The 60391-nt window shown below is 38.5% G+C and overlaps 1 protein-coding gene across 2 annotated transcripts; it reads right to left on the bottom strand.

The window, feature by feature from the left end:
• Positions 1-2497: 2497 nt before the first annotated feature.
• LOC140663758 (uncharacterized) lies at positions 2498-48690 on the bottom strand. 2 transcript variants are annotated; one of them, XM_072888203.1, is made up of 6 exons: positions 47523-48690; positions 28487-28742; positions 24109-24382; positions 21013-21177; positions 5541-5617; positions 2498-5117 (listed from the first exon to the last, which is right to left on the bottom strand). In XM_072888203.1, exons 1-6 carry the CDS (start codon positions 47989-47991, stop codon positions 4508-4510), a joined length of 1851 nt encoding a protein of 616 aa, XP_072744304.1. In that variant the 5' UTR covers positions 47992-48690; the 3' UTR covers positions 2498-4507. The 2 variants fall into 2 exon arrangements, with proteins under 2 accessions (XP_072744304.1, XP_072744305.1); XM_072888204.1 differs by having other exon boundaries at positions 2498-5105.
• Between the last annotated feature and the right edge of the window lie 11701 nt (positions 48691-60391).

Raw genomic sequence — 60391 nt, 5'->3', positions numbered from 1 at the left:
AAGTTGTTATTAAGGCTGACGCAGTATCCCTTGGAGGAAGAGGGCGTCAGGAGACAAAGAGAAAAAAAGGAGGAAAAGGATACGAACAGAGTCGGTATAGAAAAGCGAGATAAAAGGAGAAAGGAAGAGAGAGGAAAAGCAAGAATATTTTATAAATCACCCTCAAGGGATTTTACTTACAAGGAATTAGATTGTAAAGCACAAATTAACATAATAAGGCACGAAGTAAGATGAACGCAATCGTGGTATCAAGGAAATGCAGCAAATGCGAAAAATAGAGAAGAAAAACACGACTATACGTTATACGTTGTAGCTGAAGGGATGCATTACTTTAATGAATACTATGTACGATATAAAATCTTGTAAAATACGAGTTATGTAAAGTAAAATGATAATCATTGAACTCTGGAAGGTAAAACATTTACAAAGACTTAATTTTTTTAAGTAGCCTGTACAAATATATCTATTACATGTATGTCCAAGAAAAATCAACGTATTTATTCACAAACTTCGAGATAAATAAATTGAGAAAGTTATTGGAGTGGTTAACGAACAGAGAGAGAGAGAGAGAGAGAGGGGAAGGGACCAACCGTCGTTTGAAGAAAAAAATTCCCGACAGGAGGATGCGAACAACATCGGCGCCGAGGGTACGGCTCAGGACGAACAAAGCCGCGCGGGCAAAGCCGTTAATGTTTTGTGTATTTAAATAAAGAGCGGCGGTGATGTGCGCGCACATTCGCACGCAAAAGCGAATGGGCTCGGCCCACTGGCTAATGGGTTTATAATGCCTTCATTCCGCATTAAAACGCCACCGCTCTCCGACGTCTCTCGCGACGGCAAGGTTTCTCGCGATGTGTCCTGCGGGACCGGCCAGGTCTGATGAAACCGTCCGCCTGCTGTCCAGGATAACGCGTTCTCTGGAATTACAGTTTTACAGAAACTACATTAAAGGAGCGAACCGCCTGAATTTTCCTCGATTTAAAGTCGCAAGAATGACTTTTCTAGGAGAAATATAACGACATATAAAACTTGTCACACACGCAAAATTATTGGAATGTGACATGTTTTATGTGACAATTCAAAAGCTAAAATTTATATCTTACATTAAGTATTTAAAATATAAACAACATGAGAATCTTAAAGAAAGTTTCATGAAAAATATCTGAGAGATTAAGATGTCTTTAAATGTCTTTCTGGCGTCTGAGATGTTTTTTGAAAATTACAGTCTCAATCGTAAAATTATTTGCAGGTAATGTAGGTAATTTCATTTTAATGAGCGGAGAAAACTTATGCACCGTCGATCTCCGGAAGGTGCGATCGCAATCGCATGCTTTACGACGGGAGAGGCCATAATCAAAACGAATGTTAATCAAAACGGCAAACATTTTCAATGTTGCCATTACACTGTTTTTCCTTTTTTTTTTTTGTCCCGTAATGTGCTTTCACTGTATTAAATTCTTTTCATCTCGTTAATACTGTTTCTTTCGAATAAGACGCGATTAATTTACGACCAAAGAATGGATCTACAAGTCAGCTGATTATATGTCTATTCATTCTAATGCTCGCCTGATACGATGCCATAATGACGGAAATATATTTATCCTGCTCACTTTACGACACAATTATCGCGCTCGCCAATTAATAAAGAATATTTCAGCAAACGTAAATTTCATCCAAGTGAAAAATTCAGTATATTTAATTAATTTCTTTAATCCACGCGTCGTAACGAAGTTTTCAACGTTTATGAACTCTTAAAAGAAAAAACGCAATAAATAAAATGTCAAACAAATAAATATTATAATTATTATATTAAAAACATTGAAATTATCTAAAAAAAGCTGCTTGATATAAAAATTTATATATATATTTTAAATTTAAAAGATTTAATATTTAATTCAACTTTCTTTCTCTCTTTTATATGTCACACCTGTAATATGTGATTATTATAGTTTTGCCACACAATAAATATACGGAACACGTGTTAATAAAAATGTCCATCGCCGGAAACGACGAGCGTTTGCGAGAGTGCGATCTCGTGACGCGTCGGCGGTCAGTCCGTCTCGCTTTCCCAGCACAGACGGTGACTCCATCATCCCCTAATCGCACGGTCGGCTTGAGGATCGCGTGATGATGTTTTTAAACGGGGCATCCGTAGCTGGTTAACCGTACAGAACCAACAACATTTGCCTAAGCGTGTACACGCCAGCTCAGGCAGAATCACTGCGTTTGGAATAATGGTTCCTTACCTCGGAAGTACAGATTTACCCACGCCAGCGAGGTATGAGAAAGTAGATGCTGGAACGATCTGTTCGAAGAATAATATCTCTGCGTTGCGACGGTAAATGATCTATAAATAATAGGAAGTATTCCTGTTATTTGATAAGCAATTAAAAGGTTTAAAAATTTGTCAAAATTCGCACAAAACTGTTAAAATCGTCTAATTTAAGTGAAATAATCTTCGTGAATAATGAGAAATAAATGTACGATGGCCAGGAAGTATTCGGAACGATACGCTCGGTACAAGAGTTTATTAGGGTTTATTTACATGGGAGCAGCTTGCACAGCAATGGGTGTATGCGTTCTTCACAACACAAGCATTAACAATATAACGCTCTACACTAACTAACTAATCGCCGCGGCGATAATAACCCTTTAAGGTGCTCGCGGAGAAGGCGCAAAGTGTCGGATTATTGAATTTATGAAAATTGAAATCCTCGAATTTTTAAAAGCTCTTGATTTCACCTTGGAATCGCAGATCCTTCCACTCACTTCGCGCTCCTCCGCGCCGAAATACGGAATCGAAACATAAATAACGATAACAATAGGTCGTGATACGAAATATACAGCTTATGTTACAAGAGATAGAGGCGTAGTTACCTTACGTCGCAAATAGATATATGTATACCTATATACAGTAAAAAAAAAAAGATTTTAATCGCCGTACAACTTAGTTACCCTTAAAGATTGTATATACGTGTATCATGTACGGAAATTATGCCGCCTTGAGAGACAAGATGGTTACATATTTACAACACTCGCGTATTCCTCACGCGTGCAGCAATTCGCTAAACGCCGCCGTGATCTTTGCGATCGTTCACTCAATTTCGAAACAACGCGCGATGTTATTTGCACATAAAAAAAATATGAAGCTAAGAAGAAACGATTTTGGACAACGGAAATATCGAAACATGTTTATAGAATGAAAATATTTCATTAAATAATATTCCAAAAAGTACTTATAAAAAATACCTATATCAAATTATACAATTTAGTATCTCTTTTTCGTGTTTTTTTTTTTCTTTTCTTTAAGAATTGAATTTTACAAGAATCAATGTAAAAAGAGACTTTCAAATAAAAATATGAAAGAATAAGAATTGAATTTAAAATTACAACATGGTACCTTATTTCCGGCGCGTCCTCTGCAAGTGTAACAGATTTTTTTGTAATGATATCGTTTCCTTTTCAAAGTGTATCCATAGGTGTATCTCGACTACCAGGATCGCGGCGACTCTATCGCTTCCGATCGCTGATCGAAGCAGGGATATGCACAGGTCGGGCCCCTCTCAGTCCCAAGGTCCGGTAGAGAGACAACGGAATCGTTGAGTCACGTGAGACGGCTCGAGTCCTCTGCGCTTGCCACCATGCTCGCCAAAGGTCGAGAGTTCAACCGAGAAAGGCGGCATATTCAGACTCTCGGAGTCTGAACTCTGCGTTTCTTTCGCGGCGAGGAAGAAAGACCGGAAAACAATTCGACCGCGTCGTCGAAAACCTCTGACACCACAATTATCGTTGCTATTCACGCCGCGGATTCCGCGAGTTCGTCAATATCGGTACCGACATCCTCTTCCCGATACTGTGCGATGTGTAACACGTGCGACGAAAATCGATTTCCAATAGATGCACAGATATTTTGTAACAATTTATCTCCCTTTATGCATACAATATGAACGTTTTTTTTGCATACATTATGTATTTATTCATCTAACAGAATGGAGACCGGCTCCTTAAAAATAATAAAGATAAGGTATAATAATTAATAAATTATTAATTTAAGAAAAATATTGCACTTCTACATTCTGAAAAGAATGCCGTAACCAATTTTATAGAATTGGTATGTATTTTAAAAACCTAAAAAAAATAAAGAGGGAAAGAGATAATTTACGTTGGACAAGTGACACGACAGAAATCGATTCTCAACGCACGTAAAGTTTTTTCTTCATTTCTCCGTGAAGGAAGAATATTGCAAAGCGATATGAATCAATCACGCTTCGGTCTCAGTCGAGAAAGCTCACTTTCATCGCGTGAAAAGAAATTGCACGTTTCTCCTAAAAAAAAAAAAAAATAAAAAATCACACCTACCAAATTCATAGCTCAATTTATGAAAATCTTTCACATTCGACGATTTGGCTTTTTTCGTCGTGCAGCCTTAGTAAAAAGTCTCAAACTTTTCTCCGAGAAATTCTCACGACCAGTACTTTCTCTAACAAGACTATAAGAAAACCGGCGACTACGAAGGCGATAGATCCTGAGCCTCCCTACTGAGACTATCCGTGGGCGACGGGGTTGCCCTTCTGGACGGCGATGGCGACGGCACGGCCGGTGTTGAGGATTTCGGGGCGGTTGTCGTATGATAGGGCGAGAATCGGTGGTGAGCCAGAGCGAGCGGCGACGGGTAAAGGGGTCGTGGGGCCGCGGGACACGTCGGATTTTGCTGGGAACTGGTAGCGGCCAACTGCTGCTGATGATGCGCCGCCGCGAATAGAGTCGGACCAATTGACGAGGCCCACCACAAGTGACCTAATTGTTGTTGCTGCTGTTGTTGTTGTTGATGCTGCTGTTGTTGTTGCTGCTGCTGTTGATGGCTGGTACCAGCCGTCGGTGCGCCAGGATAAACCAAAGCCGGACTAACCAGTTGAGCGTAAGGACTAACAGCTACGGCCGCCGCCGCCCTTAATAACATTTGCGAACGTGCGGCCCACAAAGCCTTTTCCTCAAGACTAAGGTTGCCAACGGCGCCTGCCTGGAGCTGTTCCATCTCAAAAGGTAATCGATGTGGTGTAAACCTCAGTGTCTGTGTCTCCGCTAACATAGATTCCATCGTTTCTCTAAAAGGGAAACTGCTCCATTATGTATTCTGTTTTCTATCTATAATTCTTCGAATAGTTTCATTTTTTGAATCTTTATGCCTCCGTTTATATGACACTTCATTGATAAACAGTTTGTTGCACGCTTTTATTTGGAATTCATTCTCTTTTTTTCGACGTAAAGTTATTGATCTTTCTTTCAGAAATAGCCGCTTAAACAAGCTTTGACAAGCCGATAGCATTGTACTTTTGTATTTCAAGTATAATATTTCACGTAGAAAAAAAAAGAAAAGATAAATGTAAAATTTTTAAAGCAGCACAAAATTCGCAAAAAAGATTGATGATGTCAGATCGATTTTAATTTTACATAGGCAATTTTAAATTGTTTTATATAATTACAGAGGAGGAATTAAACTTGCCGTCTTGATAACATAAATTTATTGTCGAGCAACTCACCTCTCAAAGTCAGTAAGACGAGAAGAATCTCGAAAGCCCTTGGCGAACGGATTACTGTCAATCTTGAGCTTCGTGATCTGTAACAGACGGAAAAGCGGCGGCCGGTTAGTAACGTAGCGAACACGAGATTGGCAATCGGAGATCCGGTCGCCCTCGGATTCGCATTAAACATCGGGACGATCTCTCGCACATTAACCGATCTTATTACCCGGCGCTGCTCACAGCTTCGCTCGGGGAAAATTACGTCACCGTATGGTCAACGGCGCGTGGCGGAAAACGGCCGGCTGTTTCGAAACGGTTCGTTCCATCGATCGGGAGTCAACGGCTCGTAAAATTAGAAGAAGGCGGCGAAGCGACGTACCTACCATCGCGACGGGGAGAAGAGAGAAGGTAGGGAATCGGGAGGATTGGAGGGAAGAGATAGGGGAGACGCGTCGCTGATACACGGGTGAATCCTCCATGTTACGAGAACGAATTGGGGGATGCGCCAGAATTTTGGTGAAAAATGATAGTGGAAAGTCGAGACGCGGTGGTTGATTCATCGCCTGTACCGAGGCAGATATTACTTTAAACTGGGATGAGATAAGCGACTGCGATATTTGCTTGATATGAATGTCATGTATGATAGCTAATCCTTCGATAAAGTGTCTCTATTGCACGGTAGATGGATTTTTCGATTTATCGGTGATCAAAAGAGCCGACTGTACTTCAGAAAGTAACATGAGAAAAATTATAAAGTGCGATCTGTGCAATAAAAATACAGGTGTATAACGATGCAATATTTAATGCGTAAATTAAATACTGCAAAGGAAATGTTTCTTTTAAATCTTACGCAGCAAAATATGAAAAATAAAACCACTCCGCACTCACATTCACATTCTTCTGTAAAGTCATTGTTTTGCAGTTACATTACTTTCTCTATTGTCGTGTGTATCTTCGATTCTAATGGTTTCTTTTACCATAAAAGACATAATAATTTTCTTCTTTTACAACAGTGCTACTGGAATCCTTTGCTATGTTAACAGATCCTCTCGCTGCGAAGGCAGAGGGCTTTGTTCACGCTCGACATATATTCGAGAATCGACTAGTGTGGGTGGTCAACTGAAAAAGTTTGTCTACGTCTGTTAGGCTACACATCGTCACGTTTGTAGTAGACTCTTAAGTGATCAGGCTGCATGTTTTCCTTTTCCGTTCCGCTCTCGTTTATGCCAACCCCCACATAGAAAATCTACCCTAAGTCGGTTCTGTGTCCTAAGTTGGATGTTTCGCGTTACCTACTCAAGGCCCACCCACGATGCCGACGGATGCACAGGTGGCCCCCCCCCCCATTTTCTCTGCGTCAAAACCAGCACTGCCCTTTGCCTCGTCTATCCTTCATCTTCCGCAAAACCATCCGAGAACAGATTTCGTTGTCCGAAAAATATCTATTCAAAACTGTCGCAAAGTTTTCAAACACAAAAAAACGTGTTGAATCGACGAGATTTTTCACGCGTTTAAGCGTGAAATGACTCAACATGTCCGCAAAATGTAATGCTCACAGTGAAGAATTCTGATAAAAATGCTGACATTTTGAACAAAGTCCTGTTAAATTTCTTACATTTATTTTACCTACTTTTCTTAAAATCACGCGCACGCGATATTTCTGTTATTTGCTAACAGTACTTAATAATAATAAATTTAAAACACAAGTTTTAGAGGCAAGAAAAAAAAAGTGCGCATGTCTTGAAGGTTTTGAAATATAATTAATCATGAAATATAAATTAACATAACTTATAAATTTCTTAGAAATATTATCTAACAATAAATAAATTTTTAAAAAATATTATATAAATAATGTGTATTATTATAGAGATTTTGATAAAAAAATATAAAAGACTATCATAAAAATAATACAGTTTATTATAAAAAAATTGAAATATAATAAATTCATGATGCTTACACAACCTGAAAGGATTAATTATATCTGCGATGAGTGTTATAAGAATACAAATGTACGATCTTTTTTTGATAAACTTTCCAGATGCCAAAGATATTAGGTAGGCAAAAGCAAGTTTGGATTTGGTAATTGGGTAATTAGACGACGCGTTAATTAGCGCCTTTCCAGCGCTGGCGCTCGAAAGATGGAGAACATCGGCGGTATCACATAAAAATGTCAAACAAACGCAATGATATTCCTCGACGTGGACCCATCCAATTTCCGTCTGGCAAACCAGCAGGCATAAATCAACCTTGTCTTCCGGGTCGAGTGTCACGGACGAGATGTGATGCGGTTCGTTCGAACGACACGCTCCTACTGCTTTGACTTGGGGCACCGATGTCTTTTGGAAAGTTCCCCCAAGACAAGGCACAACACGCGCGTATTTATTTGGAAAAGAGAGCCGCTTGTCGCAACTCTAGTTACCCGTAGGTGGTCCAATTAATCCGTAGTGTTCGAAAACTCGGAAGCAAACGAGGCGTCACGTTTCTATGATAATAGTCCAATGAAAAGGAAAATTATCAAACTTTATATCGCCTCCTGTCCCTCCTTCCCATGTCATAATTTAATATCTTTTAATACCATTTAATATCAAATTATAGAATATTATTTAATGTTGATAATTTAAAATAAAAATATTATACAAAACAAAGTTTTTTAACAATTTTTTTAACAACGGATTTTAAGAAAGAATGATTTTTAACTAGAGATAATAGTTTTAAAATTAATCAAATTCCCTTCTTTAACTATAACTTTTATAAGGCCTGTCGTATCTTTTCATTTCTAACACGGAAGATTTCCCAGAGAAAAGCGACGACTCTTGTAACAACCTTTGTAATCTACTATATAATCGGCGCACATGTACAAGATAGCAGTCACACTCAATCTCGCCACATCTTAGCCGGATTTATTATATACGTCTTAGTCGATAGTCTTGATGACTTCACGAGTAAACCGGTATTCTCGATAAGCTCAAAGACACGCATCAGCATCTCCTTCCGCGTCCTGTCCATCGCAAGAGCAAAGTTGCATCGGCAACCGTCCAGAGTGGAAGTCGTCGCGCGAATTGAGTTTATCTACTCGTCGAAAGCTCGTCGCCGTTTTCGCGTCCTCAGAGGGCCGGGTGGAAAAAGAACAGAAGAAGAAAAAAAAGAAGAGGAAGGAAGGCAGCGAGAGGAGAGTGGCACTCTTGGCATGTCGAGTGGGTGGTCCAATTACCCTACGGTTTCGCGCTCACGAGCAGCACGTGCAGACCCCGGGTAATAAGACTCTTTCCTTCAAAGCTGAGGCTAAGCCGATGCTAAGCCCGGGGCCGCCTCGGTTTTAGTTACGATTCCGCTGACATCATTAGCCAAACATCTGGCCCGCCACCATCGCCACCATCACCATCGCCGTCAGCATCCTCGCTCCCTCGACAACATCTCGCCACCTCCGTCTCCGTCCTGCATCTCCTTCCTGCTCTGCATTCGCTTCTCGTCATCGGTCTGCCTGACGATTCGCGGCGACGTAGTCGTCGTCGTCGTCGTCGTCATTTTACGAGCGGATTGCCCGGGCGATATTCCGTCTCACGGGGGTCTTTGAAATCCGCGAGACCATACCGGACGCGAGTTTAGAACGACTTCTGGTCTTTGATATTGGCGTTTTACCGCGTTGTACCGACCAACATTCTCGTCGAGTTCTCTGCTTTACGGTGGATTTGTTGCTTCGCAATGGCGTGGCGTTTGTACATTCATTAAACATTCTTGTTTCCTTAAATACATTAATCTTGAACTTTTTAAATATCTTTCCTAGAATTTATCTCAAGTGAAGAATAGGATTCTATATATTATCTATTTAATCTTAATAATTGTAATTGAATGAGAAGTGTTAAAATGTTTTCATTTTTCCTCATAAATAAAAAATGATTTACGTTTTTAAAATTAAAACATTTCAAAAATAGCCTTTGTCAGAAATCCAAAAAAATCTTTCTCTTGTTAAATTTTTTATTAAAAAACCCAAAATTTTAGGCCTAAAACACCAATAATATTTCTTACTTTTTGATATATCATTTATTTTAGTAAAAATGAGTGCCTTGTTTTATATTTAGATTTTTTTCGCATTCCCAAAAAATTTTGACAAGAGTTGTTTCAATTAATTTCAAACAGTGCAAAGTATAAAATATGAGACCCTGTTATTATACAATACAAATATAAAATTAAAATGCTATGAAAACAATTTTACATAAGACCTCTAAGTTAAATCGCCACATTTAAATCGATTATTCAGGTAAAAAAATCGCTCAATCTATTTCACACTGATTGACGAAATTTCCAGCAACGGCGTTGAAGTCCCGACGCCACTGGGACCAGGCTTTCCGACAAACGCGGCCGGCCCGTCGAAGTTATACGATTTCGCTGACACGGCTCGGCCAAACGCTTGGACCACTTCCCAAACCGATTTACGATGTCGGCTCTGTAGCGCGCAGCGAGTGGTACACCGCATGATAAATTCGCCTAGCATGCTCGCCGTTCTGCTTCGGCTCGGTAGCCCCCGAGCCCCGATGCCCGAGCAGCGCATCGCCCGCCGCGTGCGAATAAATTCTCGACGAGAGACGCGTCCCGAGAGATGACGCTCCGCCACGCATGGGAACGCATGCCACGTCGTGCACGATACGCGAAGTGCGAACGAGACATCCGGCGCGCTCGCGAGTCATTAGAAAGAACGGGACGATTAAGATTATCAAGCGCGGCCAATGTGCGTAATAGAGTTTTAAGCGTAAACACGCGTAAGAAAAAAAAAGGGGAGAGGGGGGGGGGGAAATAAAAAATTATATGAAATAATGTCATGAAATAAAAATACGAAAAAGCATGCGGATAAAGTTTTACAAACTTGTTAAAGGGAAGAGAGATACTGAATTAAAAGTCTCTTATATTTTTTAACTGTGAGAAAGAAAATATTAAAAATATTTTTTTTCAATTTTATTTCATTTTACATTTCGAATGAGAAAAACTTGAAATGATTGGGACACGCATCTTAAAGTTTCAAAAGGCTGAATAAAAGTCGCGAATTCATCTCGTTACCCACGACAATGCGCCGAACGTTCGTGCCGTCATCACGCACGTACCTCTTCGTACGAGCCTTTTTGCGGCGCGTCACGTCCCGCGGGAGGAGACCCTGATCTCGTCTTTAAACCGCCGGTTGCCGACGTATGTATGTACCTACGACGCATACCGCGCTCGCAAAGTAATTTTCGAGAATCCTCTCCGCGCCGATCGTACGGAAAGATGCCGCCTCGTCATTACTGACGGTTAATAGGCGAACAAGAAGCCGCGTCTACAGGGTGTTCCATCGCTCTATCGATTGACGAGAATTTTTATTTCTTTTTGACAAAAGTTTAGTATGAATTTAAATGTATCATTTAAACGTGCGTTTTAATGAAAATTAATTTTAATTTGATATGTACATTATACATGTAATATATACCGCATTTTCTAAATTCTTCATCTAAATATGATTCAAAGAAACGGATGTTTTATTTTCCACCTTTAGAATTTTATATTTTGCTGTTATTATCCTCGTTATTTTATGACTCTTGCATTTTACAGATCTGCGTTAATAATGGGACACCCGGTATCCTCGCAAGCGCCGCGGCTCCGGCTCTGAAAGCGCGTCACGCGACGAAAACTTCAATGTAAAATTTGCGCGTTTCCGAGGCTGCGACGTCCACGACGTGGTGGAAAGTAATTTTCTGTCGAGAAACGCACACGCACATGTGGATCAGACCCCGTCATCGACCGGTCGGCTTGCCGGCCCGAGGACAGATCGGCACGGCTGATCGAAGGACAGGTAGCCAATTACGTCCAGCTGCGGAGCGCCGGACCGTTGAAAATTGAGAGAGAATTTGCGAACACAGTGGGCGGAGCGGACCCAAGCGGGACTCAAGTCGGATGTTCCCGGATATTCCGATACCGATATGTACTCGCGTGCAGATCCATTTCAGTCCGGCACCAGGAAGCTGTCTTTTACAAAATTAAAGGAAGAGATGAGGAAGAGGTCGAAAACATCAAAACTTGACCCTAATTGTATGCTTTTTTTATACTCAAATAATTGAGAAAAATATAAATCCAAATTACAGTCGTTATATTTATCAAAATAAATTCCAGTATTAGACTCTCACATATGTTTCTCAAGGTTTATAAATAATAAATAAATATAGATAAAATTTTGTAACTTTATGATATTTTCAGACCTGTCGCAAATTATTGACATGCATAAGATATGATAAACTTGTAAAGAATTAATGTAGATTATTCATATAAACGTTTAAACTAACAAAAAATGTATAAAAAAAATGTCTTGAATAAAAAAAAAATATTTTTTAAACATATAATTTACTTTCCAATGCCAGCTATAGCTTATTCCACGAGTTATAGCATCTGATCTTCATGCTCGACGATTAAGATCACCGTAATTGATTAATAAGCGAACGATTTCTCCCAGCAATAATAATTCACGGCGCCGTAGATTTTTGATAGCTAAAGCCGTTAATTGCGCGCAAAAGATAGCCATTATGAAAATTCTGAGGATGCGTGCTCGAAGCCAATTTAAAATTGAAATGCCGGTAGGGCGTTCGCGCACGATGATTAAAAGGCTCGTCTAATAATCGTCCGATAACGCTTCGCGTATTGTTTCTACGCGCGCTCGTAATCAAATTTGCAAGACTAATTGCGCGAGAGAGGCGACGCGGTCGGCAACGCGGCGGATAAGCATCGTAAACTTCAGCTTAGCGCGGAATAAAGTCGACATTATTTCACGCAACGATAACATTCCGTTTATCGGCGAACACGCGCGCTTGTTCTCTCATTACGGAAACACCGATGCGGGTCAAAATGTGTATACGAGCGCGATATTACGCGCTTAATTGCGCTAATGGCCTTACGCGACAGTAAATCATGCTGCATAATGGATAGCCTGATGCTTTTTTAATCGATGTGATCGGAAACGTCATGGAGATCCGCTCGTCGAAACAAAGTCTAAACATCATTATTCCAATAATGTAATATTTTATAACGAGCTATTTAACTCATTTTCAAACGAAAATTACCTTAAAATTATAATTTTTCGAATATTTGGGTTTTCGAATAGATTGTCAAATTTTAAATATTCTTTTGATTTCTCCAAATGTCTAAGTAGAATGAAAATTCTACGTCACGTGTTTTCAAAACTTTGGATCTTCTTGGATTCCGGAGTCTTTGAAATCTAGAATACTCAGAATTTTCGAAGATTTCCAGCATATCGGATTTTTTTTTTTTTTTGTCTTATTTAGATCTACGTATCCTCGAATTCTGAAGTTTTCGAATCCTCTAATATTTACATCCTCAAATTTTAGACTCTCTTTACTCTACCCGGAGATCCCCTTTGATACTCTAATCCTCGCATCCTTAAACCTACGGATCTTGCGAGATGTAGTCCGTTTAGATCCTGGGATAATATCTTCAGGCTTTCGCGATCCTCGAAACTCCTTCGAGGAGCTTACGAAGCGTTATCGTCCCCCCCTTATACGGCTCCCTGAGTCGCACACACCCGGTAGAGAGCGCGCGAAATGAAGCCGTAGGTAATTGAAAGGGATGCTTTCGCACCCGAGAGAGGCCCGAGTCTCTAATAATAGATTTAATAGAGACACGCTCATTGAAGAAAGGAGGTTCCCCGCGCTCTCTTTCTCCCTTTCTCTCTCTCTCTCTCTCTCTCTCTCTCTCTCTCTCTCTCTCTCTCTCTCTCTCTCTCTCTCTCTCGTCTCGTCTCAGCGCGCTATTTAGTGCCGCTTGTGTGCTCGCGCCGCCACGCTCGCTCGCCCATCACGCCGCCTTTTTTCGCCCTTTGCCGCCAAAACGCCGGCTCTGCCACTATGGTGACGACTAGCGATAAAATTAAATTATCATACGCCGACTGATTTATAAATACGTCGCGACGCCGCGAGCGACGTTTTAATTCGACCGCGATGCCTTTGTCGAACGGGTGGTCCGTTTACGCGCGATTACTTTGATTTCGAAAAAAATTATGCATTTGTATCTCGACGATTTTCTCTCATTCTTCATGATAATATAATATCTTAAGTTCTCAACACGCGATGTTGATTATTGTGTGTGATAATTTTAAAACTCAAATTTAAATTCTAAAAAAATAAAGTGATATATTTGTGTGTTACTCATTTAAATTATAAAATTTTGACATTTAAGACATTTTTTATTATATATTTCATGTTATGATTCTCAAAACTATCCATATATTAATATTTTAGATAGAAAGAAACTAATTGCTGTGTCTCTTATTAAAATTACAATCAAAAATATTTTATGGCAGTATTAAGAAAGAAAGGCTTTATATCTCTGACACAAGCAAAAATGTTTTTGGTACATGCTGGATAATATCGTGTACGTACCTAACTCATGAAAATTCACGCGATCACTTGAGCGTTAATTCCCGACGGCTGGTTGCATGCCGGCCAGTGTCGAAGGGCCTCGAGAAAAGTGTGATATCAACACGATCATTAACGTCACTTCGACGTCGACGAGCGGAAGCGAATTTTAATCTCTGCTCACGCAACTCGCGTGTTGCCCTGTCTGGGACAGCGAATTAATTAACCCTCTCGTGGAGAACTCGCCTTTAATGTAGTCCGTCTAAAGCTTTGAAGGACATCAGATCGCGAACAGCATCTCGTTCGAGGTGTCTCGGACAAGCGATATTTGGTAAGGAGATAATTCGTTCAAGATATATCGAATGAACAACGTTGGATCGCGAGATAAATAGTCTATGAATGTGAAAGAGACTACGACGTCAAGGCGATGAGCCATCGTGTTCCGTGTCAGCTTCCTCTTCAGCGTCGAGAGCGTCGAGAGGGGGCGGAGTAGGCATCAGGTTCGACGAGATCGAGACACACAACCGCCGCACCGCTGTGTGTGGCTGCGAAAGAGAAGGCTTATAGTCTTTCCTCCTCTTCTTCTTCTTCCTCTTCCTTCTTCTCCCTGTCTCATTTGAACGCGATTATTTATGTTTTCTTTCGTTCGCGCTCGCGCCGACGCCGACGCTTGCAGCCACTAAAACCATCGCCAACCTCCTGCCTCTTCAGTCTCTCTTCTGCCTCTTTTGCTTCTTTCTTCCTTGCTTAAACGTCGATCTTGACGAGAGGGTACAAACAACCGGGTATGGAGAACTTTAGAAATTTGAGTATCGAAAAGCTCGACTACTGAAAAATTGGACAAGTGGTCTAGAGATGTTTAAATACAGAAATAAAAGTTAAATAAAGAAATAAAAAATTCAAATCCATAGAAAATCCAAATGTTTTAGAATTCAGAAATCTAATCATTCAATGATGTAAAAGTTTAAAAATGATTTTAAAAATTCTACAATATTTTTCAATCTAAAAGATTCATAGAAAAAAGACTGCGAGATTTAGAAACCTCTTTCTGTCAAAATGTAAAATTTCAATAAACTAAGCTTCCTTATTATAACAATTTCTTCTCTCTTCTTTCCTTTCTTCCTTCAGCTTCTCTTCTGTATTTTTTTATTCTTGTTTTTGTTTCTTATTCCTGTTCCTCTTCGTGTTCTATTTTCTCACTTTGGGTGTCCCGCTTGGCTCATTTGGTAATGCTCGAGCGCGGTGGCAAGTGTCTGAATTATTGCCCGACACATATGGCGATTGTTAAGGGGCATGGTCGCCCATATTTTTGGACATTGCCCTACATAGACTAGCGACGGGTTTATGGCGTTGCCGGGTGATTATTTCTGGCATGTCGTTACATCGAGACTTTATATAAATTCATCCAAGATGTTTATCTTTCTAACGCGATTTTATTCCGACGGGCTTGAGATAGCAAAAACGATTTAACTTTCAAATATAATAATTTAAGGTAATTTGTAGTCGTGTTTTCTTTTTTACAATTAACATTAATTAAATTTTTTTATAATGAAATTTCCATACAATTTTGAAATTTATGCTAACGACGATTAGCTTGGTCGTACAGATGGAAAAAAAAAAACGGCACAGAATGCCATTTTGATGAAGCTCGATCACGCTGCGCAGCCTTGAATGTACAATAACTTCCGCATCACGCCGATTGCAAAGTAAGCCGCGCTCATTTACTGATGTTAATGTATACTTACACACCTAATTTACCGCAATTTTGCAGACGGGAGAATCGTCGCATCCTGTGACGAGGACACGATGATGTGCGACCGCGAGCGTACGCAAACACGTCGTTAAACGCGTGTCGCAATTACATCACCGGGTAATGCATATCGGGACGAAGCGCGCATTACATCTGGAAACGGCGCATCCGCAGGACATAGCGTCCCGCGACGCAGGATAATTATTCGTAATCGCATAATTGTCACGGATTTGTCTTTATGCCTCGCGTTTCCGTACTGCTTTGCGCAATTAGGTACTCGGAACTGAAACGCGTGCGGTCATCATACGTGCGTTTCTTCTTAACTCATAAAATGCAGTCGAGAAAAAAAATAAAGAAAAGAGAAGACATTACTTATTACAATATGTACTTTGAGGGGACTAAGTCTCCTAAAATAATTTCATATGATTACTTCAAATTAGTTTGATATAATTTAGATATACACAAGGTGATCGACCTAACCGCCTAAAATATATTCTATTTCTAGTGTAACTTTAGAGTTTTATGTAACAAGAAATTTATCTTTTATCGTACATATTTTTGAAAATCCTGAAAACATTTACCAAGAACTTTTCTTTTAAAGTAAAAAAGAATATTATTGGAAAAATAATGGAAAAATATTACATTATATTACACTTTTTGTATAAAGTTGTAGAGAAATAAAAATAGAAACCCATTGCTCATTCACTAACTTAAGTATTCTAGAGTTACAGTACGCTTATTAATTATTTGACAGAAAATTGAATGTGATTATATTCTCAGCAAACTTAATAAAATTTTCAACGCGTCTGATTTTCCTTGATATTTCATTCTTGATTTTCATTAAGCATTATATGCTTCTATATTACAGTCGACATATTGTATAATTACATATAATTCGAGATTGCTGAAACTTAAAGCTAACAGTTTCAAATAAACATTTTTTCATCAAAGAGATATAGGGCGTAACTTGCGAACAATCAAAGAGATATCATCGTGATAAAGACAACAATGGAAAGTATAATAGATGAAAAGAGAAACTTGAGCTGCCTGAAATGATAAACTTCAATACGACGACCAGAAATATACTACAAAGCAGAATACCAACATCTTGTTGACAAATAAATTTCCAGAAGTAGGAAGCGCTAAGCATTTCGACAGGAGCAATGAAAGAGCGAGTACAAAGAGGGGACCGCGAATAATAGACGATGACGAAGACATTGACTGTGACGTTGTCGTCGATGAATAAATGCAAAGTAACGAAAAAGAATAATATCCGAACTGCTAAGGTAGCTGCGTAAATGTAGCTGCAAATAACGAATGACCAAACTACAATGGCATATTTAGTGATAGATTTAATGATAGATTTAAATCAGAGAAGTGGAAATTTGTCGATAGTCGATATATCATCGATGCACAAAAGCAAATACTGTTTTGATAAAAACAACTTAAAAACACAGATAATTATGTCACAGATGATACAAAAAGGTATAAGTGTAATCATTTGTCATATCCCGATTCTTAACGCTAACTATTATTATAACATTTAATTTTCAATTAAAAACTGAAAATGTATTAAAATGTATTAAATTCTTAAAAGGTAATATTTTATTCGCGTTCTGAAAGTTTAACTCCAACTTCTCTTTTTCTTCATTCTGTATTTTTATTTATAAAAAAAAAAAAAAAAAAAAAAAAAAAATTTAAAGAAACGCAAGATACGCTAAAGTCTGCGATGGAAAGTCCGGTCGTGGAAACGTTAGTTCGTATAATGGATGTCTACAACGACGGGAAGGGGAATGAGGAGGGGAGGGGAAGCAACGAAGAGCACGACTGCCACGGAGAGAGGAGGCGACATCAGGGGGCGATAAGGAGCTCGACAGAACGGATGAAGGAACTCTCCGTCGAGCGCGGCCGGAGGGAAGGAAGAGAGGCGGCAGTTAAGTTATGAATTATGACGTGGTACGAGCGAGAAAGACGAATCGAGTCGGTCGCGTAGGTCGTTACGAGGCCTGAGAAGGGAAGCGCGAAGCCTGATGGGGAAGGAGAAAGCAAAAAGCATCCGCAACGATACGCGGCACTGCCTTTGGGGAAAGAAGGTAGCCCCTGCTAAACGAGCGCACCCCCGACAGTGACTGTGACGATGACGACGATGACGACGAGTGACGGGAAACGCGCTAACCGCGACGAATGGCTTTCGAGACGGTGTACTCTGAGCGAGCCCGCGGAATATCCATGCCAAAAATCGCTAGATCATATACACGGATACGTGCCGACGCCGGCGATGAGGAGCCGAAGTGCTAAGATCGTTTGCCATCGCGATCAACTCGCGAGTTCTCTTTCATCTTTTTGCTACCTAACATATATATGTATGTCTGGGAGACCACATAGTGTTGTAGTTGACTTTAATAATATTTAAGAATATCCCAATGCTAAATTGTTTAATTTAATTTTCATTTAATTAATTTTCTAAATCCAAATAAGATGTCAAAATGATAAAAATTGATCATTTACAATTAAAAAAATTAATTAATCATTATTTCTGTTAGTACTGTCATCACTAGTTTATCTTTTTATCAATACTCTATTAATATTATTAATATTCCCGTTTTATCTATTTACTAAAAACTATTTCAGACTCGTGTATCTCTGTAGATCAACTATCTTTTTGTACAGTCTTTTTAATATATCACCGATCTCGATCTTGTCGACAACACTGTAGCCTCCTCTTTCACCGAATCTCGGGTGGTTTGCCTTGTCTCACGTTCTAAACAAGTCGTATCTACTTATCCATCTACCTTGCAGCATCCGCTGTCCACTGCGCACTCAGCTGCATTTCTACATCACTAACGTGCATTCCACGATGCACCTTTATCCTTCTTCATCTCTTTGCTTTTATTCGACCGCGACGCGTTCGCGATGATCACTCCCTCCCTATTTCTTTGCTCCTGATCCCGCTGCTTTTACATTCTATCCTGTCTATTTTCGATCTCGCTGAAAAACTACAGCGACGTTCGCATATTCTAATCAACGTTACTGCTAAATGAATTCAGAGGTCACTTTTTAATTCGCGGTTTTTTTTATTCCTATCTACAATTTCTGTAACTGATTTTTATTTAATAATCAATATAAAGATGAAAATGTCGAATAAAATATAAAAAATATAGAGAAAGTTAATATTAAAACACACTTTGTATAAAGTGTGTATTAAACCTTCTGATGTTCATGACAGGTTTTGTATAAAGCTTGACTGGTCGTGACTTCCGCTCAGCACGAAAGAACATCCAACATACCATTCCGTAAAGGCCTCGACTATCGAAATAACGATCGGTCGACGATATTCGACGCGTCTCTTCAGGAAGACGTAGAGAAAAAGAAGGAGAAAAAAAACGACGACAAGCGAACGGAAGACACTCGAAGGTGACGAGGAAACCGCAAAGAACGATAATGACGAGACGAGAGGACGCAGAAAGCGAGAGGCACAAAAGAGAGGACGTCGTGGAAGAGAAACTGGCCCGAGGTAATTGCCGGGGTGTCTCTTCGCACCTCATCATCATCATCAACAGCCGCGTCGCTCTCGTCGTCGTCGTCATCGTCGTCGTCGTTGTCGTTGTCGTCGTCGTAACCGTCGGTCCCCGAGACCACCCGTTAGAGTTGGTTTTCGTCTGCATTAGATATGGCAAACGAAACGCGTCGCATCTTTGTCAAAAGCTGTGTCGAAATGACGACAAGCCTAAGTGAAACGTTTCGCAATCGATAAAACAAATAATTAATGATCGTGAAGAACATTCGGTATATAAGGTTTAGCGAGTTAAATTACGAGATCATATTAGAAACTTAGAATAACCAAATCGCCGCTAACTCTCTCTTATGTGATTGAATTGTTACATCTTACTTAAAATTATTTACTTTAAAATCATTTAAGTGATTTGAACATTTCCGTTTAGTGTCCCTTTAATAATTAAAATATCGAAAGATTTGAAATATTACAAACAAACTGATGTAAATGTTATTTTTTCGAAAATAAATTTATTCGAATAAAGTAAAAAAAAGTTTGTTTATACGTGTGAAATAAGAACGCGGACAACTTTTTTGTTTAAAAATAATTCAAATAAATTATGTACTTGTTCTAAAATACATTTAATTCTTCAGAGATCGAGAAAAAAGCCCGTCATCTCTCAAGGGAAACGGCCCGTAGCCATGCTGCCTTTCGTGATAAAAAGAAGAGAGATCGATTAAACGGGACTAGGATAAACATCGGAAACGAAGCCAGATAGTTGTCCGTTGTCGCCTTTGAGAGTCATAGATCTAACCTACGTCAAGGTCCGAAATTCCAGCCGCCGCGGCTGCGAAGGGAGGAGGACGGGAATTGTGAGTTCCTCTCGACGGTGACGGTGGCGGTGGAACGAGACGCGCCGCGACGCCCGTGGAATGCGAACGACGCTGACCTGGACCACACATGACGCCGCGGCGTGGCGGTCGGTTCTTAAACGACTATCGTGAAATACGATAATGCCCGTCTTTCTCGTGCGCCGAACACAGAATCTGAACTTGGACACGGAAGACGGTTTCTCGTCGAGAAAGAGAGAAAGAGGATTGCAACTCCCGCGTTCCTCTCACGATCACCTCGACAGTTGCACGTGTTGCGCCTTTTGATAGTTGCACGCTGTGCTCTAACAGTGGCGAACCTATTTAGAGATTCTCGCATTCTCAGTGTACTGTATATCGTTGACTTATTTCGCACATCGTCTATTTATAACGAATGTCAAAAAAATATTATTGATTCTAACGTGAATTTTTTAATGCCTTGCGTATCATATATTTTTTACCATCAATTATATTAAAAATTAAGTCTACTACTCGATTTTGAAAATCAATTCGGAGAGGAGAGTACTTTCCCTTAAAAATATGTATGTTTAAATTATCAAAAATCATTGTCGAAGAATTCAATTAAAATAACAATATTAATGAATATATCACACGTGCAAAAATAGATAAAAGCGTAAAATATTTTTCATGCAGTTGCTTTGTAAGAAGAAAACGTATAATTCTCTTGATACGTGTTCGCAATACTTATTAACGTGAACCTCGTGTGTTCCGCGAGGTGTCTTTGCGCACGGTCGCTCGTTCTCGACAGAAACGATTATCGGGATGAAAGAGAACCGCGGCGGACGAAATGGAGGAACCAGTCCCGTGTGGCCGAGATGCGGAGAACCGGAGGCGACCGGACGGACGTAGGAGGACTCGGCCGCGGCCGTGCGAAGGAAAGACGAAGATAGAAAAAGAGAACGAGCGAGAGAAAGAGCGCAAAAAGGAAAGGCAGGAGTGTAACGGTAGCGAGAAACAAAGTGAAACTTACGAGCTGATTCTGATAGGCGGTGACAGCGGTGAATATGGCCTCCGGGAATATGAAGGTCTTGTGCGGTTCCTTCTCGAGGTCCACGATCGGCTTAGCCGTGCCCGAGTCCGGCCGCTTCACCAGGTGGATCCTCGGCTGGTACTTGTGCATCGAGTTCAGCACCAGCTGCAAATTATCCGAAATTGTACCATCAGTAGAGATTAATGGCGATTAACGGCGCAATACATTTGTAAATAAACGTGCTCCATTTTCCAATCACAAACGATTCCCGTGCTTTATCCTCGAGGTTACCATACTGTCAAAGTATTGTAAACAAGGGCGCACATCTCTTTTACAATAGTTTATTATATATTAATTTACAAACATTTTTGCATCCTACTCTTTCGTATGCCAAGTTATAAACAGTTTATCAATTTTGATAATTTTTAAAATATATGTACATACTGTTTTGTCTACACTTTTTTATTAGTATTTTAAATTATCAGCTTTTTTCGATCGCACACGAAATTCAGACACGATCATCACTTCTCAATTTATGTTATTAATTCAAAGACGGGAGTGAAAGTTGTTTGCAATCGGAAGATCTCTCGCAATAATTACAAGTATCCGATTTCATCCAATTAAAGTCAAAATAAAACGATTGAAATGGATAACGATATTATCGCGCATGCGGACAAGATTTTTCATTCCTTTCGTGTTACGCATTTCTATCCCTTATTTCCAAAGGTCCCATTAGGATAACAGAATCGCTGACGGCTTATCATTTCCCGAGGACGAAGACGCGCGCGGAGATTACATCGAGTTTCACGTCGCGTCGACTTTCGTCATTCGGGGATTTGAATCGGCGACGAAGCCGAGAGCATGCGATAGCATTAACAACACAACACGGGCGGAGAGATCGGCCGCGGCAAGAAAAAGCGTATGAATTAGAGGAGCACTTCGGGCAGGGCGAGCTCCCCGTTACCATTCAAAAGAATCACTTTGCCCGCGTCTGGCAGCGTGTAATACCTTGAATACAAAATGAGTACCGTGAAGAAGCGCTGCCCCGATCGGAGTTCCTATTTACGTCAGTCATCCGATGAATTAAGGGCCCCGATCTCGCGCCGGCGAGAAAGAGAAGCTCGGGCTGACAATGAGACGGTGGGAGGGTGGGGGTGACAGAAGATCGAGCTAAGAGGGGGCGAAGACGCGGCTGAGATTCCCGTGTCTTATGACAAACGAGACAACGGACTGTCAAATTATCCCGTGGAGCGACTAAATCGCGCCACGATGAAATTCGTTTTATCAGCGTCATTTTTCTCCTTTTCATAAGCGAGACCTGCGGTAGGTCGCAATCAATCAAGTTTGCGACCACGATGACGTCCTTGATGACTTTTTGATTTCAAGAGCAATGTGAGAAATTGATTCAATTAATTCTTTGTAAGCACAATAATATCCCACTCGAAATATTACTTTCGCATATTGAAAGATCACTTTAAAATTACTTAGGAATCTCGTACACCCGTATCTAACGCTTTATTTTCTTATATATAATTCACATTTTTTTAAATTCTTGTAAGCGCTCCGTCAACGTCATCGCCGTTAAGCTCTACAAGTTGCAAGTCTAAGCTAAATCAACCGTGTCGTGTGATTACGGAAAAAGAAAATTATGCGGAGAGAAAAATATGCTCTGAAATGACGTAAGAGGGTAAGATAAGTACGACGTAAAAGCTTTCCGCGAGACAAAATGCCATCGTGTTGCGTTCCAGTTTGCTGAACTTTGTTGAACCTAACAATCGATGCCGGTCGATTTATTAATGCAACAACTAGCGGACGCGGTAGGCGTGCACTCGCTGTCTTCGACGCCGACAATGTCGTACTTTTAGCCGCAGCTGCGCCGAGTAACGTATAAAAGTTTAATGCGCGAATTGTCTCGGAACGGCCACGTCTGCAATCGCGAGAAAATGTGAAAAATATAAAAATATGAAGAATTTGTGGTCCGTGAAAAAATGTCGATTCGACAGACTGCTCACCCGTACATGATATTAAAATTAATCGAACAAGATGAAAAAAAAAGTTATTATTATTACTTCTTTCGAAGATATTTCTTTTTGAAAAATTATAAAATGCAAAAATTTAGAAAAAAATTTAATACTTTTTTATTAAAAAAAAAAGATTATAAAAATTGATATCAAGAAAAAGATAAATATTAATACATATTAAAAAAAGATAAAGATTATCAAATTAAAAATTACATATCTAAAGATAATATTCTTACATGTTTTAAAATCACAATTATTTCCTTTTCTTCCTCCTAATGCTTGGATTAAATCAGAGGAATGAGGAAACGTCGGCTTCCTGAATTTTATTCCATTAATTTATCCTTTTCACTGGTTCGCGAATCATTCAAGATGCAACGTCACTTCACATTCGTGTCGAGAAATCGATGCGCGTTATTACATAAACACGAGCGCGCGATTAACTTACTCATTCTATCATTATAATCGCTTAATAATAGAAACCGATCTTCGCGGCGGTCTGACAAGTGTCACGAGGAATTAACCGGATACCTTTGCGCGAGAAATAGAGAGACGGTCGGATGAGGCTTATTAATTAATTAATTTAATAAGAAACTTAACACATCCGTATGTAACGTGAATCGGAGTCTGCACTTCATCGGAATTGGCTTTTTATAGCAAACTGATATAGAATGCCGGAAGTAAGAAGATAATTCGTACAAAATGATCAACTGCTAAGTCCTTATTCACAGATTCCTGTACAGTCGGCCCTCTTATCCTACGACAAAATTTGAGAGTGGGGGTATAATTCCCCTTTCGCGGTCGTAGCATGAGAGGATTTTTTGTCGTAGGATAAGAGGTTTCGTAGCATAAGAGGGTCGTAGGATAAGAGGTCCGACTGTACTTATATTGAATTTAAAAATCTAATTCGATACAAAACCCCTTCGTTTTTTCTTTTACTTTTACGTATCTGATCTCTTTCGAAAATCACAGTAAATCATAGTAATTCGATTGTTATACGAATCTACACGCATTGTTAGCGATTGATCTAAGTGAGAAAAAGGGTGAAAATATTTGTCTCACAAAATAATATACTCACATGCCCATGTCTGTCCATGTCATTGTTAGTGAGCTTGACTTTCTCGAAAGAGACGACCTGCTTTCGGAGCTGTTCGCCTGTGAAAGGTGAATCCGGATGGACGTAGAGCCGGGCTGGCGCAGGTGGATCCGCCTTTCCGGCCACCAACCAGCAGCTCCTATGATATGCGTATCGATACCTCTTGTTGTCAACCGGTACGATGTCCATCAGGACCGCGTATCGACTGTCCGCCTTCAGTCCGTTGAATGAGACGCGACATGTTGGAAACATTCGCCTGCGCAAACACAAATCACTTTATTATTAGTCAAAGAAGTTTAAAATCAAAACACAAATTTGAATATTTTGTTTTTAAACATTTTTAAACATGTGCAATTCATAAAATTTCGTGTTTGCTAACTTTTATTATTATTTAAGTATTTTACAAGTATAGAAAAAGAGAAAATTAAAATACCATTTTTTATTACCAATTCATTATTACTATAATAATTAGATTGAAAAATCTACAAACAATTCTCGAATGATTTTACAAAAAGCAGTTCTTATAAAATAACATATACGTCCAAATTAGCTAAAACTTTATTATAATTTTTTGTCTTTTTCTAAAACAGACTTTTGAGGTTTTCAATAAAACAGAAGCGCTATGTTTTGGTAATCAATGATCCGGGGTGATTCGCGATAATTTTAGAATTGATCCGCTCACGGTCATCAATGCATGGTATACGAGAAGAGAATGAAAGAGAAAAGAAGGGGACGAGAGGGCGATGGGCCCGGATTCGCGGTTAAAGGCGAGGGGGTCCGCGGAGACGCGGGATCTGGCGTGAATGTTTTGCCTCGGAGGCCAAACATTAATACCGTGTCGGGCCCCCCGCTGGGCGACCACTAAAACGCGGGGACACCCGCCGATCTTATCTACGTCTTCTCCTCGGTCCTTGTCGACTCGGTATGCATTCATCCTGCCAGCGCCACGAGTGTGAGTAATGCTTTTATTTATCAAGCCGTCTTTTGTTAATGAATTGAACGAGGGGGAAGGTGGGACCTCACCCTCGCACCATTCCCATTCTGCCTCTTCTCGTTCTCGTTCGTACCTGATTTTTAACCCTTTTTCCCTTTCGCGCGACCATTTCTCTCGCGACGTGAACACAAGCACTGAAAATGTCTGTGATTTTTTTCTCACAGGCGGATTATCCGCCAAATTCCCACGAGGAAAGTGGTTTTATACAGGATGTGAAAATACATTAAGTCAGTTGAAACTTTAGAAAAAATAGAAATCAATCCTAAAAAAAAATAATCCTTGTGCCAGCCAGAATATTAAAAAAATTTTAATTGCATACTGTTCTCTTTCAAAATGAAATAAAAAGTTTTCGAGAAATTAAAAATACTCATTCACATTATTTACATAACAAATCTCTTACAAATTTACACTTTGCGATACATACAAATTACACAAAATTCCCAAGTTTAAAAATCAATGAGGCAGAATAAACGAAAAAGTCGAGTTCTGCCAAGAAATTTTCCATAGATAGCGAGAAGAAGCGTAATGGAAGAAAGAGAGAAGGAGGGTTGAAGCAAGTTCGAAGGAGGGGAGCCTCGGGCTGTCTTAGTGGTGGAAAGTCTAAGGGACGCTAAGGGGCGGTAAGTTGACGGCTAAAGGGAGCGACGACCAGCGTCGCTGAGACGCAGATCTAATTACCGACGCACGAGTAGGCGCGCACCCGGCTGAAGGAACGCGAATCCCCCCCCCTTCCCCTCCGTATAAGGGGAAATAAAGAGGAGCAGGGATGTTGCCCATCGTGGCGGGCAATTAGGCGCGCGTCGGCCGCGTCGTCCCTCCTATCTTTTCCGCCTCCTTTCGCTTCCGGAGTTTCCCAGTTTTCTCGAGAATCCATTCAATGTTATCCTCGCACTCCATCTCAGACTTCCGTCCCCAGGACCGGCACACGCGATTCCCTCTACGTAAAAACCTGATATTTCATTCCATTCACACAAAAAATATTTAGTAAATATTATATGTGTATAAAAAAATTGATAGACAAAAATCTCTCTCTCTCTCTCTCTAATTCTGCAGAACAATGAGAGAGAAAGAGATAGAGAGAGAGAGAGAGAGAATTCGTAATTGTTTTTTGCAATAATTTAGCATTTAATTAAATATATTTTGATATTAAATATTGAATTGAAACTACGTTATAATAAAATTTATAGCACGTGATGAAAAAATATTTTTATTAAACCTGTATCAGTCTCTAAATAAATTCTCCTCTAAATAATATATTCCAATTATCTTAGAAATATCTACATCACCATTAAACTCGTTCTAATCCACCGCATTGACATAAAAGATTATTTGCCATGGCTCTCGATAGTTAACTTCGCGTCCAATGTTAGCATTTCCGTCGTTAAGTTGGAGATATATGTTTGAGAAGGTGTGGTATATCGCGAGTCGAGACGAACGCGAACATAAAACTTTTCGGGCTGCCTTCCGCGAAGAGGTAGAGGCAGCCCTGAGAGAGAGAGAGAGAGAGATCCCCCCAGGACTTCTCTCTCCCTTCACAGTGTGATCCCACTCGAATCCTCACGCCTTCGGTCGCCACCGCTCGTCCCAAGGACCCTTATAAACTGGCATAAGCTCGCCTGGTTTCTACACCGACCCGACTAATTGACTGACGGTCAATATAGCAATTTAACCCGCCGCTTGCCACCAGCTCGTTCCCCGTTTTTTATTCTCCTTCTTCTATCTCCCCTCTCTCTCTCTCTATCTCTTCTCGATCCTCCCTTTCTTTCCGTCTCTGAGGTAGTCCCGACTCTTTCACAGTTTTGTATTACTTTGGACAGTATATTTGTGTATATCCTTATCTCCTTTTATTTGTACAATGCACGTTGCATTATACTACTTTCTTGCTATTTGCAATAGAATTTGTTTACTTCTAGAAAAGATTTTTTTTTATAGACGGTAATATGTGTTACGTATGTACATAGTTAAGTTTACGTTTCACATAGTCAATTATTTCTCGCTACATTTTTACAATTTTGAATCAATTAAAGTTTTGTATTCAAGTTATCTTTATTCTTTCTGTCCGCGATATATCTATAATGATTTTATTTACGCTTTTTATATATGATGATCAACATTTGTTTAATTTAAAACAGATAATTGCATGAATCTCGCACAGTATTTCACCGACATTTTCTCTCTTCTCTTTAAAATTAAATTGTTTCTTATAAATCGAAATTATAAGAAATAATCTTTGAACAAGTTATGTAATAAACATTTCACATATTAAATTTTGAAAGTAGCTTGATTGTATATTCTCCAAAGGGTAGCAAAATTTCTAGATACTTTTGTTTTATATTTGAGTTTGTTTTTTGTGTTTTTAATATTATACTTTTTAAGGATCAATCTCAAAAAATTGTTAAATTTTTTACTGTTCCATGACTGTTGAATATAATACTATCTCTCTAGTTTTCCTACTCAATTCCTGCAATTAAAGGATCGTAATTTTAATGCGATTAGAACGCTTGCTTATGTTTCGTATAACGTGTCAGGCGAGTGACAGCTTGCTCAGGGTAACGACACCTCTCGTCCTACCCTAAGCCTAGCCTGTTTCTATCGTCGGGTTCCCCTCGGGAATTTTCGTGGGTGTCGTGTCGTGACCCATGGTGGGACGTGATTGAGTTTGCAGCGACGTCGCCCCGGGAGCGACGGCGGTTTCGGGACGAGAACCGAAAGGGTGAGCGGTCACGAGTAATGAGAAAGAGTCAATCGCTTCGACGTTGTCCAGGAGGAATCCAACCTGCGATGCATTAGTGGGATACATCGTCTCGAGGGAATTTCTCAGGACATCTGGTTGCCTTCGGGGATCTCGCTTATTCTCTCGAGGGAAACGAGGCTGAAATTGTTTTTGCCTGCGATCCTTCGGTTAATCGAGTCGTGAAACATGCGCGATACTTATCTCCTTCGACCTTAGCATCGTTTCAAGAATGAAATAATTATTTCACTTCAAATTCGAAAATATTACCGCATGCTATATTGAATTTATTTATGTAAACTTTAACATTCGCCAAAGTAATCGTGACTAAAGTTTATGTGAATTATCGAATCATATTATGTAATATAAAATTATGTAACACAAAAGTTGTTTTAAAAATTAAAGTCGCGCGTGCAATATTCAAAAATGGCTCAATATCCATATTTAATAATAAATACAATAACATTCAAATTTAAAACTATCAGTCGGCGATCATCGCTCGCGCGATTAAAATTTATCAGCGTCCACGTGAAGTGCCTCCGATATTATCTTCGGTGCCGATAAATAATCAGTATGACATCAATTATTCTCGCATACAACGGAAACGTTGATAATTTGGAATACTTTGACCTTACCTGCCGGTCTTTGTAATGATCATCTCCGTGCCGAGCTCGTTGAATTTGTCCCAGAGATCCTTAGTCTCCAGGTGGCAGACCACATGTTTCAGTTCCTCGCAATTCGAGCGCTCCTGGAGCAGCGGATTCACAACCGGCGACGCGCCCTTCCCACTCGTGCTTCCGGTATCGTCCGTTTCCGGCTCGTCCTCCGCATTGATCGTCTCTGGAACCGGCGGAGCACCACGGACGACTCCAGAACCGCTGGCTTCCCTTTCTGCAATTCATATTTTTACAATATATGTATTATATATATATATATATATATATATATATATACATGCGATCTATGTATATTAAAGAATTTAATAAAAGTATAAAAATATAATTCATATAAAAGTATCTATCACATTAGTATATCGAATTATCCTTCGAATATATTACTCGTCTCTCAGTATTATGAATTATAATTCACCTTACAGTCGCGACCTTTATTTTTATTATTTATTTAGCGCGCTGTCTTACATGCGCAATCGGAAGCGAGAAGGAAACCGCTTCCGGTTTGGCTCGATATAAAAATCGAGAATCGTTGAAGCGTATAATAAAACTCCATTTCAAGAGGAGAGGCAGAGCTTAAGGACAAACATTTATCACCGCCGTGTCATTAACGTTCGTTTTTACCCGTTCAGCCGTAGGTAGTCTACTAAAATAGCGTGCGACGTACGTACGGGAGTTAACGTGAATGAACCGCGCTTGATGAATATTTAAAAGCCACGTTCAATTACAGTTATATCATGCCGCCGTTCCCAGTTTCGCGACGACGAGATATTCGCCTTGTGAGCCGCGCACTTTCGCCGCTTGCGCGGCGAGCGAAATTAAAAACGAGGCTCGTTCGTCGATTCGTAATTTACGATGGGAGGCCCCCCATTACCACAAATTATTATTAATTTTGTCCGATGGAGCTGCGCATTGCGATAACTCGATTCTAAATTACGTATGACAGGCCTCGGCATCGATTAATATCTTTCTTCGTACGCTTTTATTGCGTCGCACATCCTACTACTTGTGGGCCGACTTTGCACAAAGCTTCGTGACTTTTTGTAAACTTATCGCGAAAGAAGTTTGCGTTTACGTATGCATAGACGTTTAATGAAAAACCATTTTTCTGACGCGCCATTATTTACCGCTCGTTCGATGACTCTATTAGCGGAATAATGAAGAAGGGGAGTGTCTCTCCGATTAAGATTTTAATCAGAAATTAAATGAATGGTGAGAAGCTGAAAATATAGTGGACAGAGAAATGAACGATATATCAATATAATGTTTTCCAATTGCTTGAATTATGTGTCGTGAGAAAGTCTCTAGTAGATAAAAATAGAATTAAAATAATGATGTATGCTATAAATGTTTCATCTACTTTAATTAATGCAGAATTTAAATTATTTTTTCCCCTCTTTAAATTATTAAGATGATATCAAATATGTTTTTATTGTGTAGTGCGGAAACGAGATTATATTGATATGAATGTGTCAAAAGCACTTGAGAGATATAGCAACGGAGGTGCAAGGTTCTAAGAAACTCATGTTGATTAAAATGATTCACGTTGATTAATGCTTCAAATTAACTCGAAGACGTCACGTTATTGAGGCATTTTATTTCGCGCTAATCTCTCGCATTTATACAGACAAATGTCTCCGCTTTACACGCACACCAATGTAATACCGTGTTATGTACAGTTCTGCGCCGCTCAATCACTTCGACGTAAATCTAAGCGTAATCCATTTGGCGGTGCTTATAGGTATCCAGTTATCGATGATAATATATCGTCGGTCGCCTCGATAAGCGAGTTCCTTCAGCATCGCAATCGATTATAAATAATGTCGCGAAGAATAAATAATTCCGCGCAAGAGAGAAGTCGGCCTTACAATTATATTACGCAGATTGTGTTTCCGATTTTAATGACGCAAGAGAAAAGTAATCGGCTGATAAAACAACGTATTGCCGTCGACGGTGATTAATTGTTGCGCCACGACGTTCGAGCACAGGAAGTCGAGCTCTCTTTTCAAGATGCACGCAAATTTCTACAGGATGTTCTTAACGATATAACTTTTCAAGTGGAGAAAACACAAATGTTTAAATCCGTTTTAACGCTACTTTCAATTGTTTTGTTGAGATAAAATTAATCAAGATAAATTAAAGAGACAAATCGAATGGAAATAATTAAAATTAAACGAAATTAATTTTTTTCAAGTAAAAAATAAAATAGATCTTTTACAATATTAAGTCGTGATTTTTATGCAAGCTGTGGCAATAAAAATATTCTGAGATGCGTCCTCCTGATTAATTCAAACGCATTTTTTGAATCTCGATAGGAAGAGACTCCACGCGACTGAGACTTATTTATACTTTAATGATAACACGAGGGAGAGAGAGAGAGAGAGAGAGAGAGAGAGAGAGAGAGAGAGAGAGAGAGAGAAAGAGAGATCAACATCTGCCATTTTAACAGGTCCCTTCTCGGCGTAATTCGCGGACATGTATTTACCACGTGCGCCTTCCGCGCGAGCGCGTTTCCATGGTAAGAGCCACCGTTGTACCCCGGGAAACCGTAATAAACTTCGTAATGGGCAGTTACAAAGTACCGACTTGGCCGATATGTCAGGTGCTGGCTATCAATTTTGCACGTTGATGCCGTACACGAGGAATTAATTGTCCATTCGGCGCAAGACGGAATCCGGCGTCAGTATTACGGCCTCGCCATTTTCTCGCTTTTCTCGCCGCGAAAATTCGCAGTTAACCGCAGAATATATAATTTTCTGCACGTATACATTTTCTTTTCCCTTATCGGGAAGGAGCATGTAAAAGTGAACACAATTACAAACATTGTTAAAATAATATAGAACAATCAGCAAAGGTGTGTTAAGTAAAATATTTTTGTAATTTATTGTCAGTGTCAACATACACGATTGCGTAAAATTTATAACAACAATTATTTTTGTTAAATAAAAAAATGTCCTATATATCATCTCACGATTAATAACACAGCAGTTTTGATATATACACATGCTAAAGAGAGATATCGCAATCTTTTAATCTTTTTCAAGATTAAAGCTTACTGATACACACAAACGAGGAAGTAACGCGATGGTAAATAAAATCTCTTGGTTTACCTTAAGTTACTGGAGGTTATAATTTCACGAACCGTCGCTCCTGGCCGGCATCACGCTAATAACGTTAAACTAAAGCAAGCCCTGTCGTAAGTGGATAATTATCCTTTTTCCAGGCGCTACCGCGCGCTTATTACATCGCTCGCCGGCGTGTATGACCGTTGTGCCGTAATCGAGGGAATTAGTGATTTTGCATTTAATAATGTCTAAACCACGGTGAGAGATGAGAGGAACGATTCTCGAAAACTCTGCGATATTATTGATCAGCCGCAAAAGTAATTGCCGGTAATATGCGTCACGAATTAACGTTCAACTCGATATGTAAATTAGCCTCACGTCCTTCGACCGTTATTTCACCCCGCATTTACACCACACACATTTTGCGGTAAACGTGACTATTTGATCCGCGACTCGCGATTATCTTTAATCGGGATTTGTATGAAATAAAATTAAATGGTTACAATAAACGCAACTTTTCTTTTACACAAAATAATCTCTTTCCAGTTAAAACCATCGTATAAATCGTTACCGTATTTTGTATATAAATTATATAACGCATACCGATTGTTATATCTTTCTATTTTTTTTTTTTTTTTTTCTTTCATATCCTTTGCTCGCATTGATTAATTTTTCTGCAGTAAGGCAGAAAAATGTAATATATTTCATAGAATAGGTATAATTTTTCCTGCGCAAGTTTTTGCATTACAAAATAATGTCGCATATATAACATATATAAATTATCTCGCGATCAGAATGTCTAACAATTCGCGTTACATATGGTTGCATCGCGCGTTTTTGCCTCTACATGGAAAGCGCAGCTTTACAACGTTTTAACACGCATGATAAATTACACAAGATAGGTATATTGAGATTATCTTTACGAACGTCAACGTATTTATTAAGTCTCGCGATACGAATAGAAAGCGTTTAGCGTTGATCCCTGGTTATTAACCCGTTGATACGGCATCAATTTACGCCTCAGAGAATGTAACGTGTAATTCTAAATTTTTAAGCACGATCTGCAGAAGGCTATATGAGATTAAACTCTTCCCGATGCACACAGTGTATCTCAGAATCTTTAATTATAGACTCCTTGCCGAACTCGGAGTCAATTTTACAAAAAAAGTTTCCTAATTAGTTCCAGAGAGAAATATTTAACTTATTTAAACTTTGGTAAAAAATCTCAAATATAAGCATCTTGATAACAGAGAACACCTCGAAATAAAAAAATCCTACACTTTTCTGTCACATGAAAAAATATTTATATTTTTACATAAATTATATGTATGACATTAAATCCCTATTTTATTATTATGACATTAATTTTATTTCAATAAACATTTGTTTTGTCCTTATTTTTTGATGAATTGTTACTTTGGGAAAATGCTTATTTGTCGAGATAAACGGAGCGCTTTGGCAAAGGTTAAGGAGAGTTTGATCCGATAGATCGGCCGAATGTTTACGCAATAGTAAACTCCTCGGCGGCCGCAACGCATCGCGGAATATTAAGTACGAATTACCACTTGCAATAACAGTAATCTTCATTCGTCGGTCGGCCTTTGGCCGTAAAACGCCGCGGAGAGTCCCTTGCGGTCGCCGGGCTCTGTATTTACGTTGCTTCGAGCTCTCAAGCGGCTGCGCGAACCTTTCCATATAGGAGGATACTCGGCGATCGGCGGGGATTATCCGCACGCAACTCGTCGTTTCCATCGCAAGAGAGCCGATAACCACAAAGCAATAATTAATTACCGTCGGCACCGATACGCCGATTTATCGTCGATTATTAGCCGGCGAGAGGGGTCCGCGTACACACTTACACCAGCTGAAATACGTGCTGAGCGCGCGCGCGCGTTTAACACTCCTCGAAGAAGTTATTTAACGGCCGCGCGAGATCGAGTATATAAATCCTGAAAGGGCCGATCGATATCGCTTCATTAATACAACTCGGTGGGCGTAGCCGGAATTATAGTTACACCTGCGGTAACGTGAAGACGTTTTCGCGGGATTCTCTATTACAGTGATTATTCTTAAAGTACCGTTTAACCCTTTTTAAAGCCACGCATTTTAAGCGGTGTACAAGCCAAGATAAAGCTCATTCTCTTTTTTTCAAGATTTGATTCGTATTTTTATTTATTTCTTTGAATTTTTCCCAGATGCTTCCATACATAATATTTAAAAATTAATCTAATTAATTTAATATTAAAATAAATTCTTGACTCGTTGACCTTCTATCCTATAATTTTAATCATTTTCATTTCTTATTAACATCTATATTTTAGATTAAAGAATATCGCGACAATTAGGGGATTTTAATTTTGCGTGTGCGGGAGCTTGATTTAGAAACGATAATAACCGATGACGACTTGTAATCGCAAAACGTATTATCTGCCAGGAACATCGCGTGGCCTGAAATCGAGCGTGTTTCTTCGTTTAATTGCGGAGAGGCAGCGGAACGACAAGGGAAACCGAGAATCGGCGTCCTCGGGTATATCCGTGATTAAGTTGCCAGCGAGGGTCGCGCGTCTTGACGCGATAAGAGCCCGGCATCATACGATACACCTGCTGCGTCACGTCGATCGCGAACGAAATACGAGAACCACCGGTTTTTCGAGACGTCGCCAACGCAAATAAGTAGCCGAGACCGGTGATTTTCGCGGACCTTACATAACATAAGCGACGCACGCGACAATCGCGACGGTTCGATAAGTCGTCGATTTACCTTATGCGAATTCAGCGGCCATTTTCCGCCACATCTTTCGTTGCTTAATCTTACTATCATAAAATAATATTAAAAGTAAAATAATCAATTTGATAAAAATAAAAAAATCAGACTGAAATATTCCGTATTTTATACAAAGTGTTTACTTAAATCTTGTAAAAAAAATCTGAAAGTTTCCTGATCTTCCAAGTATTTTTGTTCAAAATTTCAGGTAAAGAGAATATTTTAAAGATTTTTTAAAATAATTTAATTTTCTAAAATAAATTTTTTATTGTACATGTTTTCTAATGAAAAATTTTTCACAAAGGAAAAACACAAAGCCATCTAAGTTTCAATTGGATTTATTGAAAAAATATATTGAAAAAAAACTGAATAGCTTTTGTTAAGATAGAAATTTTTAATTTTTATTTTAATTTTTTAACAAATTTTTATCAAAAATTAAAATAAAAAATATATATTGTATTCACTATTTATTAAAAATATAAATTAAATATATAAATTAAGAATAATTTATAGTATAAGAGCAAAGTTATCAAAGAGAAAATTTTTTTTAAATTCTCCGAGTCCCAGTAAAATTACATAAGAATTCCCTGATTTCTCCAAGTACAAAAAATTCCTTGAGAATTCAAGGCTTTTCCAAAGTATACCCCTGTTATAATTCATTGAGAAAAACATGTAAGAGAAAGTCATCTTTTGATATTTAAATTACCAGGAGCACCGGCTTATAATTGGGAGGAGTAAGCGATTCGGGAGCTGGCACGATGTGTGGTCCGTCATGTATTTTTATTCGACACGATCTACGATCGTGTTAAACGACTGACGAAACGGATGACGAGCCGCCGGGGTCTGCTTGTCGGGCAAGCCTCTCGTGGCTTTACAAGCACGCCGTGAGTGAGTTACGGTTGCGAGTGCGCGCGCGACCGAAGCGGATCAAAGCGCTCGCGGGACATATTGAAACGGGTCCAGCGCGGACGACAATCTACGAGGGAAATGAAGGCAAAACCTTCTTAGTCCGTTTGTGCGGACGATCGCAAATCCACGTGAACAAACTCGTTGGAATCGCTAGACATCACCGTCTAATTGATGTCTTCACTTTGAATTTGATACATGGAACACTCGGGTACGCTGAATTGTCGAAAAATTGTTGACATAATATAATTATAGTCAAAATATGTATTAATCATCAGTATTTTATGCTAATATTAACATGATCAAAGCAATCTTTTTCTTAGATGAAATTGTGAAAGCTAATTCGCGAAGATCTTTAAGCTTGGAAAATCTAAAATAAAGAAGTATTTTGCAAACTAATTTAGTATCGATCATGTGTATGAAAAGTAAATGATTCTAAAATTTGAAAAGGTATATGAAAATTTAATTTTTAATTTTTAAAAGACTAGAAAAAACATTGTAACGCATTTAATTGTAAAAGACAAATCCCTATTTTCGAACAAAGAATGTTCTAAATTTTAAAAAATTTCGTCTCTTTCCCTCTGTTTCTCAAAAAATTAACAATGCAGCTTAACAGCAGAAACGAGGGTGACATCGTAAATTCGTTCCAACGGAAGTCGATGTCTGTTCGAGATGACAAGTTTACGAGCGCGCGCGAATGAATTACGATTGTTCACCGAAAATCGAAAATATTCGCGGTTGACAGAGGAACATCTGTTTCGCAATATTTTATTAGTGCAATATTACGGCCGTTTCGAGTAGCGCGATTTTAATTTAGCGACGACGATAACGATTTCGTCCTCGCTATAATAACATGAACATCTCTCTCTCTCTCTCTCTCTCTTTCTCTTCCTTGTCTCGAGGTCTAAATATCTTAATTAAGATAGCGAAAAGCGTATTAAAAACGCTCTGTTAAGCGTCGCCAGAATTGCGCCAACTCATCGATCCGTCATTAATGAAAAGTAAATTAGCGATATACTGGGCGTGCGTAACGCGCGATCGCACGGCGGGGAAGTCAGTCGCGGAAGCCGTGTGTTTGCCGTGCAACCAGGTAAATTGAGTATTGACGCGTCGTATCTGATCGCGCGCGATAGGAGAACGTCTTCGGGATCGATCAATCAATCTGTCGACAGATAATTAAAACCGGCACCTTGTTTGTTCGCGAAACGTAAATTAATCTGAGCGTGACGCGGTGCGTTCCTTCCTCATTCGCCGAAGACGACGTTCTTTTGCGTCGCGTCCGGCATACGCAAAAAATTGATTACGCCATTCGACATCTCACTTCGCGTCAACGTACGCAAGACATCTTGTTCTACAGAATGGGGCCTTTAATAATCAAGAGAATAAAAGCAATGCGCAAGTTTAAAATTACAGATAATAATAATTCTTGTAAAAAATATTTAAGAAAAAAAATGTTTTATAATATTTTATAAAATTAACTAGACTAATTATAAATAAATTTTATTTACTTTAATTTTAGCTCCTATCCTTAATAAATACATGTGTAATAAAAAAATGTATGATATGTATATATGTATATACAGATAACGTCTAATGAAAATCATTTTTATTAACGATGGTCTTTGGCAAATTTGAAAGGATCAATAAAAAGATATAATTCAAAATTAATAAAAAGGAAGAAGTTTGTGTTTTACTATAAAACTACTTACTTAGTATGAATTAGCACATAATGTATTAAAAGAAATTATGATTTAGAAAAACATAATAAATATAATAGCTTCTTAACATCGCTTATTATTAAAATAGAGATTAGTTATTGACTTAATCATAACTATCGTTAATATCATTAATAATCGTTATTGTATTAATCATCATCAGGAATAGTTCATGCTAATATATAATATTAACATGTTAAAAATCTTTTTTTTAAAGACAAAATTGTAAAAGCTGGCTTGCAAGGATTTTTAAATTCGGCAAATGTGAAATAAATTTTTCAGAATGACATACATGTTGAGAATTTCTTCACTCATTGTCAGACTTTTTTCAAGTCTACCTTTTATTATCCTCTAGTGTTAAAATAATTGATTATGATTCTTCATACATAAATATAGAAGCTGATAATGACCAAGAGATAACGCGCTGTCGCTTGAGTAAACCGCTGACATGTGGAAACGTAAAAGGAAACACGATTGGCATGAATTGGTAAACCGAGCGAATCGGTCGAGTCTCTCTCGTGTTATACATACATATCTCCACGATATTACCGTGGAACGAGCGTCAGTATGGCAGGAAGGCGCTAACAAATGTCGTTCGCGCCTCATATTTCAAGCACTGTCATTTGTACGTTGCACCGCGTTCTTGACAGAAGTAACGAAGTGACGATGACTTCGACGATTCCTTCGTTTTCTCTTCTCCGAGCCTTTTGCTATTATGATATTGAACTGGTTCTCTTCGCGAATTGTCCATCTTAATCGCCATTTGAACAACGCACTCACGCACGTCAAAATATAATCAAATATGAATTTTTTGGCGGTCACATATTTTACGACTCGACATTTAGTTTTTCGCACTGGACAATTTTTTATTTTTCGAGTTAATGGTTCTGTATACTATTGTCATAGAGTAATAGAATATTTCAAGAGTTCGATATATCATTAAAACGATAAACCTATGTATTTGCAAGTTAAATTTCCATTATTCTACAACAACCCTTAATTATGAATCGCAATTTTCTAATTTTCCGGTTATCCAGGAACTGGAGTACGTGATCGATAGCCTAATCATCGGTAAAGTTTCGCAAGACAGACGGAAAGAAACAAGTCTATGATTTTCGAGCGTACAAACCAATCAGTTTTACCTGAGTGAAAATGCAGCGTATAATCGCAACTGAACGAAGCATATCGTCATCGTTCGGTTCTCGCCGATGCTTTCCACGAACTGTTTCCGTAGTCTGGAAAATCTACCAATCGCCTGATCATTACTGGCAATTTGCAAAACTATCAGAACGGAGGAATGTGAATGTAATCTCGATGCACGCCTCTCTAATAAGTGCATTCTTACCTTACGTTTCGCTTTTCGAAAATGATATTGTTGATCATACATTTCCATGCAAACATAACGTAATATCAACCACGAAGTCTTATCTAATGAGCTGAATAATATCTGTGTATATCGATAAATTGTCAAGTAATTATTCAAAGTTTGAATAAAGTACAAGTGATATTATTTTATGCGAAATTTTGATTTGTAATTCTTGAATAAACAATATAAAACTCTAAGATCAGATGAAGAAGTGTCATAATACAGTCTTGCATAGCTTTCGATTAAAGATCATTTCACGACGTTTCAATGACATTTTCATGACATTTCGAAAAATATAATTCCGAGATCGCCGTTCATATTTCACATTGAGTTCGAAATATAATTTGTGCAATCTTCGTATCAAGATTGAACACGCCTTGACAATTCCTTGGTAATAAGGAAGCATAAACTTGAGCTTTATATCGTTCATGTTCGCGCTTGTCAACGAAACGCGTTGATTCGATTCCAGCGATATATCTTGTTCGCGAGAAGAAGCGAATCGCTGAGACCACCTCGGAGTGGAATCGTCAATCCGTTTCAGACGAGAGGAGCGTCTTCAAACTCATCGTGTCCGATGCCCGTCCGTGTCAATGATCGTTTAAGTATCCGGCATGGACCAGGTGGGTGAACCACCAAGTTGTAAGTGGGACGACACGAATAAGGTACATAAATTAGATAAGTGCTGTCTGCACTTTTGGTTATAGTCAACATTTTGTCTCAACCCGTATAAAAAGGGTGTTTATTAATAATTCAAATAAAAAGAGTAAAGATAGATTTGTATATGTGTAAATATACATATTATATTTTTGTATTATTTTAATGCGTATAATTTTTCTTTAAAGTAATAGACAAAAAAAATATTAATATTAGTAATATTAATAATAATATTAGAATGAATTTATCAATGAATGTGTGAATCGCTTATTAATAAATTCTTTTTTGATTTTTTTGGTTACATTAACCAATATATTTTTCAAAATTAAGTATATGATACTGTGTTAAAACTTATCATTCTTATATTTTTAAATTGCAATCATTAATTGGTGCGTTAACGAGAGTTTATGTATTTATTCATTATTTTTATCAACTTTACATATGTGTATATCTTGGTTTCTGTCTTCGTCAATGTTTCGCTTTGTAAAGATTCTTCACTCGTCCCACCACCTGTTCCCTTCTCAACTCTACCGGTCGTAACTTCGCGCTCGGCCGAGTAGCTTCCCGCTTAACTAAGTCATTGGCTATTTATTACGGTTGACACTCCGATGAAACCCTATACGTGTCCCCGTGACTCTTTTATTTTCTCAGTGCTTCGGCTCGTGAAAACGAGCTACCGTTTATTCCCGCGTATCCCGGGGACCCGGGGACCATTCGGGAATTAACACGATCCCAGTGTCCGCTTTGTTCGCATCGTCCGCGAACCCGCCGAGTTTCAATCGAGAATTCGCGAGGCCCCGCACCTGCGCGTCGAAAAAAAATTAAAGGACCAGGGGCTTAAGGGCCTGCGATTACTCAAATGCAAACCCTCCGGTCTCGCGAGCGTCGTTCGCGAAATCGATTCGAAGAAACCCGGCAACGGTGAACGTCAGGTTTATTAAAATTCTTCAGGGCGTCTTCGTTATATTTGTGTTATCTGAATGAGAAGTTTTAAGAAAAAAACTTGGAATTGTCGGCATGCTAAATAAAATATAGCATGTTACACGTTGCGATATCGACATAAAATAAGAATTCTCGAAAAATCTGGTATCGTTATCTTTATACTATTTTTTATTATACTTTACATTATTTAACATTTCACACAAAATATTTATTTTATTTTTGAATATATATAAAAAAAAAATTATATTTATCACTTATTATATGAAAATATCTGGTTTGATTAATTCCATTTGTAAACATGAAATATTTATAAACGTTTGCTGCTTCTTGTTTTTTACAGGTTTTTACTTATCATTGCCTTTGTATTATATGTAAATGACTCCGGGACGTGAACAATTATAAATTCGCTTTTGAATATATTACACGTTCTTTCAATAACAATGAGAAAAATCTGACCCAGGTCTGAATTTGACGACGCGTCTCTATCGCCTTCTCGTCAATCCGGCTCGGGCAAAACTCAAACTCTAGCAAGATAACAATGTTAAACGTTAAGCGCGGGGCCGATAACGCGTCAAGTTTAATCCCGGAATTATGCCCAGTGAATACCGGTTTTCCTTCGGTACGTAACACGTCGGATTTAACGCGAATGTTCGACGGCCGATAGTAAAAATAAATCTCGGCTAACGGGCGTCGATTCCGTCGTTCGACGACGCACGGTACTTTCCTCGTTTTAACATCTCATTTAAATTTCTCGCCCGCGAGCGAACGAAGGTGCAAGAAAACAAACGTCGGCAAACAACGGCATCAAGCACCACGAGGGTCATCCGCCGACAGATTTACATAAGGACACAGCCGTGACGCATAAGCATGTCCAATGCGTCCACCAATGAAATAATCTTCAATCTAAATCTATATTGTTTTCCAAAACTCATGTGTCGAGAATTTCAACGTTAACAATCACGCACTGTGCTCTTAAATGATACAGTAATCTGCCTCCCAATAATACTCTTCATGTCTATTTTATTGATATAAATGTTGTAACACCAAAATTCGATATTTAATGTAAATTATTATTTTAGAGTTAAAATAAAATAAATACAAAATTTGTGCCAGAAAATCAAAATTAAATTACAAAAAAAAGAATAATAATATATGTATAGTAGAAATTATTTTATCTTGTTGATAAATTTTAATTTACACGCTTTACTTTTCGCAAAAAGTTTCATTCCTACGCATTTAATACTTTTTTTTATTCTCTCAATTATGAGAATAAGAGCATAAAATTTAGGTATAAAATTCTTTCCTTTCTCTCTGCTCGTTGAAAGCTAATTCTCCGTTTGATCTGAGCGATGAAAATCAATCGAGAGGAATTTCGTCACGATAAAGTTTTACAACATGACCAAGTTTTCGCGGATTTATTTTGCACACTTAATATCGATATACATGTGTGCGCGCGTGTATGCCGGAGGAGAGTCCGATTCATGCCGCCGTTTGCCGAAGTTTATTTGGAAATGGCGGCCCGTTTCCGTGGGTGAATTGCAGCGAGTCCGATCGTAAATTTTGCGCCGCGTAGGATCTTCGTGGGCGATTATTCGCCGCGGGCGTCCAAGATACGCGATGATGAAACCGAACACCATCGAGTCTCGTTCGGACGTCTGGCTGGGCCCGGAGAGTGGCCACGACCGTTTCCAGAATTCCGATGGGACACCTCACCTGGCCGATCCGACGCGCGCGAAGAACAACGGATTCTTTGGCCCTCACCTCTCGCCACTGGGCCCACGATTGTGTATATTTCATTAGCACCGTCGAAATGTCAATTTCCGATAGCAAATGTCATATAGAACGAGAATAATAGGATCAATCTCTCGTTTCTATTAATTTATTAAAAAAATTATTAATAGAAGTAATGTTCCAGTTAATTTATTGAAAATCAATCAAAAAGTGATTGCAATATTTACGAATCACGATTAAATTTTGCAGATTAGATTAGTCACAAAATTTTATTATAATATCAATATATAAGATAAAAACTGTCATAGATATGTGAATATTTAAAAATAAACTGTAATGAATTATTGCAGTAATTACAAATGCATCTCCCGAATCTGCTAATATTATAAATTCAAGTATATCCTATTTCAAGTAACATCCATTTATTTCCATAATTATTTTCTTGAGCAACTTGAAATATATTATGTCAATGTATCAATTGCATATACATATAAATTTTCTAGATGTATATTTTTACATATGCAACATAAATATGTATCTTCCTCTTCACAGCTTTGCTATGCAGACTCACAACGTAGAATGAATCAGATCAATCTTGAAAGATTAAATATCAACAAAGCTAATTTTGACCATTCTTATTCAACTTGGATTTCATCGATGCGCGACGAGCGTTAAATAATTCATTAGCGTGATGACAATTTATGTGCGTCTCGAGCATCGAGTAATTTAAATCTCGCTGCTCCACCCGCAGAGTTGTTTTATCTAAGAGGCCCACTCGAATCTCGATGCTGGTCGATTAAACGAAAAATTTGTGATTCTAAACAAAATTCACGCTTGACATGTGAGTAACATTTCCAATTAGCCACGACACGTGTTCTTGAATAATGCAGCATCTCTTATCTCACATGATAGTATAAATCTTGTCTTAAATTTTCTATAATCGATATTCGATGAAGTCTATTTCGATGGTGAACCGGTAAGATTATCATATCCTTCACTTATCGCTAACATGAAGCTAACGTACACGCACGAATACAAATTATCGAGATAGAAATGTATACTTCGCCCACATATCTGAATCGATTATATCGACAAGATAACACGTGCTGAAAAGCAAGTTTACAGAAAGCGAGACGCTTGTTTATTTGAAAAGAATATAAATATTTTTATCCGTTACAAAAATAATGCAAAGTAAACCTTCTTAATGCGTACAGCGATTTTTTTATGTTGTTCTATAAAGAAAAAAATGTATTTATATCTGTTGAACATGTTATCTCATTAAAATTTTATGTTTAATTCCTCGATCTATTCGTAATAACAATCTATTTACTTGTCTTTATTCCTACTCATGTGCGCCTAACATAATTCATTTACATTGAAATTAACTACAATGGCGTTTGACATTCCGGATACTATTTTAATATATGTTTTGCAAATGAATTTCTAAAGCGTCGAAATGCCGCGGCCACGCAGTTCTTCTTTTGCATAAAATATTCCCGGCTGATTATTTCGCGAGAACGGATTTCAGCGGTTTAGATGGCCGCATTGTTTACCGTTTCATTCACGCCGTTGCGCGTTAAATAATTCATTAATGCCAAAATAATTTACGGTCGTTATCCAAACTGTGAATACATCGACGCCGAACTCGCTACAATACAAGCCTCATTATCAGTCGCATAATCAAATATTCCGCGTACGAATTTCAAAAGAAATGCTTCAAAAATATCGCTCCTATGACATACTTATTTCGATTAAAAGTCAGTCGCTAGACTTAAATACTGATTTTTAAGATAATTTATTACAAATAAATTTTTGTATCGGATAATTGTAAAACATTAGATTCGGATATCTAGTTCCTTATTTCTTCACTCTCTCACTTTCTCTTTCTTTTCTCTTTCTCTTCCTCTCTCTAAAATTTGGAAGGAATAATCAAATTCAATATTATTTTTCACGCTCCGCGCTAAGTTTTTTGCCTATTTTTTCCATTGTGTTGTAAATATTTTTCTTGTAATCAATAAATAAAAATATATTATTACATAACTCTAAAAATAACATAATAATAAATTCTAGAAGGACAGAATTGAATTAATAAGACTCTGCCTTCAGAAATTAAATTGTAATAATAGCTGCAAATCAAAGAGCATTGCATAATTCAAAGAAGTTTAAATTTCTTGTTAAAATTACATGAATTTAATAATTTTACTTGTGTTGAGAAACAACAATACAATACATTTGTTTAAAATCACATTGTTAATTGCTTCTAACAAATATTTAAAGATATAAAATGTAACAAAATAAAATTATAGATAATACACTTTATAATAATAATAATTCCTATTAAATTTTTGCTTTTAAGGTTAATAATTCTCTTATCGTGTACAGTAATTGCTGTACCGTATCGAATAACTTCTTAGTAATCATTTAGACCGATTTATTTTCCATTTATGAGATATAGCTATCCAACTGTGCGCGACAGATTATGGAGTGACTTCGTCTCGCAAATCCCCGCTTCGGACGCCTTTTTTGGTCGTTAAAAGAAACGAAACTGACGGACCATTATCCCGTTTCCCCACAAAAACGATTCGCTTTCGTCCCCAATGCCAAGTTGCGGCCATTTATCTCGATAATGACAGTTGGGAACAATTTCTATATTAGAGGGCCTCATTAGAGCGCCGCGCCAGCTTGTAATTTTCCTCGTCGACATTTTTACATCCGCAAATGCGCGAATTAAAACGCGACGGCAAGAGTGCCTTGTCGCGCCTTAACGGTCAACACTTATAATCGCGAATGCCTTTTTTTAATAAGGAAATATCTGATCTTACATGTTGGCAGATGTTTTAAGTAGAGATAAAATAACGAAACAATTTTTGAAGTAATAATTTCTGCCACATCTTGATTTATCTTCGTTAACATTGCAAACCATCATTAATTTTCTCTTTGTTTTATGTATGTGATATAGTGATATTGCGATTATAATTAAAAATATATCGACTGTAATAATTTTTTTTATAATTTTATACCTCAATATTATTTGTAATAAATATAAAAATAAAAAAATATATAATTAGTATCAAAGAAAGAAACATTGAATTAATAACTATATAATTGTTTTATCACCGATAATTATCGCATAGTAACATTTGAGAGAGATGTTATCGGTGCAATATAATTCGTGTTAAAATTTTTGCGATAACATCGAGCGACATAAAGATTTTATATAGTTAACGTTGACAATTGCTGGCTAGGAGATAATTATAGTCCAAGTTTCGACGTGCATCACCGGCGGCTTCCTGAATTAATATTTAAATGCGAGAAAATGTCAAGCGGGAAACTTTCCGCGCAATTCATGCTTCGTCGAGGAGATTGTCACAGTATTTTATTTCTCGCCATCGAAGGAAAGAGAGAGAGTGAGACATGTCTCGTTCGTTTTCCAAGATCTTTACCGGCAAATCTAAAAACTACAGCTATAAGTCTCTAAAAAATTCACCTGCGCTAATATTTTATAATCCATATAAAAGTACTGCATACAGCAATTGTGAAATGTACATGCTTTCTTTATTTAAATTTTAAGGAAAGTTTAAAAACTAAAGAAAAAGATTTCTTTTACTTCAAAGTTGATTCTTTTCATTCCATAATTATATTGAAAGTTTTACTATTATCCGCAATTTATATAGATAAATTCACGCTAATCGCGTACTCACAAGTTCGACAAATAATATTACTTTTTTACTTGACATATACATTTTGCAATTGTTCTACGGAACGACGTCATCTTCGTTAATCCACGTGTGATTGTGTCGGATCGTTCCAAAAGTATCGATGTACGAATAGTACGCGCGATAAAAAATGTTAATGGTGGAAAATTAATCGGCAAGTTTTTAACGGGACTATAAAAATAATGAGCCGTGGCGGCGAACAGGTAGGCCGGAGGTACGACGCAAAAGTCGCACGATAGAGTCGCTCCATTTTCGTCGAGAATGGCCGCATTAAACGTTATGGATGGCCGTACCGAAAGGGGTGAGCGATTTTTCTTCGAGTTAATGTGCCACGGTAAGAGAGGTGCGCCGCGTGAAGAGAGTTATGAGTCGTGCAATATCATACCGAAGCGACGATGCGTTCGCGAGAGGCGCGATAACAATAAACATAACAGTGTAATGAAGCCGCTGGCCATTAATGAACGACGAGCTCGAGGCAAATTTCTCACAAGGACTCAAGCGAAACATTAATGTATCGAATGAAGTGAATAAATCGCTTTAATAAATGGTGTTCTGAAGAAGAAGGTAAGAGAAAAAAGAGACAGAAGCACAAATGAGAAAAAGGAGAGAGAATTCACAATTCAATTTTAAATATGTAAAATAAATATAAATATATAATATTATCAATTGTTAATTATATATGACATTGAGTTAATAATAAATAAATAAATATATATATATATATATATATATATATATATATATATAAATGAGATTGAGTTAAATAAATGAATAATATATAAAATACATGAAACAATTCTTTACAAATATGTAAGACAAATATGTAAGATATGTAAAATTAGGTTTTGACTAATTCTGACAAAGTTACTTGTGCAAGGAAATTTAATTCCCATTATTGATGGCTGCACTTCTCTTTGAAACATTTCTAGTAATAAAGTTAAAGTTGCGATATACTTGCAACATAGGCGAGAATAATCGTGCGTTGATACACCGACGTGAAATGTCAATTATGTCGAGTATGTAACGAGTTCTCGTGAGCCAAGAGTGCGACATTAATTTATACGAAATCTCTTCGAAGAAATAAATGCGATCGAGTTTAAAGTTAATATCACTGAAATGTAATCTGCACACATGATCATATTTAACACTTTGAATACTGGTAGAGCAATTTGTTCTTCCGCCATTACGTAAAGAATCTTCAAAGATATTTTATATTAATGAATATTATTAATAAAAACGTTACTTAATTTAAAGTCACGTAAAAGTATGAGAAAACAAAGTAGCGAAATGCAGATATTTAATTTTATTGTTTCTTAATATTAATATTAAATTCTACTTTTCATTATATTAGTTTTTTATTATGCAATCAAATAATACTACGAAAATAATATGAAAATTAATAGAAGAAATTGATATTCGTAGGCAATAGCCTATACATAAACCATTGCTTATTTAAACATATTAATATTTAATGGTTCACACAACAATAATAACAATGCCGTGTGGATTACTCCAAAGTCAATTAATTTTTATTCCTAAGATATACATAATTAAAAAGTTCGTAAAATTTGTGCACCGATGTTACAAATCATATGATCAATTATAAAAGGATTGCATAAAAATTTCAAAAAGTAAATCTAGCATATAGCAATAATTCATATTAACCATCACGGTTTGCAATAATTTAAAGATTTGCAAAATTAATTTGACATAAACTCCATCTACAAAGACAGTATTCGTTGGGAAAACAGAGCAGACTCTTTAAAATATTAATTGTATTATGAAGATATAATAATAGAATCGAGACAACTGATAGTTATCTTTTTAAAAAAACGAGATTTTTAAAGAAATTATTCAAGATCCATGTAAAGCGATTACTTTCAGTATTTAGCTCTAAAAGAATAACAATTCTCTCGTTTTAAATAAAACTATTACCATATATTGTGTAAATTTAATATTATAATTTTCTTTTAATGAACATTTTTTACCAATTATCGTTTTCAATTATCGTATTCTTCGAACGATCTCATTGCGTGTTCATTTTCTGTATCCTGTCATTAACAAATTACTTTCAATGACACCTTCAAAAAACTCTCTATCGAGCTTGATTAGAGACTCTTATCGATCTCAAAGAGACTTACCATGTTGATGTAGTTTGCCGCCGCCGACGGCCTGCTGCTGCGAATGCCTATGATGATGCGACTGCTGCTGCTGTTGTTGCTGTTGCTGTTGCATTTGCTGCTGACGCGAGTCTCGCGCCATAATCGCGGCGATACTAAAGTCGGTGGCGCATTGTCGGTTCGAGTTGCAATTATTGTTGAGATTGTTCAGGAGGCTGCTGTTCGGCGACGGACTCGAGCTCTCGTCGCCATCGTCGCCGGCGCATCCGGACAGCCCGGTGGGTACCGCGGGGGCGGCGGTGCCCTCGCCCTGCATCTTTCTGGCCAGGTAGAGGTGATGTCGGGATTCCTCGTCGTCCTCTTCGCTGCCGGCTCCACCGGCGCCTCCGCCGCCGCCTCCGCCACCGCCACCGCCGCCACCGTCGCCGAACGAGGTCAGTGTCAGTCCGTTTCTCTTCCTACCGGCGAGGCCTCGCGACTCCAGCAACATCACCTCGCGCGCTGCTTCCTGGGCCACGTGGGGTCTATGGATGAACTAATCGAAACGAGTCTCGAGGCCGATTCGTTTGACGTCGCGACGTCGCTACGGGCGTCGTGCGCCGTGACAACAATGTCGATGATCGCGACGCTGATAATAATCGCTATCCGGTAAACAATGCGAGCTTCTTTCTTCGATAAGCGAACGCCGATAAAACGGCATCAGCATTATCTACTCCGCAGACGAGAGTAGTAACTCCGATTCTTCGTCGGCATACGCGTGTGTACGCGTGCGTGAGGAAATTGACGGCACGCGACGCGAGAAGATTCGAGCACGGATTTGAACGCGGTCGAAACTTGACAGGTCGGGCCTGACGGTGACAGATAGATTTCGAAGCACAACACTGTGAACAACGACGCTAAGTTGTTAGCTGTGACATTTAGCGATACCAAACGTGATCCCCGAGATGATTCGATACCGGCGAATGATCGTCGAAGAGGCACTCTGTCAATAGTGCTAGGACTCGAGATGCGTTATACGTCGTCGCGAGAAACACAGTCGCTTCTCTCTATATCGCGCGCGCGAAAAGCGAAGCGGCGCTTGATGTGTCGTTTATCACTCGGAACCGCGCGAGGCGAAACGTGGCGCGGACAGAGCAGGGAACGACAGACCGACCGGGTTGCCCGAGAGACTGACCCGCGCCACCGCCGGTCGCCTCTTCGTTTCGGCCCCCACCCGCCACGCGATCATCGCAGCTTGGTCGCAGACATCGGAGTCAAAGGGACGGTAGAAACGCAAGAGCGGGAGCGAGATGAGAGGATACCCAGCGGGTGTCGATGGGCGGTTTCTCCGCAACACGCTCCGCCTCTGGGATCAGCACCCAACTCCGCCTGCAGGGTCTCTCCCGTTTGCGGAACCTACCTCGAGGTTCCCCTAAACGTTATTACTGTGTCTTTCTTTATCTCGCTTCTGCTCGCTTCTCTCTTTCTGTCGCGCCCATGTCAGACTGAAACTGCCAACCGCGGTGGCCGACGATACATACAAACATGCTCGAACGTCGTCCACAGGAGGAGTCTCTCTCTCTCTCTCTCTCTCTCTCTCTCTTTCTCTTTCTTCGTGTGTTGGTGGTGGTCGTCACGGCCGTCGTTCTAGTCGTCGTCTTCGTCATCATCTTCGTCATCATCATCGTCGTCATCGTACTCGTCGTAGCTGCTCATCCAGGTTGTTCCTCCTCATCGCTTTTTTCCACGCCGTCTGCCTACTACCCTCTCTCATTCTCTTTCTCGCGTCCTTGTCCCTTCTCCTCCGTTCTCTCTCCCCTTCATTCGCCCCTCCAATTCCGTGGCGAACCGCGCTCCGCCTGCCGCGCTCGCGCGCTCGTACGTCCACACGTATAGAGCGAGGTAGGGTGGCGCGCGGTATTATGGTCTCGTACGCGCCATCCAGCCACGGCAGCTGCCATTTTTTCTTACAAGAGGGGGGCAATTGCTGACAGGAACCGCTTTCCTCCGTACTATAGTATGCCGCGACTCTCTCGGCTCTCCTTCTCTCCTTCTCTCTCTCTTTCTCTTTCTCTTCTCACATCCTCTCTCGAGCTCTCTTTCTCGGACCTCTCACTCTACCGCACTCTCTCGAGCGCAATTTATTGTTTTACTAGCGGAGCTTTAAACACGGCGGAGCAACGGTGGCGGCGGCCGCGGCCGCGGCTAACGCAGGTGGGTGGTTAGCTCGCTGCTCGCTGCTGGCTGGCCGGGCGGTGGGTAGTCGAGTGGGTGATGGTTACTCGCTTCGGCTGGGTTCGTCCGCCGTCGAGTGGAGGCGTGGGAGTATATCGTCGTACATTCCTTTTTTTTCTCTGGGAAATCCCGTCAACGTCTACTACCGCGGATATATGCTACACTTCGCCGCGATCACGCTCTTATTATTTTTGATCCCGTTCTCTCACACATGCACATTGTGTTCTCTATCTTCCGAATCTCTCTCGTTTGATCCGGGAGACCGGCATCTCGCGAATATTTCCGCAAAAGCGCGTTCCATCTTGTCGATCTCACAGCGATTATACGTATTTCATCTTACTTTGTCCGTTTACGATAGTGTACGCGCATATGCGTTTCTTTGATGTAGGTCATGGTACAGTCTCGTAATATGTGACGTTTCCATATATATTTGACCTGTCATTTCTCTCTACAATACGCATAAAAATTTTCTAAAATTCCTAGATATAATAAAGATTTCGATTGGGATGCTTAAATTTTTTTTTCTGAAGTATATTACACTAACATTAATTACGAATCCCATACTTTTATTCCAAATATGGGTTTTAGATCAAGAAATAAACAAAATAGAAACGGATGCAGAAATTTATGTTTTTTTTACAGATTAGGTTTATATTATATTGAGTTATAAAATCGATATATTTTTATCGAATAAGAAGTCCTATTTTTATAAATATTTTATTAAATTCTCTATAAAGAATAAAAAATAAAATTATATTAATTTCTTTGTTTATCATTATGCGACACACTTTCTTGTATTTAATTTTCGCCAAAGACTCGATATAAAATCTGCAAAGTACTATTACTATTTATAAGATAAAGTTATTAATTATAAGATAAAATAATTTAATATCTGTATTTTTATCATTTAAAAATCCGATTCTATTTCTATAGAGGATTTATAATAGTTTTAATTAATTTTTTGCTTTTATTTTAATCCAGAGTTTCAACGAAAATTCAATATCGATCAATGATAATTAGATCATTGTAAATTTCTATCTAAAATAATATTTTAAAATAAATTATAATATTTTAAATATTCTGCTTAATTGTAATGTTAGATAAAAAAGCGAAAAAGAAATTTGAAAGCAAATAAGATTTGCTTGAGTTTCCCCACTTAGTATCTTGTTTCTAAAATATTAGACTTTTTTTTTTAATCTAAATCTTTATAGATTTCCCAAAAGAATCTATAACTTTTTTTAAATAAATTGCAGCTATAGAGAGAACTGCGACTAGATTCTAATTAGATCTTACAATTAGAAATTTTTCTATGTAAGAATAAGATAAAAATCGCGACAGGATACCTATCTTTATTGAACACAATTTAAATCAAAGCTTAAAAATTCGATTTGACAGTTAAATAAAAATTCTTTATGTTTGTAAATCTTATTTTATTTTTTTCTGATATCCCTAGCGATAATTACCACCATTATTTAAAAAGCGAGAAATATAAGATACGCAAAATAAAAAGATTCAAATCAAGATCTTTGCCAATTTCCAAGCTGTATCGATCGCAAGCGATGGAGTTGCACATCTTCGTTTACGTCTGTATCCCCTCGAAATCTCCTTTTATCCCGCCTCTTCACGATTCGGCGCGCTATTATCGTCGTTATTGCCATTTGTCGAGGCACACCGGAAAGTACGCGTGCGCCAGCAGCTGCAACATCGAACTACTTTTTCCGCTGGGCGATTCTCCGACAGAAGTATTACGGTCGAAATAACGTTATCCTCGGCCGGAACGAGCATCGAAGATGAATGAGGGTTGAAGCTCGCTTACCCTGCATCGCCGGCACTTTTCTCTCTCTCTCTCTCTCTCTCTCTCTCTCTCTTTCTCTCTCCGTCTGCACCCCGCGAGATATTATTTCGTCGAATATCTCGCAAGTCGTTTCGAATGCGGCATTTTGCTACAGATAAATCTTGACTTTAACTGTGATTCGCGGATCCCCATAAAAAAAAAACCTCGAAGTATCATTGAATCCTTGGCACGAAGCGGAGTTATATATTTCCATTGTGATTGAATTGGCATTTATAGTTAAATCAATAATCTTATGATATATATAATTATGGTTAAATTGATAATCTAAATAAAAAAAAAAAAGAGATAATAAAATATACGTGTCCTACGATTATTGGAGTTTTCGTTGTAAGAGATAAGTGCGAGCGGATATTTCGAATTAAATAAATATATCCTCAATAAAAATCGCGGAAAAGAATAAAAAGTACTTTACTGTAATTAAGAACATTTCCTTAACTTTAGCTCTTGTATTTCTCCCTTCTCTCCCAGAGATTCGCAAAGAGCGCTCATCATATTTTCTAACACGCGCAAATTTCTAAATTATCGATCACAATTAAAAGAATCAATATAATTGGTAATCCCACCGTCGAGTGCGCGAAAACGCAAGTCGGCAACTGCGCGAAATAATTAACGTTAAGGCGGTACGAGGCCGGTTAACGAAGAGAAGCGGCGTGCTCGAAAATAAGAAGGTATTCGGCGCGCAGGCGGAGGCATATTACCCCGGATATTATTATAATAAAGCAGGAAATTACCTCGTATGATAAATGCGCGGCTAGCGATGCGGCCTCGTAAATTATATCATCAGCGGATTATCGTAATTACACAGCGCGGCATATCGCGGGAGAGAAAACAACGCGCAATGCCCGTCGTTGTGTGTTGCTTGCCGCTGCTGCGGGGGAGAGGAGGGAAGGCGGGAGGGGTGGAGGGGGGGGGTGGAGAGGGAAGGTTGAAAATCTCGCGATTCGCGCGGTGTACGTTGTGTTATTATCCCGCGGGTGGTAAACGTAATCGTTCGCGCGCGCACAAATTGCGAGTCGTGCGAAACAGTTAATCGAGGCGTGACGCGATTCGGCGGCCCGATATATTTTATGCGCGATCGGATATCGATCCTGCGCTTTCATCCCCGCGACCGGAAACGACCGACCGCGCTCTCTCTTTCTCTCTCTCTCTTTCTCCACGGTATCGGTAGTTATCGTGTTATCGAACCCGGCTTTCGGCGAGGCTGCGCTCAATTCACATCTGCGACTCAATCGGGTTAATTCAATTAATCGATCCAGCGCATATATCAGGCGGGATCGCTAATTTCACAGCGCGCAATAGCATCGAGAAAATAAAACTACTGCAAATTTTCGTCGGATACAATTTAACGAGCTGTAATTTTCATGTATTTTGATAATTAAGCCGTAAATCAAATCTTCATTAATTTCTGTGAGAGTAAAAATTAATCCAGATACAAGTTTTTGTTTTATTTTCGATTTATTTATTTACATCTTCGGATTAATTCGCCAAATGTATATTTTTAAATGTCGAATAGATTATAACAAATACTGGTTTTTTTTTCTTTTAGAGGAATGATTGAAAAAAAATTGATACGAAAGGCGGTTGTAAATAATATAATAAAACTCTCATTAGGTTTAATAAGTACAAAGTCATTGGATTTAATTATTACCAAGCTGCGGCGAAGAATAGCGATTTTCTATCCGCAATTAGCATACTATGCAACACGTGCGGGGACAAACCGACGCGACCGAAACCCGCTGTAGCGATTCCGTTCCGATCTTCGCAAACACCGGTAATTAGAGATGCCTGCGAGAGGCGACGCGCGACCGGTGTCAATTAGCGGTGGTAACGACGTGAGCGGTTAACTAATTACGTATTACATGCGCGGTATGCACTTTTATGTTCACCGAACGATCTACGCTATACGATCAAGATCGAGCTGAGGATTTTAATTAATTATCTGCTTTTCCAGTCTTTCTTGACGTGATTACTATTATATTCTCGCATCGGCAATTAACGCCTATAATCGGGATCGCTATTTTGTTGTAAGATTGATGAGCTGAGGTGCACATGGATGAAAGATAAGAAAGATCGATAGCACGGCTACCGATCCATCAATCTTACAATCTTAGATTCTAGACGTAATATTAAGAATTCATCAATTTTTTGTATATATGAAAATTATCCCAAAACAGAACAAATTCTACAACGATATAGAATTAATGCGAAATGTTAGCCACAATTTCTCTTCGCAAATGCCGTGCAATCTGCTTCACGCGATTATTCTCACGTAAGACTGTCCGACTTTTCGAGGATTTAATATCATTTACGCGTCAACGTTTACGTTGTCGAGCGAACGCGTAAATGTATCATCTTGCGAGCTTCTAAAAAGCTACGCCTTGGCGTATCAAAGAGAATACCGCCGCACCGCTTCCGGTCGTTCGGCTCTTCCGCCCACCGCCGCGGCTTTTTCGTCCCGAATAATCTGCCGCCGCCGCACGGCGGCGGTTATTGCCTGTATTACGATCAGGTGAACCCGTTTAATACTCGTAGACCAGCGAAAACCACTTCAAAGGACCGCGTCGGAACAGACGCTGCTCGGCACGACCTTTGTAACTTTATGTATCTTCAACGTTGCGCGGTAAAAAAGATCTTTCTCGACCTCGGCACCATGCCATGAGTCGAACAACCGGATAAACTTGGTCGACGAATGGATAATAAAAATTGAATTCAATATTTTTCCCTTCGAGATCTCGTTAGGCAATTTTTAAGAAACTTACTACAAACATCAAAGGAAAATCAAAGAAAAATTTATATATTCGAAAAATAATTATATTCGTATCACATATACATTTTTAAGATGCTAAAGTATAAATTTTTTCTTTGAACACTATTAGCTCCAAACTGTTATGCGAAAAAAGGTTCTAAAATTAACTACTCCTTCAATAATTTCCTGTTTAAATTTATAATTATTTATATAGTAATTAATAAAAATTTATAGTATTTTTTATATCTTATTTTCTGTCTAGAAGAAAATTATACCTTTATATTACTTTATACAATTACAGAAATAGTTTTCTGTAATCACTCTCTGCTAACTGCTGCTACTTTGACTAATTCTATCAAAAGTAAAATATTGATTCATCATATTGAAACGTGTACAGTAATAATAGCGGAAGACAGAACGCATAGCTCACTGCATTTTCGCAATATTCTGCTACATATGTAAGATAAAGCAGATATCTACCGCAGGCCAGACTAAGAAAATAAACTGTAATTTAATTATGTTTAAACATCATGTAGACAATACATAAGCAAAATTACACATATGCATAACTTTATAGTCTACGACACAAACTCGTTTTATACGCGCGAATATAATGCCGCCGTGCAGATTAATGCTTCACGATTCTACACGTCGTATCGTTCTAGACATAGCGCGATTTATATTCGCATGAACATGCCGTGAAACGAGCAATTATTGTTATAGCCATTTTGTGCTGCACCGATTAATACCGCGTTTCACGATCGTATCGATCCCGCAAAATTGATTCGCGCTCACCAATCGTCGTTAGGAAATAACTTTTCGCTATTACGATCTGCTGAGTCCTCGCGTGATTTATGCGCCACTCATTTATTTTACATACATACAGTTTTGAACAATATTTACGTCACGCATGGTAAAATAAAAAAATTTTTTATAATTTTTATTAATTTAGGAAACAGATGTGAGATTATAAATAATTGAATCTTTTTTATGAATAATTGTAAAAATACATCTTTTGAATAATCATTTCATTACGCATTCATTCTACTTAAAAAATATTATCAAGGTATATGTATATGATCGTGTAAACTTATGATACATATACAAGGTGTCCGGTAATTTGTAAAAAATCTCTCGTGTACAGGTAGAGCGGATCAAACTGAGCAAAAAAGTTCTATATCATTTTACGATTTTCGCAATAATTATTGAAAAATTAATTTACAAGTATCAACCAATTCGTGTGAGTATTAGCACGTGGCGAGAAAAGCCGGCCTGCTGTCACGCGGTTGCTAGTCGCATGCATAGTAACCGCGTGACAGCGGGCTGTCTTTTTGCAGAACGCTAATATATTGGCGCAAATTGGTCGATTTTTTTAAATTAATTCCTCAATAATTATTGTGAAAATCGCAAAATGATAAAGGACTTTTTTTGCTCAGTTTGATCCGCTCTATCTGTACACGAGAGATTTTTTATGAATTACTGGACACCCTGTATATTCTGGATTTTCAAAAATTCCAGAGACAATTTGATCAGGAAGACATTAATCGCCTAATAGGAGGTCCTCGTCTCTGTAAGGGTATCCCGAATCGGTCAATCACATGAGATAGGCGTTTCTTTCTCTCGGCTATCCGCCGATAGACCTCCCAATGAACTTTCGGGATTGCCACGGGCAATCGACGGGGTTGCTGCTTCGTTTGGGGGAGCCTGTGTAATCTGCTTAGCTCTGACGCTGATCCGGACAAATCGCCGCGCGGTTACGCGGCACTTATTCCCATCTTTCGATGCTCCTTCATTCTCGTTCTATCCGTGCATTCGAACCCACACGAATCCGATCGAAACACGCGTCGAGTTTCGATTGAATAGATAAAAAAAATGCGACGCGTCGATCTTGCGGTAAATGCACGGAATATGATAGTCATTCGCTGTGTGTTATGCAGCATATTTTATTTTATTGTAACATTTCACAAAATTATCTTATGTAATATTATTTAATTTGTGACAATAATAATTTGTATGTTATCAATGCGAAATTATTTTTATTTTTGTACGTTTTATCTCTCTCCTTTTTTATATTATTAAAGATTTTAAGATAGATTAATATTATGCAACAATATTAAAATTTTACGTTTAGATACGCAAAACGTTTAGATGCCGACATATATTTCCTATTTTATTCCACAAAACACTAGTTTTAATATTGTATTTTTCTCTTATAAATTTTCTTATTAATATTTAATAAGAAAATTTTTCCTCCTTTTTTTTAAAGAATATAAAATGCTAATAATTCACGATATATAACAAATCGAGAACTGTGCGCGCGTAAGAAAATTAAAATACTTTAAGAACGCCCATTAATCAACGGAGAATAGCAAGTGTCATAAAGTAAATTAAGTCGAATAAACTTTAAAATATGTCTTTTGTGGCAACCGTGAATGTTTGCTGCTTATCAAGTCTTGCAGAAATATCAGTATGAGAAAAACGGCGCAAAATAATGCTCGCTTGGTAATAATAGCAGTACGATTAAGCACCGTGTCTGTATCATTAAGGAGAGTGCTCATTTCTTACAGTTTTTATTCGTGACGCACGAATTAACCACGATATTCCAGTATTCTTGTAACATTATCTCTCAAGATACATATTGGTCTTTACAAAATAAGACTTGACTGTTTTTCAGCAACGTGGGGCTTCTTGTTTTGACGAAGTAATATAAATAATTTTTTCAAAAATTTCAGATATAAATATAAACTTATGCCGCACTTCTCTTTCATATAAAAAAAATTTTTTTAATTTATTTTTTTGAAATAAAATTTTGCTTTGATTAACATTATTTTAAAAAGTTATAAATTTATAAATAAAAAAAAATATATATATATATAATATATTTTATAATTACTAATAATTGTTAATATAAAATCCCTTATGTTTCTCATAATTCACGATAAGATATTACGTGTTGCACGATATAGTTTACTGTTGAATCAAAATCAATTGAGTTGAAAACGACGGCAATCGATAAAATAGCGCGTTTAGGGGTTGTAAAGCAATTTCGTAAAGACGTGAGGGAAGGTAGCGTGTCGTGACAAAGGACCATTGTCCATATCCTTCGAGCATGATTGACATCTGTTATACAACGAAACTCGGACGACTCCGAAAGTGGTTCGGTTAGGCTTGCGGTTTTGGCGGGCGCAGCCGTGCGCGTTTACGTCGACTTATAATGCCGACCACGTGGCAGTCGTAGCGTGATATTTAATATCGCAAAACGAGAGAACAACGATCGAGTCGGAACAGAGGGCCAAACAAGATCACATGACGGCTCGCAACGGGCCAAACAACAAAGTCTTTGATGGATGCCGACCGCGCTCGGACAGATAAATATATAATGGTAATAAGGAGCGAAAATTTCGAAAACAATTTTGATGTTTTGATTTTCCTCAGATCCCTTTCAATACACATTTTATGAAAAGAAAGAAAAGAGAGAAACTTTGAATAATACATTTAATTTTAATACATAATTATTCTAAAAATTACATACGTGTGTACTGAAATACGTCAGAAAGAGAATCGTTTTATTCTGTTTATTGAAATATCGAGTTTATGTAATTTTAAAATAATGTAAAGCTTCAAGGAGAACTTGACAGATTAAAAAAGAATAACTGAAATATTTGGAGATTTGCCATAGATCTGAATCAATATTCAAAGATTTAGGAGATTCTAACAAGTGAAAACCCAGAAAAGGTTTTAAAATACGAAAATTTGACAAGCATAAAAGCTTTACAGATCAATTCGAGAATTCATAATTCTGAAGATAGTTTTATTATTGGCGCAGTAGCACTGTTGCCTCGCAACAGGGAGGAATCCGTTTTTCTTATTCGCTCGCTATTTTCAGACCCGTTGTACTGAGATTCGAGTATATAATTCGATTTCCTTTGTGCTGGCAGACAAGATGTACGTCTCGCTGCCCCCTCGGTCGCCATGGCGACCATCTCGAAAAGACAGCGGCTTAATTAAAAGCTGATTCGTTCTCCACCTTGCCAATTTTCTTAGCGGATACCGCTTGAAACCACTTAATCGCCCGACCGCAGAAGTGCCACCAATTTGCCGGGTATACAGCGCGTCTGTTCGAAGATTCTCGAGGGATGGAAGGCTAGGGAAGGTTGGGTGAAAAGAAAGAGGAGTAGGAGAAAGAGGAGTCGAAAGGAACGGAATGATCGCAGTTGGCACCCAGAGCCTTCGAGCTAATCCCAGAATCAATCGGAGAGGCACGAACGTCTATCAAGTCGCGGTTACCCAAAGTCGCTTCAGCTGCCAAGACTTTCTGAACTTTCCGCAAGAAAGTTTCTTTTTTATTAGCGAGATTTGCCGTCGCGTTTCAGTTACACAATGCTATTCAACGGAACCGCGAAAAAACTCGCGTGTACAAATCTTTATTTGATCATATTTATTTTTCTCTCTCTAATATTTTTAATTTTATATTCATATTTCAATTTACTCTATATTATTTCTTCACTACATGTATATATAAAATATTAATTTTATTGAATTTCTCAAAATAATAAAACAAATTATTTTATAACATGTAAATTTTCTCACACATAAATTACTTTTTCTTTGTGCCATAATATTTATAATTAAATCTATATAATTCACATAACACGCCTCAATCAAGATTCCATCACAAACGATGATGACGGAAAAGCCCCGTAGTTTATTTATTTTTTTTTTTTTTGCCGTGTTTTTCCGCGATACCCAACGGCAACGATTGAGTTTTTCGCGTCTCATCGCCTCGACGATCCCGCGTGGCGTTTCGCGCATTATTTCGCCACGAAATTGGCCGCTTTTTGTCCCGGTCTCCGCGCGGTCGAGAGAACAGAGAGAACGCTGGAGAACGTTGGTGGACGAGAGGAGAGGAAGAGAAGGAGGGGGGAGAGAGAGAGAGAGAGAGAGAGAGAGGGAGAGAGAGGGAGAGAGAGGGAGAGAGAGACAGGACAAAGATCCGGAGAGAAGAAGCAACGTTATCCCCCGGGATGAATATGATGTAAATAAATGACGAGCTGCCCTTAAGGGAGTGGATATTAGAGTGGGGGTAAGAAGTGTTATGAAACATAATTAGCGGCCGCCGCCACTGACTCGCGATGATTACAGGGCGGTGAAGCGAAAGTCGTATGGCGCGCGATGGCGGCGGGAAGGGAAGCCGATGTGCCGGGATAGATTTCCTGGGCTACGAGAGAGCTACTACCTTCTTGCCTTCTCTCTTACCATACGTTCGCGCGAGCGAACGGCCGCCGACACACGCGCGCGACTTCACACCCACGTGAAAGATTGCAGACGCATGTATGTACCTGCGCGAGCGCACGAATACGCACGAATACACACGCACACACACATATGTACATACAATGTGTGGACGTGCACGTGGTACACACCGGCCGCCTACGTGTCAGTTTAGCCACTGGCGTCGAAATAATTCGCGGCTTCTTAAATGTTCAATTTTTTTTCAAACTTCACATAAATTAGATTCGAATATATGTATAAAATCTTTTGGCCTAAAATAACTTTTATATATAAAATATACGGAGAAATAATTAAGAGTATTCCTGCTACAGTAATGGGCTGAATGTAATAAACCGAATGGATTAAATTGTAATTCTTTCTCTTAATTTTTCAAATAATCCAATTTGCAATATACTATAATAATTCTGTCCTCCTTCTGCAAAAAATTTGTAAAGATGTCAACTCTCTCTGTTAAGAAGCATTTTTATACCTTCTAGTTAATTATTTTAAGTATTTCAAGCTCTGCGATTCTAGTAGAAATAGCATGGCAGTAAATGATTAAAAGTCGGAAATAGGCGCGAAATTTATCATTTACAATCCGAATAATTGATCCTCTCTGTCTGGACATCTAATGAACTCCTTATTCTATTGACATATCCTTAGAACACTACCCCGCCTTTATGAATATAACATATCGATTCAATTCTGACAAAATTACATTATATAGTCTATCGACTATTAGAATTTAACAATAACCTCTTTCACGATTATCGGTCCTGTCACAATCAATCAAACACGTCTAGA

The sequence above is a fragment of the Anoplolepis gracilipes genome, chromosome 3 (assembly GCF_047496725.1).
Source record: "Anoplolepis gracilipes chromosome 3, ASM4749672v1, whole genome shotgun sequence".
Lineage (NCBI taxonomy): Eukaryota > Metazoa > Arthropoda > Insecta > Hymenoptera > Formicidae > Anoplolepis > Anoplolepis gracilipes.
Note: the sequence above shows the minus strand (reverse complement) of the source record. Positions and strands in the feature narration are given on the sequence as shown.

Excerpts from the sequence above, each read along its gene's own strand:
- LOC140663758 (XM_072888203.1), bottom strand. The coding sequence starts at position 47,991 with ATGTTGCTGGAGTCGCGAGGCCTCGCCGGTAGGAAGAGAAACGGACTG. Across the intron at positions 21,178-24,108 it reads ACATGGACAGACATGGGCAT|CTGGTGCTGAACTCGATGCA; the intron begins GTGAGTATATTA and ends GATAATTTGCAG. Across the intron at positions 5,618-21,012 it reads CCGCCTATCAGAATCAGCTC|ATCACGAAGCTCAAGATTGA; the intron begins GTAAGTTTCACT and ends CGTCTGTTACAG.